Source organism: Panulirus ornatus, chromosome 63, assembly GCF_036320965.1.
Source record: "Panulirus ornatus isolate Po-2019 chromosome 63, ASM3632096v1, whole genome shotgun sequence".
In the NCBI taxonomy this organism is placed as follows: Eukaryota; Metazoa; Arthropoda; class Malacostraca; order Decapoda; family Palinuridae; genus Panulirus; species Panulirus ornatus.
Window position 1 is genome coordinate 2,939,942 of NC_092286.1, and position 72,089 is coordinate 3,012,030.

At 44.6% G+C, this 72,089-nt stretch overlaps 1 protein-coding gene across 1 annotated transcript; it reads left to right on the top strand.

Annotated features, from left to right (window-relative positions):
* The first annotated feature begins 13,576 nt into the window (after positions 1-13,576).
* Positions 13,577-57,848, top strand: LOC139745837 (uncharacterized). Its single transcript, XM_071656432.1, has 4 exons — positions 13,577-13,963; positions 42,484-42,565; positions 52,527-52,695; positions 54,048-57,848. The coding sequence occupies exons 2-4, from the start codon at positions 42,498-42,500 to the stop codon at positions 54,345-54,347; spliced, it is 537 nt and encodes a 178-aa protein (XP_071512533.1). The 5' UTR covers positions 13,577-13,963; positions 42,484-42,497; the 3' UTR covers positions 54,348-57,848.
* Positions 57,849-72,089: the final 14,241 nt, after the last annotated feature.

Here is a 72,089-nt window from a genome sequence, read left to right on the forward strand (position 1 = left end):
AGGTCTGGCCAACTGAGCGAGGGAAAAAAAGAATATGGCCCATTTATACATCAGCTCCTGCTGGATACGGTCTGCTGGCCAGCCAAATTAAGAGAGCAGCTTTATTACTGCTCGTTATTCTGGCAATTTTTTGTAAGGCCAAGCCTGCCCATAAGGCTCAGATTGGGGAGCCCTTTCGTGCTTTGGGGCCCGTGTTGTGTTTGGGGCCCGTGTTGTGTTTGGGGCCCGTGTTGTGTTTGGGGCCCGTGTTGTGTTTGGGGCTCGTGTTGTGTTTGGGACTTGTGTTCACAGTTACATTGACCATCGCTGATCATTCTTCTAATGACTCCTCTGGGAAGTGTCAGTAGCAGCAGCGAGAGTCGCTAAACATGAGGGGATGGTTGTCTTGAGACCAGGATGAGGAGTGACAACTGACCAAGACGAGGAGGGACAACTAAAGTTGAGAGGGAACTTAACTAGTGACCTGCCTGGCGAGGGTACACTGCACTTACGTATTAAGTCCACAAAATTCAAACTAACGTAACAGCAGTAACGTGCACGATTTGATGACATGGATTTTCGTATAGTTTTATTTCCAGCTTAAGTGGACAAGCTTTCCTGCATACTTTCGTGTGTAAGGTTTGCAGTAAACAGTGATACGTTCATTTATGAATTCTCTCGTGGGATCAGGTGGAACGTATGACCTGGAATGACTCGGTCACACAACCCGTCCCCAGCACACACTCGACTGTAGGTTTAATGAAAACGTTTGCATTGTTTGACTGACTTTTGACCCGGGATCATTGCTCACACTCTCTTCATTTGCATATAGATAACAGGAATGGCATTCTAACAAAGGGGACAACTTAATGGGAATGTGGGTCCAGAGTGGGAACATAGCGAGGAGGGCTGGGACCTGGTGCCCAGGGGAGGGCTATTAGTGTCAGGTCAGGTGAGAATCATCGACATGTACCTGACTCAACCTACTCACGTCTACACCTGCGACGACATTGTATCATCTGAATTCAACTCGTTAAAACACTTCTCACTCCAAAGAAGTGCACTCCAGGTGCACATTCTCTCTCCCTGGAGGACAACATTCTCGGGCACACTACACAGCATCAGGACGGATACAGACGTCCTCCATACCAGGGTTGGCCAGACGACCGCCAGAGATATACACAAGACATTTCTTAGTGAACTGTGTCGTGCCTGAACTTTATCATGCTTGTCCCAGAGAAGGAGGGAGCAGAAATAACCCCACAACCCTCTCACCCCCTCGCACCGGTGTCAACACCTCCAACCTTCAGGGTCAAGAGTGACCAAGTGAGGTACAAAGACGTTCCACAACTTCCAGGCCTCCCTGGCAGACCGGTCAGGTAGCAGGAAAGTGACATTGTAGGAAAACGACAACATCAGTGAATAACTACTTAGAGAGTTATGAATCACAGCCCATGTGGTGGATCACGGCCATGTGGTGGATCACGGCCATGTGGTGGATCACGGCCATGTGGTGGATCACGAACATGTGGTGGGTCACGGCCATGTGGTGGATCACGGCCATATGGTGGATCACGGCCATGTGGTGGGTCACGGTCATGTGGTGGATCACAGTTATTAGATGGCATGTGGTGGGTCACAGTCATGTGGTGGCATGTGGTGGGTCACAGTTATGTGGTGGCATGTGGTGGGTCACAGTTATGTGGTGGGTCACAGTCATGACAACCAGTTAATTGCTAAACTTGGATCATCCAGTAAATTAGGACAGTTGTTTGTGTAATTACGAGATCTCCAGGAGGCTGGGACGAGATTCAACAGGTTAGTGAATCATTCTGGGATGACAGTCTCGCGGCAGAGAGAGAGAGAGAGAGAGAGAGAGAGAGAGAGAGAGAGAGAGAGAGAGAGAGAGAGAGAGAGAGAGAGAGAGAGAGAGGCAGGGTTCGACAGCCATCCATCAAAGCAAGGAACCTCTTCCATCTCCAGTATATCAACTATATGGCCTGTCGTATATTTCTCCACTTTATCTACCACCATAACTTTCGTTAACGTTGTCCCATATAATCCTGTATCCTCTCAGCTACCTTCTCTGTATCCGCTGTATTGTCCGGCATTTAACTCGCGTGAATCTCTGATGCTGTGTGTTGTGCTACCATGAGCATCACAACATGGAGGGTTATTCTCAACACTCATAACAATATGTTGTCTTACAACAGTTCAAGGCTATACTTAGATCACACAACTGTGAATGTCTTTCTTCAGAATCCTAGATGATCCTGGTACATGAGGTGTCTGTCTGCGTGTGGGACTCAAGCTCACTTGAGTAATACCAAGATTATACCTTCATTACGATGGTCATCATAGCCACGCTCGCACCACACCGTGACCCGGGCTGCCGGGCCAGTCCTCTAATGCTGTAATTACCGCTGAACAAACACGAGGGCCAGAGTTCCCCATCAGGAAGTATTTACTCTACGCCTCGAGTAGTTTAGTCTTTCAAAAATCGTGTCAGATTTGTCTGCTGTTCCGGAGTGTTTACTTCAACGTGCCTGTATCAGGTTGAATATAATCTCGGGCATTTAATAATAATCTCCACGAGTGTTATGTATCTTCTCGTATGAGTTAGGTACAATGTAGGTTCACAATATCCTCGGCTCTAGCAGCTTATATCCAGTTAAATGATATTTGTATCGAAAGTGTTTCTCACTATGTCCCAACCTCATTCTTAGCAAATGATTGGGAGGAATTCTATCAGTCAGGAATAAAAGCAATTTCTGCGTTTGTCTGTGTGTCTTTGTAAGTTCATGCAATCCCTGGTCACTGTTTACTTCCGTCATGACGTTCGTATCAACCGCAAACATTCAGGACTGAGCCAAGCTGTACGCCACTGGTGACTCAACCCAGATCGAGGAAGCCCTTATGTCACACCTCCGATATTCTCTATCACGAAGGGAAATGTATATCCACTGTGAAAACACTTTTGAACTCGTCATTCAGTGTCTGTCTTTACATCACCATCTCTGTGACCCTTCCATCTGAGTCCCCGACCATGATTAACTCTTCTTTCAACGACAATTTACGTTTACGGAAAAAGTGTAGATGATCTTCTGACCACAACACTCGGTTCCGCCTCTGCCGTCCTGCTACACCGAGTTTGTGAGTGTGACAACAAGCTGAAGAGCTTTGTCACGTTCTCCCAGTGTCTGGACTCGTCTGTCAGTTGAATTCATGTCGTCAGTCAAAACATCCACGAAACAAGAGAGAGAGAGAGAGAGAGAGAGAGAGAGAGAGAGAGAGAGAGAGAGAGAGAGAGAGAGGAACATCCTGGGCAGGAACCGTGAGTATGTTTCCTGGGGTGGTGCACGTTGTGAGCCCAGGGGCCTCACGCTCCTCCCTCAGGAATGTTGACAATCTCACCAGACCCTCCCACATCTACATTCACGTGGATCTGACTCGCAATATAGAAATTTTTTCTTCTCTGGGTCGGCATTCCTGTCGCCGCCAGAGGGAGGGTGGCGGTTCCGGACACTCCAAGTAAAGAAAGGAGTTCGTTCCATTAAGGAAGCCAAGGCCAGAAGAAATACACAGGCACCCTCGCGGCCGCTCCTTCACGAACGGTTTGTGGAAACATCCTAAAATATTTGTCATAATTTCAATATAACTTTATAGGTGAAGTCACCTGACCAGGATGACATGAATGATTAAACACACACACACACACACACACACACACACACACACACACACACACACTCAATTGTAACAACATTTACGTGCTCTCGTGGTGCACGAGTCAACATCACTATCCGTCGGCCCACAGTCAGTACCATCCTTCATCCCTCCTCGCGGCTGGTCGATAAATGAATACTTGGCTCAACCTGGGGTGTATTTAACGCTATATGAAAGATGGCCATGATTCCGGGATTCAGCCATTACGAAAAACAAAAAATGACAAGTTCCAGTTACGTGGTGGAAGTCTTACGAAGATAAGTGACTCCAGGTTGTGTGTCGGGATGGAGAGCGGCCGAAAACATGGGAGAATAATGACATTAACGTTCATCATAACTGTTAAGAAACCTAAGCATCGCGGTCTGGTACACAGCAGGTCTTAAAACATACATAACTGTTGTGTCAGAAGCGGAGATGTGGTCTGTTACCACCTGCAGTATCTTGAGAGGAAGCAACCATCCAGTACCAGCCTTCTCTCACCCAGCAAGATGTCTGCTCACCGGAACACAAAAGCAAATACCAGATTCTTCTCCACGGTAACCGTGCACCGACCCACCCCCTCCTCACACCCCTGCAAGATGCTCTCGCTAACGTACCGTGAGCCGAACACGTCCCAGGTACAGCATACTTCACGAGGGACTCCTCTTCCTCGGAGGGAGATGAAGTATCAATGCGGGAACACCAGCAGGTCGGCCACCTGACGGGAGAAAACAACACCTGAAATTGTTGGTGTGAAACACACACACACACACACACACACACACACACACACACACACGCGCGCACACGCGCACACACACACACACACACACACACACACACGCCCACACGCCCACACGCACACACACACACACACACATACACGCCCACACGCACTGGCCTGTTCATTATGAATGTTGACAGAAGATGTGAGGTTGGACCCTGAGGTTGGTAATGGTATAATTGAAAACTAGAATGGATTCCAGGAAGAGACATGACCTGCTGGGGTCGCCCTGACACACACAACCATGATGGTCTTGCGATAACATATATCATGATGTTTGACCTGATAACATTAGCTGTCTGGGTGTTGAACCATCTGAAGATAAAATTATTTGCCATTCTTTTTATCTTTATGTGTATCAATCGATCATGAGTCCCATGATATATCAATCAATCTTGAGTCTCATGATACATCAATCTGTCATGCATCTCAAAATTCTTGAACAAAGTGATAACCTTCTACTGGGAACAGCTGACTGTCTGTATGAGCAACCGACCATAGCCTCAGTCAAACAATATTTCTACTTTCGAATCTGAACCTGAAACACAGATGTGTGACCTTAGACAGGGTCATCATGACTGGCCGATAACGATTCCAGTTCTTACTTACCTACTCTCCTGCCCAAAGATCACCCCATATATATACACACACACACACACACACACACACACACACACACATACACACACATATATATATATATATATATATATATATATATATATATATATATATATATATATATATATATAGGGATAAAGACCAATAGATGGAGTTTGATCGGATAACAATTGTGTGATGCTGGAGAGGAGGTAGGAGAGGGGAGGGGGTGGGAGAGGGAGAGGGGAGGTCAGTGACACGACGTGCTCGAGTGGGAGTCCTGGCGAGACAGCGGCCATGGCGGTGGAAGGGAGAGGATTAGGAGGTGGGACGGGAAGGTCTAGTGGGAAAGAAGAAGAGGAATGGTATAAGAAAGGGAGGGAGTGGGAGGGTTGGTCTGTGGGAGGGTAGGGAGAGTGCTTGTAGATAGATAGAAGGATGTGAGGGAGCTGGTTGGTAGGGAGCGTGCTCGCAAATGGGAGGGAGAAGGTTAGAAGGTGGGAGAAGTCTTTCAGCTGTGAGGAACAAGCTTGAGTTGAGGCTGGCCTAACCTGAAGGTAGTCGCTGCCACATGCTTTCAAGAATCAGATGTGGACATCTGGTTGTTTCCTCCTCCTCCTCCTCCTCCTACGTCGCAAGCCTACCAGCAGGTCCAGCACAGCAAGACCGTCCTCCACCCGTGTGATGAATATGTATTTCCTTTGGCAGTAGCTGGTGACAGGTACTGCCAACTACTCCGACAGTAGCTGGTGACAGGTACAGTCAACCACACCGACAGTAGCTGGTGACAGCTTCAGTACTCTCGACCACTTAGTAAAGGAAACAGTTTTTCCAATTTTGTCATTTTTTCTGATTGTTCGTAAAGCGGGCTAAACCACTCGAAAAATTAGTTGGGTTCCATTATTAGTTGTCATTAATCAGTAAACTATTCATCACCGGAGTGATCATCCTCTCCATCCATGGTTTTCTCTGGTTTACCAAGGGCGACTTTCCAGAGGAAAGGATAGAGCGAGGTTGTAGACTTGCGTGTGGCCCGGAAATGGATGGATCGATGTTGTAGCGAGGATGCGTACTGGCTCCTGCCTCACCACCCTCGCTCCACTCATGTAATCAATTCTCCAAATTTCAAGTGGATTATCAGGTGGTTAGTCCTCGTGCCTCTGTAGCAACACATCCTCCGTCCAGCTTGGCTGGTTGTACTGGTCAGTATCTCGAGGGTTTCATGGAGGAACACACTCTGGTGTCGGTTTATTTATCACATCCAATTGCTTGGAGAAATAGAGCGATTTCACGATATTTGTACTTCTATGGAGTTGTGCTCTCACGTACACGAACATTCTTGCTCTTCAACTTATCTGTTATTATGAGTCCAAAGCAATCCGACTTATCAGCTTTCCCAGCGTGACCTTCAAACTTGACCCACTGGCTATACTCCACAGTGTCGGTTCTCTACTTTCATCTTCGGACTTTACTTTGGTTTCTGCCCGCGAGACCCGCCTGCCTGTGTACTTTCGTTATAAGCTTGACGACAAAGCTATACCAGGCAAGCTGCTGCATCACGTCATTTCATGTATAACTGTTGGCAACTCAAGGTTGAGGAGTCGTAATGGTTTCCTATACCTGGGAACTCTTAACCTCTCAATGTCTTTCCCAACAACCATGATCTGACACTTTTCATCAACAGATTTTCTACGTCCTCCAAAACTCCTGGATTATTTTCCCTCTTTTTTCTTAACTCTTTATTTCCTTCATCATAGTTTTCTGTTAATTACGGCCCGGCCTTGCTGGGTACTTTTTCCCGTGACTGGAGCCTCTAACAGCAGTCAACAGTTACTGGAGACATCAGTAGCTCACTGTAGTTTCAACTTGGAGGGAAACTGCAAGTATCTCTCAAATTTACTATGTTTGTTTGAATTTGTTTTACTTGTATCTGAATATCTGATAAACAGAACATGAGGAAAGGTGTTCGTATATTTCTGTGGCAGGTTAGTTGTGCCAACTGCCGAGTGTTTACTTAAAGATCGTGACGGAAAATACGGGACCGGCCAAGCTCCGCAGGGGGTGGAGGGGGTCAAGCAAGTCCATTAGAACCCTGTGAGCCGGGTGTCAGGACCCCAGGTGGTGGGTCGAACTCTCCAGCCGACCAGCCATCCAACCCTGACACAGGCGTGGCGGAGGGTGTGTGTGTCGGTATAACTCTATAGTCCATCCCCCAGAAGGAGCGGTGCGGGGAGGACAGAGGGATCGTAGTGGTCATGACAACATTAAACTATCATGAACGTAACGACCAACCGTAACCCTGGCTTCCGCCACGGGAAGGGTGGTAGTAAGTTCAGTGTGACGGCCAAATATTACTGTTGTGGTAGTGACCTGATCACTGAGCCTCACAGACTAGGTGAGTGAAGGAAGTGGATGTGTTTGCCACTACGGAGAAGTAACAAGTAATTTGCTCTCAGCCATTAAGTTGCTAAAACGTCTTGATGATATTAACAGTATTCTTCAAATGAAGCCTAGAGTTCATAACATAAAGTTATGCAAGAACATTGTTTGAAAAGATATGAAGAAATACTGTTATTGTTGAGAATTAATGGATGAATCGAGAAATCTATGTGATTGAATGGTGGAAGTGGACAACATAGAAAGATTATTTAAAAATGTATGATAGTAAAGAAGGTTCAAGAGATGGCGTCACATGATTGTAGAATTACCTTCCTGTACAGTACAATTAGGTAATTACACACATTCCCACGTGTGTGAGTGTGTGTTTGCTTATGTGTGTGTACATTTATTCTTGTATGTTGTTGTGTATGTATTTTAGAGAGAGAGAGAGAGAGAGAGAGAGAGAGAGAGAGAGAGAGAGAGAGAGAGAGAGAGAGAGAGAGAGAGAGAGAGGTCTATTGTATATGGTTCTTCAGAGGGCTTGAGATGGCCTCTTTATTGTTCACTCAGACAAAACCTTCCAACACTTAGGTTTTTGGGCGAGTCTCAGGAGCGACTTTGTTCCTTGTTGGGCCACCAGGGATTGTTCCACGTGTGTGTGTGTGTGTGTGTGTGTGTGTGTGTGTGTGTACCCATACTTGTGTGCTCCTTTTCTGTTCTGTATACTACGACCACCTTTGTCTGAGGTTGAGAAGAGAATGAGTATGGCGCCTCATCTCCGGGACCATTCTCTTTAACCTCATCTTCCTTCTGGAAGCTATTCTAACTTACTAATGGCCGTTTCTTCTTCTTCTTCCAGCCGTTCTCAGCCGTTCAGGTCTCGACAGGTAAAGATCTGTTCTCCAGGATCGTGTGTCAGCCTCCCTCGTCCAGGTTCACTATGTGACCACAAGTTGTGTACAGCTTGATGATGGTTCTGATCATCATGTGTTGTCGGTCCACAACGTCCAGGCTGCGTTGTGCTGAGGCTCTTAACGTTCTCCCGCATGTAGGGAACGTAGCGTCGCCCGGTTGGCCAGTGGACCATCCTCCATTTATCCTCGGGGTACAGGCACAGGAGACAGAGGCAGGGAGGGTAGAGGAAGGAAGGTAGAGGCACAGTGGGGAGAGTCACCTGGGTAGAGGCACGGTTGAGAAAACTAAGTCTCTCATCATTTTGCAGTACGGTATATCTTATAAACTTATCAGTATAGCACGGCTGATGGTTCTCACCATTATAGGTCATATATCACAACTATACACTTATAAACAAAAGCCAGAAATCTTCTTTCCTCAGTACATGAGGAGGATCATGTCATGTGGACAGTATGTACTGGACTCTCTTCTGTCCTCCACCACTGGCGTGTCCTCCACCACTGGCGTGTCCTCCACCACTTGCGTGTCCTCCACCACTGGCGTGTCCTCCACCACTGGCGTGTCCGACGCTTATCTGTTCACAATTTGGAAGTTCAGATCCTCCTCCAAACTCAAATATTGTTCATGTTTCTCTCACTGTGCTATGTTGTGGCCAGCCAGGTCGGCACAGGCGAATCTTGGTCAAGTTGAAGTTAACAGAAATTATGTATTTTATTTATATACCCGATAGCAAGCCACACACACACACACACACACACACACACACATACACACGTGCGCGCGCGCGGACACGCTCACACGCCCATTTGAATATCAGAATTCAATATAACCTGAGATATCCGGGGGACAGGTTAACGATCAAAGGTTCCCGATAGGAAGCCGAGGTCATCCGCTAACGACCCTCATGCGAGGCCCCGGGCGGGAAGGCCTGACCTGATACAGACACGTCAGCATCTGTGAAGCACGAGACAGGTCCACGATATCGCACGCGGGATGACCTGACCACTTAAGTCAAACCAGTACATACATGAGGCACCAGGTATCAGCAGCTTGTAACAGAGCACTTTGACAGTGTGTGGTCATCTTGCTATACAGGAAACATGGGCTATACTTCGTGATACAGGCGTGACAACGGTGTTCTTAAGGTCCTGTGAAACCCACGTAACTGAAGTATTTGCAATACTGTCCCAAACACTGCGTCGTGACAAGGAGGGTTGGTAGTGTGTGTGTGTGTGTGTGTGTGTGTGTGGGGCGGTGTGAGGCAGCAGTGGTGTGTGGTGAATGACGGTCTGAGAAGCTGAAGTGTACTGGACATGAACAAAGGTTGACTGTATTATGTATTTCTGCAGACAAATACCTTTACACACACACACACACACACACACACACACACACACACACACACACACACACACATTTATATATATATATATATATATATATATATATATATATATATATATATATATATATATATATATATATATATATCAAAACATAAATAGACGAAACTTGTAAGTTAAGAAAATTATCAACACACATTTGAGAAAATTATACGGCAGACAAAAGTTATTTACAAAAAGATAAACATTACAAAATAGTACAGGAACATCAGTTACCGTACGTAGGTCAGCGACCACAATAATGATCCAAGATTCCTAACAACGAACTACCATACATAACAACGAACTACCATACATAACACGAACTACCATACATAACATTAACATAACACACGATAACTTGTGCTTCAACTCTACACCTAAGATGACGACAACCAGAGTCAACTCGAACAGTACCAAATGTAACAACTTACCTAAACAACCAGAGTCCTACAACCTTCCTCCACGCTGGACCAGCCGTCAACCCTCACTAACACACTCACACAGCCACACTGTCACACACCTCACGCTCTCCCTCCCTCCCTCCCTCCCTCGTTTCCAATATGGCCACCTCAGTTACAATGTAGTCGTTATTCAAATTCGTCTATACACCGTGACAGAATTAACATCAATACATTAATAGATTATACAAGACAATGTGGTCGTGGTACGGATTTATATGAATATCACAACAATGCTTTCGTTTACATGTGGTTGGTGTGCAGGATTATGTACAGGGAAAATATAACTTAACGAGGCAGTACGTCATGAAAACTGCTACCGCGTACCAACACACACACACACACACACACACACACACACACATATATATATATATATATATATATATATATATATATATATATATATATATATATATATATAGTATTTTTTTTTTTATTTTGCTTTGTCGCTGTCTCCCGCGTTTGCGAGGTAGCGCAAGGAAACAGACGAAAGAAATGGCCCAACCCACCCCCATACACATGTATATACATACACGTCCACACACGCAAATATACATACCTATACATCTCAATGTACACATATATATACACACACAGACACATACATATATACCCATGCACACAGTTCACACTGTCTGCCTTTATTCATTCCCATCGCCACCTCGCCACACATGGAATACCATCCCCCTCCCCCCTCATGTGTGCGAGGCAGCGCTAGGAAAAGACAACAAAGGCCCCATTCGTTCACACTCAGTCTCTAGCTGTCATGCAATAATGCCCGAAAACCACAGCTCCCTTTCCACCTCCAGGCCCCACACAACTTTCCATGGTTTACCCCAGACGCTTCACATGCCCTGATTCAATCCACTGACAGCACGTCAACCCCGGTATACCACATGGATCCAATTCACTCTATTCCTTGCCCGCCTCTCACCCTCCTGCATGTTCAGGCCCCGATCACTCAAAATCTTTTTCACGCCATCTTTCCACCTCCAATTTGGTCTCCCACTTTTCGTTCCCTCCACCTCCGACACATATATCCTCTTGGTCAATCTTTCCTCACTCATTCTCCCCATGTGCCCAAACCACTTCAATATATATATATATATATATATATATATATATATATATATATATATATATATATATATATATATATATTCACAGTTGCTGTGATGGATAGCCACCTCGGACAGTATGGTGGTAGTTCTGGTGGTGTGGGAATTGGTGGTGATGGTGGTGTTGGTGATGGTGATGGTGCTAGTGGCGGTGGTGGTGGTGGTAGTGCTGGTGGTGTGGGTGGTGGTGGTGGTGATGGTGATGGTGACGGTGCTAGTGGTGGTGGTGGTGGTAGTAGTGGTGGTGGTGGTGGTGATAGTGCTGGTGGTGTGGGTCGTGGTGTTGGTGATGATGATGGTGCTAGTGGTGGTGGTGGTGGTGGTAGTGGGAGTAGTGGTGGTGGAGGCGGTGGTGGAGAACGTGTCCCACACATCCATTGGTGGCAGGGTAGGTGTGCCTCTCGCCCGCCCACTAAGTCATACTCGAGCCACTTGTGTGTGGTGGTCGTATCCAGGTTCCTCGTGTGGTGGTCAGTCTTCCTCATAATCGCTTGTCTCTTCCTCTGTTTCATTATGTTGGTGTTTTACTTGCCTCTCCAACATTCACTCTACTCTATCACGTCCCTTTGGTCATCTCTTTTCTACCGCTTTCCTCCTCTTTTTCAGTCTTCAACAAACCTTCCGTGTTACCAGCATGGCCTCTGGGGGTGTTGCGTGTGGAGGTAGATTGTGCTGCAGTTTTGGCACCATTTCTATTGCGTCGAACCTGCTGTAAATTTCCTGTACATGTACTTCACATGGCGGTATTATTGTTCCCACATTTGTTGCGCTACTTTTCAACACTTGTAGCGACACCATCATCGTGTAGGAACCTTTCTCGTAAAAGCAACTAATAACTTGGACAGAATTGCAGTTATTTGCATCAGCTTTCATGTTGTGCTTGTCAAAACTGGGCATGGGTCCTACAACATGCAGGGTCTGGGTGTCACAGCACTACAGGGTATGGGTCCCACAGCCTTACATGTTCTGGGTGCCACAGCACTACAAGGTATCGGTGCCACAGCACTAGAAGGTATCGGTGCCACAGCACTACAAGGTATCGGTGCCACAGCACTACAAGGTATCGGTGCCACAGCACTACAGGTTCTCATGCTTAATCTCTAACTACAGAGAGACTGTAGAGAAGACGAACCAAATATCAGTTATGAGAAAACCAAAAATTTTACAGAATGTTTTGATATCTTAAATCACCTTATGTTTTATTTGAGATATTAGTGAACTAGTGTTAAGAAACGTATCATGTGTAAAAGATTTCATCTTAGTATTTCGTGCTTATCCTCAATACAGTTTTGTAAAGGTTTCTCTGCTCTTTCCTCAGCTTACTATACTCACTCCTCGTCCTCATGCCTCTCAGGTACTGGCCGGGCTGTTATGTGACCTGGGTCCTCCTCACACTATGTTCCCAGGTCCCCCAGCTTCTTGACATTTTGTAACAAACCATACCTCACTTTTCCTTATTCATCCATCCACATACTGTCAGTGATGCACATGTATTGCTTCTCGTACTATAATTTCTACAGAATCCTATTTCATGTTCCCATAGAAATTGTTCAACTTAATGTAGGTACCACATCTGGATCTTCTATTTCAATCTGGTATCCTCCCTGATCACTTTATATATTCCCTAACCACAAAATCATATAACAGTACTACATGATGAGCTTTTCGATGTGAGGATCATATCTCATTTTATCAATTTCCATGTTAAGTTTACACGTTAAGATAAGATCTGATGAAGAATGTGTAATAGTCCCACTAGCTCTACTGTACTCAGGGAGATGCTGATAAAAGGAAATGTTGTTTACATTCTCTGAGAATTTGCATCTCTGTGGTTGTTTACACTTATGTGGATCCAAGTATCCTAATTGGTTTCTTTGTTGTTAGATTCCCACAGTATTACAACTTTACCAACCCTAAAAAGGCGTTGTGTCATGGCCAGGTCATTGCTTTAATCTTAGTTTCTGTATCATAATTGCGCATTTGTTTTGGTTCACTTAAACTCCCTGAACGATTCCAGATTATCACTGCTTTCGTGTGTATGTGTGTATGAGTATGCGTGAAAACATACGTCTGAGTCCGTATTTGTATTACGCGTGCGTCTGTGTGAGAGGCTTTGCCTGAATACTGCATGTGTGTGTGTGTGTGTGTGTGTGTGTGTGTGTGTGTGTGTGTATGAGGCTGTGTGGTGCGCACGGGGAGCGAGCGAGCGTATGGCCCCAGCGAGTGTTGGTGGAGAGACCACACCAGCGAGTCAGTTGGACAGCCACGGTCGGAGGGGAAGCCTGTGCATCTGTTCACTCCCACTCAGTCCATACCATCCCGGTCATCCACATACAGTACCCACTCACTCCTCACAAGTCACGTCTATGAGTTGTAAAGCTTAAGGTGACAATGCTGCAAACTGGATAACACTTTTGTCCAGTAGTCATGACAAACTACTGACGAAAGTTTTAGAAGGAAAAAGTTTGGAAAGAGAGTCGAGCATTATTACCTAGTAAGTGGTGTGAACCAGACGACATAACGTTGCTTCTGGCCACGACCTCTCCGTCATGTAGTTCCCTCAGCCACGAGGTCCTACTCTGCAGTTCCTTCCTCAAAACTATGACAATATCAGCGACAACATATTTGATCCTGAAGGTGAGTAGATTTTTCCCCAGTTGTGCTTGAACTTCCTGACATGACCTATACTCCGGCTGAACCTTGTTTAGCTGACCATAAATTCTGTTGAACAAGCTTTGCTTAAAACTTACATCCCACAGCTGTTCGCTAAACACCATTTGTGAAAAAGGTTGGATTAGGGATAATTACATTGTTTAAGCCCAGGGACTAAATACAAAGTATCTGTTGGGTTTCATTAATCAGTTACATAATGATAAAGCAAAGAATATATATATATATATATATATATATATATATATATATATATATATATATATATATATATATATATATATATATATATATATATATATATATATATAAAGGCCTTCTGTGTATGATATGAAGTACATGCTGATATATATCCATACAAACTGGATACATTGATCAAGATGTTATGTATTCTTACGAACCAGATACAGTTCTGTAAAGTGGATACACTCACCTGAGCTGGATACATTTGTGTCAAGTGCTTACAGTGATACGGTAAAGTGCACGCATTTATATAAGGTACCGCAGCCATGTGGGGTGGATACATTGACATCAACTGGATACAGCCATATACAAATTGTTACATATTCACTACGTGGACACATGATGCATGTACTGGATACTTTCAGATGCCACATGCACTGAATACATCCACATAGAGAAGATACGTTCCTACAAAGTTCATGATAAACTTCCTTAAAGCAGACACATTCCCATAAGTTGGACACATTTGTAAAACGTGAATTTAAAGTGAATTTTAAAGTGGATACATCCACATAGATTAGGTGTAGATCATTGTATAATTCTGTTCAGAAATACTTTGCCTGTTGGAGTACATCACCCCTGTGGTAACTCCCTCTTGCGTAGACAGTCATCTTTACAAACAGTTAATAAAGATATTCAAAATCTTTATTTGATATATTATTTGAAGTCGACACCAGAGTAAACTTGAGACACAGTTGAGCAATATGAAATCATTATGCATATCTGTATTCAAAATGATAATCTTGAATATGTACCCTCATCAATTGACTGGTTAATTCTAGCGAGTTATTAACACGACAATTAACAATCCTCATATGCTAATAACGATAATCATAACGGAAAATCAGGTTAGTTTTACTGTTCAATTAAAGCTTTGGAAATATTGAGTGTGGTGTTGTGGTGTGAGGTGGATTGGATGGTGGTGGTATGGAAGAGGATGGTGTGGTGTGTGACGGTGTGGTGTGTGATGGTGTGGTGTGTGATGGTGTGGTGTGGAAGGTCGTGGTTTGCTGCAGTGTGGTGTGTGGCAGTGTGGTGGGAGGAACTATGGTGTGTAGAAGCGTGGTGTGAATATGTTTGGCGCTGTGGCAGTAACTGTCTGTCTACACTATATGGAGAGGGTGAGGTCTACACTCGTGAGGTCCCTTATTGAACTTTCTCCATCATCAAACAACTTTTTAGACTTCTTTATATTGTCAATATTCACAGTGTCATCGCTAAGTGCATTCGCTTGCCTCACTAGTTTGATATGAAATAATAAATACGATTTATAAACATATCTCGCTTAATTTTATTTCATTCGTCTGATTATTCAGTCTTCAACACGTTCGTAGAACCGGTCACTATCGACGACATGGCCACTATCGACGACCTGGTCACTGCTGACGACCTGGTCACCGTCGACGACCTGGTCACCGTCGACGACCTGGTCACTGCTGACGACCTGGTCACTGCTGACGACCTGGTCACCGTCGACATCATTAAACAGGTTGTCAGAACTTGATGGTTGTGATCAAGTCAGCCATTACTCTTCAGTTTTCCATGTCTGTGTTTTCCAGCTTCTCTCTGTAACTCGCCTCTAAATTAGTACATCTTTGTTGCTCGCTTCTTCACCTTCTCTGTTAGATATATGCACATCTTTAAGTGCAGTGACCAACATGAGAAGCATAATCTAATTTCCTTAGCCAAGTACTTAAATACGATTCTGATACCTGCCAGCAGACAGATGGTGTCCTATACAACTCTGTGTTGTAGCTTCGACATCAAGTTAGGTACAATGTATAACCCCCAGTCCCTCGCACACACAGACTCCCGCAACTTATGTCTTGTTAGATGATATTCATACTGGGGCCTTCCGTCACCGTGTCCCGCCTGCATCATTACTTTATGTTTGCTTGGAATAACTTTCATCAAAATTTTATCAGACACACTACAGCACCATTTTAAATTGATTCAGTTCTCTTCTGTCCATACCTCTCTTATGACTCTGGCATCATCAGCAAACATATTCATGTATGAGTTTACTCTTTCTTGCAAGTCAATAGCATAGATCAAGAAGAGCAGAGGTCTCAGAACGAAGCCCTGTAGCATGACTGTGGTGACCCTAACCCATTCTGAGAAGGTTGCTCTTATATGTGTCTTCTTTCCCTCTCCATGAAGGTAGTTCTCTGCCCATCTAGGGATATTCCTGCCTGATGATCCGGCTACTTTACCAACCTTCTTTGTAGTGTGCATCAAATGCTGTGTGACAGTCACGGAATTCTCAATATACCTTTACTTCTCTTTTACCCAGAGCGGAACTCAACCTGTCATACAATCCTGAGAAATATGTTACGCCTGACACCCTTCCTCAGAACCGATGTAGTTTCTCAATCAAGTATTTTCTCGCTGCTGCAAGTAATCATCCACTTGTTTTCTAGTCATTTTTTCAAGTATCTTAAACTACATTCCTCAGAGGTCAGTCTGTAGTTACCTGTAATTCATCGATGTCCATTTTTTTAAGACATGCACAACATTTGCCCTCTTCCACTCCCTCTGCACTAGACCTTCCTCACCGACACTTTGAAGAATATTTCAAGCAGCCCTTCAGACATATGTACACACTACCACACATGGAGGATATTCATCAGAGCCAGGAGCAATGTATAAGTCAAGACCCTCAGTAACTTCCGTATGTCTTTTCAAGCAACTTCATTGTTTCATAAGACCTTCTTCCCATCCCGTTTCACTGTTGTTAAGGTTATAGTGTCTTCCATTGTGAAAACGCCTGCCATTTATCCCCTGTCATATTCGAATCTCTTAACCTGATTAGGTACTCTGTAACTGACATTTCACTACTTATGAATCTATGGAAAAGTTTTGGATGATCTCCTGCGTTACAATATTCTCAAAGTTTCTCCCTTCAACCTTTATCTTATGATCCCATCATCAGATGTTTACCTCCTCTCACAACTGCGTGTCTCACTGTACAACCCTGGTTGTTCCTTGATTGTTATCTAGTGCATTCAACGTTTTGGAGGATTATAGACCAACACCAACATGTCATATTTTATTGATATAAACTCATTCACATTTTGTACTATTCGTATGGGTCAGCCGTTAATATTTTGTGGAAAGATTTTCCTCATTGAGAGCGAAAATACTCCTCTTCATCTGTATTTTCTTTCCTTCCTAGATATCATATACCCCTCACAACAGATGAGCTAGGTTTATATTCCTGTTATCTTGTTTCTAGTGTGTCTCTGATGGTGATGTGTGGCTTGTGGTATGTGATGTGTGGCGTGTGGTATGTGATGTGTGGCGTGTGGTATGTGATGTGTGGCTTGTGGTATGTGATGTGTGGCGTGTGGTATGTGATGTGTGGCGTGTGGTATGTGATGTGTGGCGGATGGTATGTGATGTGTGGCGTGTGGTATGTGATGTGTGGCGGGTGGTATGTGATGTGTGGCGCGTGGTATGTGATGTATGTGGCGTGTGGTATGTGATGTGTGGCGGGTGGTATGTGATGTGTGGCGCGTGGTATGTGATGTGTGGCGGGTGGTATGTGATGTGTGGCGCGTGGTATGTGATGTGTGGCGGGTGGTATGTGATGTGTGGCGGGTGGTATGTGATGTGTGGCGCGTGGTATGTGATGTGTGGCGGGTGGTATGTGATGTGTGGCAGGTGGTATGTGATGTGTGGCGGGTGGTATGTGATGTGTGGCGGGTGGTATGTGATGTGTGGCGGGTGGTATGTGATGTGTGGTGGGTCTAGTTTGTGAAGGTGTGTCCTCTGTTTTGGGATGTCTGATCCACTGTGAAATTGTAACACTGTGGTGTGGTGAAGTGTGGTAGTGTGGTAGGATAACGTACTAGTTGCCTCATGATGTAAGTGTGAGGCGTACCAACAACCCACACTCACCAGCGACCTGTCTAGTATTGTGTATTTGATGCTTTTAGTTTGTTATTGCTTGAACGCAAGTTATGCTTTTAAGGTAATTGGTTTTGAAGTATGGATATAGGACGATTAAACTGATTGTATTTCGATGAAATATATATATATATATATATATATATATATATATATATATATATATATATATATATATATATATATATATATATATATATATATATATATATATATATAGAGAGAGAGAGAGAGAGAGAGAGAGAGAGAGAGAGAGAGAGAGAGATGTATTGATTCGTCCAGTTGCCTTCTGACTGTATTAGGCTTTATGCTCAGCGTTAATGTCCGGGCCACATGTAAGGTGTGGTTATGGCCATATGTAGACCCAGGAGGCGCCCAGTGGTCAGGTTGGAGGTGGCTGGTGGGGGGGTTGGGGGGACCCACATTATTGAAGGGGTTCTACAGAGAAGCAGAATATATCATGTCGTTGATACCTTTCATGATGTATGTTTTATGTTTGATATATCTTATCTAAATCTTATGTTTCTCGCATCAGTAACTTCCATGTTTATATTAGCGTTTCTGACCATCATCTCACAACCTTTGTGTCATGAAATTCCCTCTCGTCAACACAAGAGCGAGCACCGGGCCCTCCCGCCTCCCTAATCGTACTCTTCACCACGTGAGGTGTACAGTATCTTCCTCAGGTCTGTTGTGATTGTTGTCATGTTATTAGTCTATATTATGACCTGGACGTAAGATGAAGGAGAGGTGAGGTGAGGGGGTATGTTTGCAGGCCACCATCTGAGGCTGTCATGTTGTGGGAGTCACAAACAGTAACGCAATCACTCGAGCAACATTCAACATTACTACCAGAGACTCATCGCCTGAAGGATGTATAGTGTAATGAAGACAATGTTTAGCAGTTCATTCTCTTCATGGACACAACCTAATCTGCAGGTGTGAGACACCTGCCGGCGGGTGAGAGCACTGCAGACATTAAGTGAAACCATCACAAGAATGAAGGAGTGAAGGGAGGCTGTCGAAGACCAGCACCCGGGGCAGGGCCTGGTCATGCCGCCGCCGCCCCTCGCCGGCAGTGTGTTCCTGTCATGTGTTACGAGATGAACCATCGGTTACTGTCTCCCCTCCAGGGCGATAACTCTCACCCATTACGATATTAGAGAGAAAATTGTGGTCCATCTACACAAGATGATACTGACGATGATGCACACACGGGCTCGTGAGGGTTTGAATTCTAGGCGAGGTTTTCGGTTCACACACAACCCAGGTGTTCATCATCCCTTCAGGGCTGGTCGATAAATGTGTTCCTGGCTTAGGGAAGCGTGTGCGTGCATATACACACACACGAATAAAGATATGTTGCATATATGTACAGTTAAGAGACTGGGAAACACTGATGTATAGCCCTCTCCCGTAACACACACACACACACACACACACACACACATATATATATATATATATATATATGTATATATATATATATATATATATATATATATATATATATATATATATATATATATATATATATATATATATATATATATATATATATATATATATATATATATATATATATATATATATATGCAGGAGGGTGAAGGGCGGGCAAGGAATAGAGTGAATTGGATCGATGTGGTATACCGGGGTTGACGTGCTGTCAGTGGATTGAATCAGGGCATGTGAAGCGTCTGGGGTTAACCATGGAAAGTAGTGTAGGGCCTGGATGTGGAAAGGGAGCTGTGGTTTCGGGCATTATTGCATGACAGCTAGAGACTGAGTGTGAACGAATGGGGTCTTTGTTGTCTTTTCCTAGCGCTACCTCGCACACATGAGGGGGAGGGGGATGGTATTCCATGTGTGGCGAGGTGGCGATGGGAATGAATAAAGGCAGACAATGTGAATTGTGTGCATGGGTATATATGTATGTGTCTGTGTGTGTATATATATGTGTACATTGAGATGTATAGGTATGTATATTTGCGTGTGTGGACGTGTATGTATATACATGTGTATGGGGGTGGGTTGGGCCATTTCTTTCGTCTGTTTCCTTGCGCTACCTCGCAAACGCGGGAGACAGCGACAAAGCAAAATAAATAAATGAATATATATGTTATATATCAGAATGTATACTATTGGAAACCAGTCGTAAAAACCAAGCAAAACATACATTAAAGATAATAATTACGATATCTTTTTTATGTTTCAGTGAAGATCTACAACATAAGAACAACATTGTGACATTTAGTGCAAAGCAGTTAAGTCTCTCTTTCTCATGTGTAGCGCTTAACATTATAGTTCATTACGTGAGGTGAGTTTACGGGACAAGAAATGTTTGAGCTTGACTATTAATGTTGCTGGCAGAGGCATTACACTTACTGATAGAGGCATTACTCTTGCGAGGAAGTAGGAGTAGTTTGACTGCTAGCGGCATTGATCTTATTGTAGTGGTATTACTCTTACTGGTAGAGGCATTAATCATACTGTGAGTGGCATTGATATTACTGTGAGAGGCATTTTTCTCACTGAGAGTGGCATTAATCTCACTGTGAGTGGCATTAATGTTACTGTGAGAGGCATTAGTCTTACTGGTAGTGGAATTGCTTTATACCTTTGATACATTGGAGAAGAAAGAAAACCACAAGCCGCTAATTACACAGCGAAATCTGAAACTTTTTCCTTAGAAAGTGTGTGGAAGTTACACCGTCTGTCCTGGTCTTCGGGAAATTAGTCAAAGTTTAAATTAGCTTTTGCGAGTTATATTTTTAGCAGGTGCGGCGTTAACTTTCTTGTCTCCTTCAGTTGTGGAAGCCAGAGGTTGTGGTGCGTAGGGTGAGAGCAAGGGCGGGAGGACAGGGTCATCCAGGACACAGGTGTTTCTGTGTACTGCATGAGGCCGGTGTACGTATGTAGTGTACATGGAGGTGATGTGGATGGAGGAACATGTATCATCCACAACACTGGCACGGAAGGCTGCCACTCACACAGAAAAAAAAAAAATGGGACCAAAATAATCTCGTTGAGGCAGAACAGATCACAGAGCAACAAGGCTACCGCTCGTCCTCTAGATCGGCTTTGTTTGTGTGTGAATCATTCATGAAATGAATCGATTTACTGCATGTGTTTCCTGCACCTGTGTCTGATGAGTGGAGGACTGTACTGTTCATGTGCACATGATCGCACGATCGATGATTCCTTGTTCTTAATAATGTCTTACCTGAGAAGGATTGTTATACTGTCATATCTGGTCAGTACAGCTGGTACATCGCTTGGTTGGGGAACAGCTTGATGTGTACCTGAGCCATTGGTGGTAACGAGGTTTTCTTTCCTGTATAACCTGGAAACCTTCCTGAAGGAACAGACTGGTGCCGGGTCTAGGCTGCGGACTGTGGTGGCTGCTTGTTGTGCCTTTAAGAACTGGAGTCTACCACCTTGTGTGGTGGAGGTACCTCATGTCTCATCAAGATACGTTGTGAAATTCCTTTGACGATATATTTACTGACTTGTGACCCATTTCAACACCCGGAGTTAGTCTCCGTCATGATGGATCAGACTAATGGACTGTGAAACTAGTACTTGGTAACAGATGATGTCAACTTGAAGTGTACACATCAAACGTCATTACGTGTTCAGGTATGGTGAGGGGGAAGGCATCCGTCAGGCTCCTCTACCATGACAGGTTGTCAAAATAGTCTCAAGTTTAGTCCTAAGTTAAGACAAGTTGTTGGCAAAAAATTTGTGTCTCGGAATTATGTATATAATGGTTTAGGAACATCTTGGTCACGATACTCCTCCCGAGGAGGGAAGGTAAATGCTGTGTATGATCATCTCACCTCCTGCACCATCATCACGTTACACTGTTTACCTCCTGACGACGACGAGTTTAGTAAACCGACCTTGGTGCACATGAACCAGCGACCAAGTTCTCTGGCTACTTAATGAATCAGGCGCTTGGTGTATGACATCTCCAGCTCTCGTGTACTACTTTAGGGAAGGTCATACGATCATGAGTGATACTGAATTCCTTGATCCTTCATCCACATGTTGTAGTGAGGTAGCTGGTTAGTGCGTGTGTGTGTCGACGTATCACAAATTATGACATTTTCTGAGTTTCCTGACGTCTTACTGACTGTAGTAAACAGAGATTTTACTGGCTGAACCGATGTAATTAAGCTTTGATATAAAGGACAGCTCGCTGAGCACAGGAAATCAATTCTAACATAAACGAGTTCATGCAGTTGTGAAAGGTATCGATTCTTTATGATAATGAACTAACACTGCCTTTGATAACTATATACGAAGTGCTATACCTGTTGCCTGAAAGACGACCAACAATTACTACTGCTTTCAACATTTCCATGCTAAGCCCTGTCATTACTAAGAGAGAGAGAGAGAGAGAGAGAGAGAGAGAGAGAGAGAGAGAGAGAGAGAGAGAGAGAGAGAGAGAGAGAGAGAGAGAGAGAGAGAGAGAGAGAGAGAGAGAGAGAGAGAGAGAGTTTCTAATATGCTCTGATCCTCTGCGTTTCTGTTTCCACCACTTAGCACTGTGTACCCATCCCTGGGTGTGTTTAATTGTGGAGGCGGACGTACATATCATATTCAGGCGTCTGTAACAAGCATACAAGGGGTCAGGTGTATGTAGTGAGTACGTCCCAGAACAGAGGTGTGTGTCTCGAGTACACCTAAAGGTGATGACGTAAATTGACAACATACCTGCATATATATATCTAGATGCTGCTGTCTGAAGTCTTTGTACATACAGGTCCTGATGCATATAGCGAGCAATTATTAAGATATTCATATATATGTATAGCCTAATGGTATAAGTGTACATCCAGCCTGAGTGAGTATAGTGAGGGCAAAACCTTCGTAACGTGAGCCTGAGATATTAGATTCTGTAACTCAATTCTGAAGTGATTAACTTGCTTCATAGTTTCAATGTTGTGTAGCAGAGTGTCTTCCCAAACTTTCTATCTCCGTAAGCTTAGGAAGCTGATAACAAAGCTTGGAGATATTAATGCGGTACAGCAAGCTGGAAAGGTTTCATAACTGACGACTAAATGCAAAGTCTAGTGACTAATTTGAATCAGCAGCGACTCGGTGTTAATCATGTTGACTATATGTTCAGTTAGGTAGTTTGGGGAAATAAAGCATCGTATTCAAAAGTTTGTGATTGCCATAACTTCAAGCTTAGCTATCACTGAAAGCAAGTTTGTTAGTTAGATATAAGGGTACCAGCATAGAGTCGAGCTTACCAGAGTAGTTTCAAGTTAGTTTATTGATTGTCTTGATGCATTAATTAAATTCAAAGCTTACTAATTAAACCGTTACTGCTGAGTCTTCGGTATACGCTTAGGAGCTTATAGCCGGCCAGTGAAACAAACATTATCTTTCTGAATGAAATCCAGACTAATTCAACAAGTCTGATTGCGTCGGTGGAAACAAAGCTTAAGAAATGTACACTAAATTCTTCATCTGATATTGAGTTTACTTCTTACATGTAGAACCTCGCGTAAGAACAGCAGCTCCAGCTTCTACTCTTTAATGCTCTTGCGATATGAGATGAAGTGAACCCTGGCATATCCCAGGAACCCTGGCATACCTCAGGAACCCTGGCATATCCCAGGAACCCTGGCATACCTCAGGAACCCTGGCATACCTCAGGAACCCTGGCATACCTCAGAAACCCTGGCATACCTCAGGAACCCTGGCATATCCCAGGAACCCTGGCATACCTCAGGAACCCTGGCATACCTCAGGAACCCTGGCATACCTCAGGAACCCTGGCATACCTCAGGAACCCTGGCATATCCCAGGAACCCTGGCATATCCCAGGAACTCTGGCATATCTCAGAAACCCTGGCATATCCCAGGAACCCTGGCATATCTCAGGAACCCTGGCATATCCCAGGAACCCTGGCATACCTCAGGAACCCTGGCATATCCCAGGAACCCTGGCATATCTCAGGAACCCTGGCATACCTCAGGAACCCTGGCATATCCCAGGAACCCTGGCATATCTCAGAAACCCTGGCATATCCCAGGAACCCTGGCATATCTCAGAAACCCTGGCATATCTCAGGAACCCTGGCATATCCCAGGAACCCTGGCATACCTCAGGAACCCTGGCATATCCCAGGAACCCTGGCATACCTCAGGAACCCTGGCATATCCCAGGAACCCTGGCATATCTAAGGACATAGAGCCTATGTGAATCTCCATGATCGGCCACATTAAAGATGGAGGAGGAGGTTCAGTAGACTGGACAGGATTGTGAGTCATTCGTGTCTTGAGAATTGTCCTCCGGCGTAGTGCGAGGATCCCTGACGCGCCGAGTCTCAGGCTTCGCTTACCACCACCAGAAAGCTTGTGTGATTATGACAGTATTGGTTATGTAGCTGTGTGCGTATGTCTCAGTATGGAAGTGCTGTGGTTGTGTGTGCATTTAGGTGTGTGGCTGAGTGTATACTTTTGTATGAGGATATATGGTTCTGTGTACATGGCGTATGAATGTAACTGTGTGTGCACAGGGGAGTATATGTGGTTGTATGTGTACACAAGATCATGTTAACTTGTGTGTGCACATAAGTTTATGTCCCTGTGGGTACTTGTGTATACTGACGTGTGCGTGTGTCGCTTGTGTCATGTGTGTGGGCTCGCTGACGCACATGAAATAACCAACTGATGATATATACACAGTTTAGATGGATAATTCGTCATATCAGTAATATGTTTATATGTACATATGTATCGTTTGATAATTTGCTTGTGTGAGCCACTCCAGCCAGTGTGTGTGTGTGTGTGTGTGTGTGTGTGTGTGTGTGTGTGTGTGCGTGTGTGTTGAGCGGAGAGTGTGTACGTATGTGAATGTGAAACAGAACGATGTATCCTTATGTATACATGTAAATACGAGTATGTGTGTTAGAAATACATCATTCTGTATGAATAGTGAAATAACTAAAAAATTCAGTCACGTAAAACATGCTTGTTCATATACCGGGGTCACTACTGTAGTGTTGTGTGGGACTGATTCATGAGACGATAGATGTGTTCAGTGAAAAAGAATTGCTGGAAAAACTGATGTGTGATTTTGTGTTTAGTGTAGAGATGAAACATGTGACTACCGTGTCACTGATGTAAGAATGTGTGGTTGTGTATAAATGATTCACTGTAACGGTATGTGAGTGTCGTGGTGACGATGTGACAATATCGTCACCATATCATCCGTGAAGGAGTAACGTGGAGATGTAACAGAACACATACCATATCCCGTGACAGGATCACCAGTGAGGGACCTCAAGACATGACCTGCAACACATCTTATCATCATTAAGGACTCGCGGTGGTTTCAGGACATGACTCTCTCTGCAGGACACGACCCATCCAAGCAGGCTGGGGGAGTCATCAGCTGAGCTACCGCTCCTGGGGAGCAAATCTTCAAGGACGCCAGCAGCGGCCACCCTCACGTCTTGGTGAATTAGGAATTTTCCCGGGCAGGAGCGAGAAGAATCTCCCAGCATAAAGGAATTTTACTTTGCATTTTCTGGTCCTACTTGAGGCTGCGTGTGTGAGTGACTCATAAAGACTTTACTGGAGGGGAAGCTGTGATTAATGAACTCCTTTATGAAGACATTATCCGCAACATTAACTCGGGTTGAGAAAAATGATTCAGTCGATAAACTAAAAATGTAAGAGAGACGACACTATCCGCCAGCATTGTACGGTGGCTGATACATACACCAAGTGTGAGGCTACACCACCACCCATCTGTTGACCCAGTCATCCACAAGCACCAGTCACCCACCTGTTGACCCAGTCATCCACAAGCACCAGTCACCCACCTGTTGACCCAGTCATCCACAAGCACCAGCCACACACCTGTTGACCCAGTCATCCACAAGCACCAGTCACCCACCTGTTGACCCAGTCATCCACAAGCACCAGTCATCCACGTGGCCACCATCTGCCAAGCTGGTGGTATAGCCAGAGGGTCTTTGGATGTTCGTCAGGAAGCCAGAGACGAGAGGCCTTCATCTCCCGACCGACATCTCATGAATATCTTATTCTGACGACGCTGATGACGTGACTAATCATGGCGCTGATGACGTGACTAATCATGGCGCTGATGACGTGACTAATCATGGCGCTGATGACGTGACTAATCATGGCGCTGATGACGTGACTAATCATGGCGCTGATGACGTGACTAATCATGGCGCTGATGACGTGACTAATAATACATGATGATAACTGCTGGGTTCCCTCAGCCACAAGAACCGATATGGATGTTCACAAGTTCATTGTTGATATGCAATCATGCACGCCGAGGAACTTATCATGAGGGACAGTGACTCATCATGCAGTGCTGGGGTGTCATCATGCAGAACTGCGGGTTTTATCATGCAGAGCTGGGGGTCTCATCATGCAGTGCTGGGGTGTCATCATGCAGAACTGCGGGTTTTATCATGCAGAGCTGGGGGTCTCATCCTGCAGAGCTGGATTGTCTCATCATGCAGAGCTGGGGTGTCATCATGCAGAGCTGGGGGTCTCATCCTGCAGAGCTGGATGTCTCATCATGCAGAGCTGGATGTCTCATCATGCAGAGCTGGGGTCTCATCATGCAGAGCTGGGGGTCTCATCCTGCAGAGCTGGATGTCTCATCATGCAGAGCTGGGGTGTCATCATGCAGAGCTGGGGTGTCATCATGCAGTGCTGGGGTGTCATCATGCGTGGCAGAAGATCCAGTTAGCGCTGAGTGTTGGAAAGATAAGATGTAAGAGTTGGGAATCTTAAGGGTCAGGTCAGGCAGCCACCAGTTTGTTTCTCGATCTACAGGTAAATATCAACTCATGGTTGAACTATCTCATGGCTGCCAGGAATGTAATTAAACTTTTCAGAGTAATTATATAAACTTCCTGACGTCTGATGTCTCGTTTCCTGAGTAAGGAAGGATTGAACCCGTGAATTTCCCATAGTAGCCTCCGCTGTCCAACTAACCAGTTCACGTGGTGTGATCACAACCAACCAGTTCACGTGGTGTGATCACAACCAACCAGTTCACGTGGTGTGATCACAACCAAATCTGATGTCTTTAAAACTGGTACCATAAATAACTTGGTCTCTAAGTTTCAGCTGTGTTCTCCAGCAGGTGATTACCCACAGTCATCACTGTTTCATCCAAACAAATTAAATACTTTCACAGGACCAGCGTCTGAGTTTATCATCATGACACAAAACTACTTCCTTAAGTAGTATACGTTTCATCCAGGAAGCGACGCAACGTAAATTAGTGTTTCTTCCTAATTCTCTCTCTCTCTCTCTCTCTCTCTCTCTCTCTCTCTCTCTCTCTCTCTCTCTCTCTCTCTCTCTCTCTCTCTCTCTCTCTCACTTTTACTTCCATCTGTTATTTTCTCCATGACTCTCTCTCACTCTTTTACCCCATTTTTCTCTATTTCTTTCCCTCAAGCTACGGGTTAACAAACTTTTAACCGAACTTTCCTTAAATATATTTCGGTGCTCCAACATTATTCCTGGATTTAGGTAAAAAAAAAAATGTTGAGCTGGTAAACACACCATTAAAAATTAACCAGCCGTTTTTTCTGCCTTTTGTGATGAACTTAAAAGTCCAGAATTTCCTGTGTTTATTAAAGATTTGCATAAATGAATTGGGTCGGTAGAAATCATTTCATGCTTGCTGCTTCATGACATGACCCATCAAGGTTATATCTTGTGGCCTACCCACGGCAGAGAGGTCATACCGTACATAGGGGGGTCATTAGTGTACAGGGAGGTCACCATGTGGTTAGGTTAGCAGATTTTCTTGAAAGGTTCCCTTCAGAATAAAACGATGTCCTTTGGTGGTGCTGATGACGACCAACTTCTGACTGACCATGATGACAGAGACTGACACTCACCTTCTTCGTCCGTGATAGCAAGAGGAACCCCGCCTGTAGTGACACAAGTTCTGCTGACATACCGGCAGAGGGACGAGGTCACCTTCCTTCCGTAATGACTGGTCATAATGACCCTTTGCTCGTGCAAGGAAAAGCACTTCGGAAATACCAAACTTAACACAAGATCGGAGGCAAACACTGAACCAACAGGCAAGAGTATGTCGACAATAACACTTATCTTGTTGACCTTTTGTTAGTGTATTGTTTACATCAACAAAACTTTTGATTAAAGTAACGAGACATAAAAGCAATATACAGCCGGGCAAATGGATGACAATCATCAATACAACATTGCTGAAATGATAACCATCGCTCGGTCACACCTCGCGTGTTAGCTGACGACCAAACATCCACAAGAATCATAAACAGATGAAATAAAATGAAACTAATATTTTTTCCTGTGATGGGAAAGATAAGTTTTGACTTAGTACAAAGTCAGTCACTTAAAGACTATTCTTTCCTTGTACGTTTGTGTTGTAGAACTCTTGTGTATGGATCATATCTTAACGCTGGTGTTGTAGCAGTGCATCAGGACACAACAAGACCTTCCCTCAGCCTGATTCCTGGGCAGACAAGCCGGTGACGTCAGGTAGGATATGAAGGAACAAGTTAGTCATAATTCAACTGCGTATCTTGGAGAGAAAAAGAGGACGAGATTTTCGTCCATCCACTGAGAAAATATATATTCATTTGAAGTTGGCCAAAGTAATCAGCTGCTGTGATCAGTTAAGGTTTGTTTTTCATATTTCCAAGAAAGGATGTCTTTGATGTTGGAAGTTGTGGGCAAGTCGTCCCTAGCGTCCACGTCTCGCCTCTGCCAGTGGTCAGGCCGGAAAGTGTCACTCACACATGAGATCAGATGTCAAGAATTAGACGAAAGGGAATGACCTGAACATGAATAAAACATGATACAAGAAGAACTACACAACGAACAGTGAGGAAAGGAAATAGAACAATGAAATGAACTTAGATATTGTCAAGAAACATTTTAATAATAGAGATGAAGCCGAACGAAGGAAAAAATAGAAATGAAAGTAAAACAGTTACATTAGAAAGACCATCCAAAAACAAACAAACAAACAAGGACATATGAAGAAAATAAACAAACGTCATTACCGCCAAGGCTTGGATGACCACTGTACACACACACACACACACACACACACACACACACACACACACACACACACACACAGATCAACGTCACGAGGAAAACCAAGACGTTCCCACCTCCAGCCCGCCACCGACCTGGCCATATGTTGATCAACAACAACCCACTACCAGTCACACGTCTGGAGTCATAACCCAAACTACAACTGCTGATGTTGTTACAACCTGTGGTTGCTCTGTGGACCTTCCATGATGCTAACAGCAAGGCGCTTCCTTGCCTCCGCTCACCGACGTCTCGTGAATACGTTATTTTGACGCTGATGACATGAGTCATTGTGGGTCAGAATAATTACCAGGATGTTCCTAGAGGAAAAACGCAGGATGAGTTGGGCATGATTAATGTGGCAGTGAGATACCAGATTTACGTTTGCTATATTTGTTCTACTGTAAATAGATGTGACCAGTATCTGTGATAGTAATGACTGTAAATAGATGTGACCAGTATCTGTGATAGTAATAACTGTAAATAGATGTGACCAGTATCTGTGATAGTAATGACTGTAAATAGATGTGACCAGTATCTGTGATAGTAATGACTGTAAATAGATGTGACCAGTATCTGTGATAGTAATGACTGTAAATAGATGTGACCAGTATCTGTGATAGTAATAACTGTAAATAGATGTGACCAGTATCTGTGATAGTAATGACTGTAAATAGATGTGACCAGTATCTGTGATAGTAATGATTCATTGTGTAGCAGGACTAACCTCATGATCTGATGATACGGATCATGATACATTGTGTGACGTGCGTACACGTGCAGAGTCCTGACGGCCACAAACACGCTCCTACCGCGGCTGTGAAGGCTGAGTGTTATTTCAGGTGTGTGGAGACGTACATTACTCGTCACACGGAAGCAGGACTCGTGACACAAGCTGTCTGTACTGTGGGTGGTGTCCTGACGTAGTGTTAAAGTTACCAGTGTGAGCTGAGGCACATGTTGGAAGAGGACAGGCAGAAGGAGCTTTCTTAGGTGGCTCTGAGTACGTGTTAACAAGTCCTTCATCGAATAGAGTCTTTAGTTACGATCATGAAGACTGCATTACCAAGCGTGTCATGATTACACAATGTGTGGTATAACATTACTGAGAAGCACAACACACTCTTAAAAAGACAGTTTCATCCGTATTTCTGTTGACGTGGCGGTGACCCAATAGCGCCTTAATTCTAAAAAGAACATAAGTTGATTTATTTGAAGACAAACGCATTTTTAATATTTCTGAAGCTCATCAAATACACAGTTATATAACTTCACAATGTAGAAAAAAAAATTACATGAACAACTTAGGTATTTGCAGGAGGTTTCCTGCAGACCTACGTCGTCACATGATGGTGAGGAGAAGCACCAGGGGATCACACTGTGGGGGTGACACCTCAACCGACTAGGCTTCCTAACCTGGTGTGGGATTCCCTTGTCAGAACGTGGGTCATGAAACTTCCAGTTTATGGCACATGAACGTATTTCTTCCACTGATATATGCACTACGAAGAGAGAACAAAGATTCATTAATTTATATGCAAATAATCAACAAAGAACAAAGGCATCACACAATATGTCTGGCAATGACAAGACGAAGGTGTCTTTGTTGACATATGTAAAACAATGAGACAAAGATATTTGGTTCATTAATATGGAAATAATGACAAAAGGAAGCAATTACCTTCGTCAGTATAAACGCGAGGCGAGGATGGGAGGGGTGGGAGGGGGGGGAGGGTCTGTTACGTGGAGGGCGTCATGGTGAGAGTGGGAGAGTGGCAGACGGAGGGTGGTAGTGGTGGTGGGTGCGTGGAGCGCGTCATGGGGAGGGTGGGAGGGTGGTAGTGGTGGTGGGTGCGTGGAGTGCGTCATGGGGAGGGTGGGAGGGTGGTAGTGGTGGTGGGTGCGTGGAGTGCGTCCTATCGAGGGTGTCTGACACTAGTCATGAGACATGATGAAAGTCTACGGACGTGACCAGCTCTTCCTCACATATCTACTGCTCCAGGCGGCGTCCACTGGACGTACCTCACAACCTTAGGAGAAGACGATGTCAGAACGGGCGGCACGCGAGGCCCACCTGCCTCTCCACGACGACGATGACGTCAGCCCTGAGCTTATAATGCAATTGGTTCAGTATGTCAGGTGGCGGGTTCCTCTGCCTGGCTCGTGAGTGGCGGCCGTACTCTCAGAGGCTGTTCCATTAGCGTCCAACTAATTAGGGAGTTATCATGTATGTACCATTTGAGCAAATACATCCATGTGTACCGGAAACAGCTTAAGACGCTTGTCCTCGCCTCTGGCAATTCAGGTTTATCCCAACCGACATCCCAGTCCCCAGATTTGACGGGGGACTGTGTTGGCTATAACTCCTGTGTCTCAGGGTGTTGGCAGATGCTGCCAGCTGCTGTTGCTACAGACAAGTTTCTACATAATTATATGAGTTACTACGTGAGAATACACTGTGGGAACTTAAGTCTTACACCCAGGATGACAGTAAGAATCACTGGCATAGGTCAAGGTCTAGGTGGGGTAAGATAAACTTATGAGCGTCTCTAACGAGTCTTTAACAGAGTCTGGGAAGGATTTGTGGCAGGGGTGGCAGGGGTGTGGTGCTACGATGGCTAAGTTAAGAGGAGAAGGTTGCAGATGATTCTTGTGTGTTTGTGTGTGGTTGCCATTCAGATGAGACGAGGATTAGGTTCTCCGCTCGTGATGCCCCGTGTCTCAAGCTTTTGTGTACACATGTTCTACTCTTATTCATAGATACAGCTTACGTCTGCTGACCACCCGGCAGAGGGATGAGGTCAACCCACACCAGAGTAATTTAATCATAAATAAATCCAAGTGAAGATAATGATCTTGACCTTCACTTAATCCATTCATCCACAAACCCATACTACCCCACCACCAGTCATCCACCTGGTAACCCAGCATCCACAACCACTAGTCATCCACCTGGTAACCCAGCTGCCAGTCTAGTGTTGTGTTAGGACGGCAGAGACGGGAGGTCTGGTTACCCTGGCCCGGTACCTCATCAATATCTTCCACTGACACTAATGACGTGACTAATGAGGAGTAACATTCATTACTGAAATATCTGAGCAAGAATGAAAGAAGCGCTTCGTCTTGTCATTATGTCTGGCATCCTGATGAAGAATGCTATACAATCATGGTTCCTGATTATACAATGTTATACAATCATGGTTCCTGATTATTTCAATAAGTCTAAATTTTATTCCTTGCACCAATGAATTTTCTCCTAAGGAATATATAGGTTTGACATAAAAGTACCAAACCTCAGGTCAGAGGTCATAGAGTCACCGAGTCTGAGCAGACGCACGAGACTCTTGATGAAGACAATCTTCCGTGTGAGGTTAGGTTAGATCAGGTCAGGTCAGGTCAGGTCTGGTCAGGTCAGGTCAGGTCAGGTCAGGTCAGGTCAGGTCTGGGTGTTGGTGACTGTCGTCTGCAGGTGTGGTTCTCGTTGGTCGGGAAGTCTGTCATGAAGTATGGACGGACGAGGAGACGTAGCAGCTGTAAATTTACACTAAAGCTTTGCTTATTGTAGTCTACAGAATTAGCTTCACTATGTTTATGGATCTATAGATGAAGATTTGATTATCCGGGAATTTCACAGTAGAAGGTTGGCGCAGTGGGCGCCTCATCTGTCTCCACTTTGATAAGATAGTATGACACGTGTATAGTGTGGCAGGCAATACTGGAAGTCGTTCTCTATGTGCCACATATTCCTCTCCAAGTATTCAGTCTCTTGTGGTTCTCTAAATCTAATATCATTACATACACTGTTTCTGGCGGCCTCTCTCTCTCTCTCTCTCTCTCTCTCTCTCTCTCTCTCTCTCTCTCTCTCTCTCTCTCTCTCTCTCTCTCTCTCTCTCTCTCTCTCAGGTCAGGTAGGCTGGCCAGAGAGATAAGCCATTGGTCATCCTGTTGGGTTCATATGTAAGCAAACATTAATATTCAGGTTATGTAAACACTGTTGATCAAAAACATAAATCGCTTTCCTGATAATTATCTAAGGAAAAAAGAAAACATAATCTTTATATCGGTATGTAAATAATGCTGACAAAATGATAAATCTTTTACGAATATATGTTAGCTGCTGCCCAGAGAGCTACCACACACACACACACACACACACACATACACACACATACACATACACACACACACACACACACACACATACACACACATACACACACACACACACACACACATATATATATATATATATATATATATATATATATATATATATAATCAATATTATAAAGACGCTTCTTAAAGGTGATTATGCCAAAACCCTGCATTCCCTGCTGGATTATTCAAATGATTATTCTGATACCTAATCAGTCACGTCATCAGCGCCATGATTAGTCACGTCATCAGCGCCATGATTAGTCACGTCATCAGCGCCATGATTAGTCACGTCATCAGCGTCATGATTAGTCACGTCATCAGCGTCGTCAGAATAAGATATTCATGAGATGTCGGTCGGGAGATGAAGGCCTCTCGTCTCTGGCTTCCTGACGAACATCCAAAGACCCTCTGGCTACACCACCAGCTTGGCAGATGGTGGCCACGTGGATGACTGGTGCTTGTGGATGACTGGGTCAACAGGTGGGTGACTGGTGCTTGTGGATGACTGGGTCAACAGGTGGGTGACTGGTGCTTGTGGATGACTGGGTCAACAGGTGGGTGACTGGTGCTTGTGGATGACTGGGTCAACAGGTGGGTGGATGACTGGTGCTTGTGGATGACTGGGTCAACAGGTGGGTGACTGGTGCTTGTGGATGACTGGGTCAACAGGTGGGTGACTGGTGCTGGTGGATGACTGGGTCAACAGGTGGGTGAGTGGTGCTTGTGGATGACTGGGTCAACAGGTGGGTGACTGGTGCTTGTGGATGACTGGGTCAACAGGTGGGTGAGTGGTGCTTGTGGATGACTGGGTCAACAGGTGGGTGGATGACTGGTGCTTGTGGATGACTGGGTCAACAGGTGGGTGAGTGGTGCTTGTGGATGACTGGGTCAACAGGTGGGTGAGTGGTGCTTGTGGATGACTGGGTCAACAGGTGGGTGGATGACTGGTGCTTGTGGATGACTGGGTCAACAGGTGGGTGAGTGGTGCTTGTGGATGACTGGGTCAACAGGTGGGTGAGTGGTGCTTGTGGATGACTGGGTCAACAGGTGGGTGAGTGGTGCTTGTGGATGACTGGGTCAACAGGTGGGTGAGTGGTGCTGGTGGATGACTGGGTCAACAGGTGGGTGAGTGGTGCTTGTGGATGACTGTGTCAACAGGTGGATGACTGGTGCTGGTGGATGACTGGGTCAACAGGTGGGTGAGTGGTGCTTGTGGATGACTGTGTCAACAGGTGGATGACTGGTGCTGGTGGATGACTGGGTCAACAGGTGGATGTTTAAGTTCATCTTAGCTTCGTCTACTTTGCTGTTATAATTAACACTACACTAAATGCTACAGATGATTTATGACATTGAATTTATATCTGTTATGTTGTTGTATTGTTGTTGTTGTTGTTGTTGTTGTTGTTGTTGTTATATATATAGCTAGCTTTATACTCTTAGTTATAGTCACTATTATCATATTTTCCCAAGTGTTTCTCCTTGATCACAAGCTGTACAGGGCTGGCTGGGGAAGTGGTTGTATAGGGCCGAGGAAGTGTTTTACAGGGTCAGGGAAGGGGTTGTACTGGGCCAGGGAAGGGGTTGTACTGGACCAAGGATGGGGTTGTACATGGCTGGGATGTGGTTTGACGGGACTGGGGATGGGGTAGTACAGGAGGATCCAGTATTTCCTGGAGATAGTTTGCCTCAGATCACATTAGTTTGTTCATTATTATGTAAATGAAGAGGAAGTACCAGGACTCCTTCACCAACATGTAAAGAATGAGATTAATGGCTGAGTGTGTTACAGAGAGGAGAGCAGGACAACGTGTGTTACAGAGAGGAGAGCAGGACAACTCAGTCACTCATCAGTAAAGTAGAAGATGGTAAGTTATCTTACTCACATGTAAACACGGATGAGGAAATCATGATATGATTACCGTCCCGAATCTTGGATAGACACCGACAACAGGATATCCTCACCAAGAACTCAGTGCCAGGGTACTCACTGTGTAATAGGGGCACGGTAAACAATGCAGGCAATGCTCTTGCGTTTTCTTAAAGCTCATTTAAATGCCGTGGTAAATGCCATCATAGTCCTTAGTAATGTCGACATATTTTCGTGGAAACTCGATATAAACTTTCCCATCTTGAATGTAATGCTCAGTTATGGCGACCCTTCCTCAAAAAGACGTAAACAGAAGAGAGAGATTGAAGCATCGAGCTACCAAGATGATTCCTGGACTCAGAAACAAATCGTGCGAGAGCAGATTAAACTACTTGAATCTATGTAGCTAAGAAAAGAGAACCCTAAGATGTAATGCAATACAAACATTCAAAATGATCAAAGGCTTCGATGATCTTGATCTATCACAAGTACTTAAGACTGATTCGTCTGATTCTACTCTCAGTAATGGATACAAACTCGTGGGCAAACGTTTTACCTCGAATGAGGCCAGGTGCTTCTTCTTCAAAAGGATTGCTAACATATAGAATGAGTTGCCAGTTGAATGCATGATTATAGATACTACGTTTAAAAACAGACCTGATAATCATTTAACTTCAAGTCCACGACTTACATTATTTGCGGCTCCTTAGCCATAATGACAATTTGATGGTTATTCTCTTTGCTGCTGTTTGATTTCCCTTGTATACCTTGGTATCTATTTGCATTCTCTGAAAAGACGACACATTTAACAACAAAGAGAAGAAAACAAACAATAAATGGAACCACAGATGTCCTGATGACCACACTTGGTGCTTGGTGACTTGCTTGGTGCAGATCAACAGATGGTGTGGCTCTGGGTGATTTAAAGGCTATTCATGCAGACTGACGGACACCTCCCTACACGCTGACGTTCAAGGAAGCGATCAGTGTAACATAGCGTCGTACTAGTAAGCACCACCAGGAATGGCCGGGCTCGAGAAACCGTCGAGCAGCCGTCGAGCTGGGAACCTGGGAGGAGGCAGGTATGGTAGACTGTGCCTCAGTATAATTGATCATCCGTGTGTTGTGGTGTGGCTGCCGCCGGCCTGCCGTCACGCCACCGTCACTGGGCTGGATGGACGATGTTCAGTGTCCGGAGTAGAGCGGTGTGTGTCCGGCAGGATAACCTGTAGCGTTACGTTGATCCAGTTCTTTTTGTGTCTCATGTTTACATTAGGGGAAGATGTGGTGTGTGTTTGTGTGTGTGTGTGTGTGTGTGTGTGTGTGTGTGTGTGTGTGTGTGTGTGTGTGTGTGTGTGTGTGTGATATCCCATCAGGTTCTACGCTTCATAGATTCTGATTGTCAAAGTTATGTAAGGTTTGGTCGAACTTCCATAACTTGTGTGGACGACTGATTTCGTTTTTACTGAGGCTATATCTGCAACACGTGAAACAGAGTCGTTTTCTAGACATCAGAAACAATCATGAACAACATAAAAGCAACACAGACGACCACCGTGTTGAGGAGCACAGACCAGCACGGTGTCCTGCCGTTGCTGTTCGTCTGGTTACATGCCAAGTGGTTGTGCTTCAGCTGCAACTTGTGCGCGCGGTTCACTGAGGACCAAGTGACAAACTTGAGACAGTGAACCATTTACCTTACAGTAGCACGACGCTTCACCGCCAGATGGGGTGAAAGCTGGTGAGGCTAGAATCGTTATCCACACGTAAACATTTACTGAACACCCCAGTAGGACGGTCGATCCCAACAGAACGCACCTAGGACAGCGGCTCCTCCCACACCCCAGGATGGAGGCTGCTCCCACACCCCAGGATGGAGGCTCCTCCCACACCCCAGGATGGAGGCTGCTCCCACACCCCAGGATGGAGGCTGCTCCCACACCCCAGGATGGAGGCTGCTCCCACACCCCAGGATGGAGGCTGCTCCCACACCCCAGGATGGAGGCTGCTCCCACACCCCAGGATGGAGGCTGCTCCCACACCCCAGAACAGGAGCCGTTTCCGGCAGATCACGTTATTGATTAATCTTCAGCAGGTTCAGCACTAACTGTAGTCTACGCCGTAATTACAATAAATTACAAAAGTTCGAACAGTTAGCGTAAAATTCAATTAAAAAATATTGCCTTGTGTTCCAGCCAGATCCACAATCACATCAGCGCAGCCAGGACGCGATGGCGTAGCCAGAAACCTCATCCATACAAAGACAAATGCATTTAAATGAAAAAAGTTTAGGAAGCGAAGTGGTTATCGGTTAGAACCTTCTCCCATATACCCTGAAGTTGTCGGTTCGATTCCTCCTCACTTGGTACCTGGTACCTGCGTCTCGTGGGTCACAGGAGATCGAACATGGAACCAGGAACATGACTCACCGGCGGCTCTGATATTGACCCGGCCAGCCAAACACCAGACACCGGTGCCAGAACTGACCACACCAGACACTGGTGCCAGAACTGACCACACCTGACACTGATGCCAGAACTGACCACACCAGACACTGGTGCCAGAATTGACCACACCAGACACTGGTGCCAGAACTGACCACACCAGACACTGGTGTCACATCTGAAAACGCCAGACACTGGTGTCAGAACTGACCACACCTGACACTGGTGCCAGAATTGACCACACCAGACACTGGTGCCAGAACTGACCACACCAGACACTGGTGCCAGAACTGACCACACCAGACACTGGTGCCAGAACTGACCACACCAGACACTGGTGCCAGAACTGACCACACCTGACACTGGTGCCAGAACTGACCACACCAGACACTGGTGCCAGAACTGACCACACCTGACACTGGTGCCAGAACTGACCACACCAGACACTGGTGCCAGAACTGACCACACCTGACACTGGTGCCAGAACTGACCACACCAGACACTGGTGCCAGAATTGACCACACCAGACACTGGTGCCAGAACTGACCACACCAGACACTGGTGCCAGAACTGACCACACCAGACACTGGTGACGTCTCTGGGAAGAACAGAAAGGAAAACGTTCCAATCTACTGCAACTTTATCGTGAAAACAAACGGTAGAAAACATAATGTTGTCATGTAAAAGCAGGTTTCTTTCTTTCTTTCCACCAGAAGGCTGGGCATCACCAGGCGGTACATCTTATGGTAGCGTGACTGAGGCAGTTGGTCACCTCAGTGTTCACCCAGGAACTGAGTGACCTGATGTACCGGACTCCTCCCCTCACGTGACCCAAGACTTTTAAAGCGCAGCGTAGTGTAATGGGACAATGAGCCATTTCAGTGGTGTAGTTTTGTCGCTTAGAGAAATAACTTGAAAACTCTCGACAAAAATGTAAAAAGCAAGCAAAAGTTGGCGCCATGAAATTCACAGTTGAGAAATTTTACCCTTTGATCGTCCTTGACGAGATGGTGTGTGTCAGGCTACGTTTTCCATGTTTGGCGATTTTTATTCATTTTGCAAACGATCTCGTTAACCACATACACACACACACACACACACACACACACACACACACACACACACACACACACACACACACACACACAGAAAACGTGTAATTGTACATATGAATCTATATCTATATCTCTATCTATCTATCAATCTATCTATCTATCTATCTATCTATCTATCTATCTATCTATTTATCTATCTATCTATCTATCTATCTATCTATCTATCTATCTATATATATATATATATATATATATATATATATATATATATATATATATATATATATATATATATATATATATATATATATATATATATATATGTGTGTGTGTGTGTGTGTGTGTGTGTGTGTGTGTGTGTGTGTGTGTGTGTGTGTGTGTGTACCTTCTTCAGTTTCAAGTCAAGATCATTAAACAGACATGACAACTTAACATTGTTTTAGTCTTACCATTGGCTGGCTCTATCACCTGCTTGATGGTAAGGTCGGTAAACGTACGTAATACTGATATATGCTTCACCTTCGAGGCTCACTCCTCATCTGGAGGCAAGGTCGTTACAGAGGAGCTGGACTACACCTGAGTGGCACTTACGGTCTCTGAAACACTTCAAGCAATACCATTATGGCTGAACGCTCCCAGTCATGTCTTGAGATGTTTCACAATATGTCTGTGGGGAGCCAGGCCTCAGCTGCAGGGGTTCTTGTCTTGGTCAGAGGCGAGAAACATCTGTGTCTGTAATGATAATGTGATGAACTATTATGCTGTCAGATACTGTATGGTGGTCAGTGGAGGTGAGTGCTGCTTGTCCAATGATCAGCACAGATGTGGGAGAATGTATGAGAACTAACGTATGGACGAAGCTGGTAACGGCAGTGGAGATGGTATGATATACTGCAGGTTGGTGTGGTGTATGATGGGTAGATACGAGGAATGGTGTCGCTGGTAGTGATGGTATCACTGGTATGTACGACACTACTGGTACATCCATCACGGCGGTAAGGTGGTACCAGATCCTCCCATCACCAGCATGGCGGCACCACACACCAGATCCTCCCATCACCAGCATGGCGGCACCACACACCAGATCCTCCCATCACCAGCATGGCGGCACCACACACCAGATCCTCCCATCACCAGCATGGCGGCACCACACACCAGATCCTCCCATCACCAACATTGGACAGGCCTGTCGCCCAGACATCCGGGGGCGCTGCATCAGAGCAGCCAACTTAACTACATCGAAATGGCCTGGATAATGTCATTCTCTGTTTGCGTGAGCGTCATCACTGAGCCCATCAGGTCATCATCCGAGCCCATCACGTCATCACTGAGCCTATTAGGTCATCAACCGAGCCCATCAGGTCATCCCCTGAGTGTGTGGCACCTCGCCCTGCACGTTAACTAGGCCCCAGTAATAGCGTTACAGCCTAATCTTGCTGGCTATGTGGAACAGCTCTGGTTCACGCCCTCCCACACACACACACACACACACACACACACACACACACACACAGCCAACACCGTCAGCAGATAATGAATTGAAAATCAATATCATTCCTGCATATGTACTTTATACACCTTGAGGGCTGAGTGTATGTTATCGGTGTTGCAATATCTTCTGATAATACAGTGCTGGCGTTTATAAAGGAAGGTGGGTGACAATAATCACTGCTGGATGAGGAAGGTGGGTGACAATAATCACTGCTGGATGAGGAAGGTGGGTGACAATAATCACTGCTGGATGAGGAAGGTGGGTGATAATATTCATCGCTGGATGATTATCTGATGATCTGTCATTTGTGCCTAATCATAGCTTCATGATTTCCCCAGAATGTCTCAAGTTGAACTTACTCTGTTTGGATTATGAAGTACAGTTAGTGAATGTTATGACTTAGTCTTTTAAGATTGTTTTTTTCCTATGAAACATCATATATAACTATGATGAACAATGACTCCTCATGAAGAGGGTAATGCTGATGGGCTACATATCTTAATATCAGATTTATATGAAAAGTTTGGTTTTACCTACTGTGGTCTAGCCTCACTGTGTTATCTCTCAAGGAAGACTAGTTCATAAAATGTCTAGAAATGAGCTTAGATTTTGTCCGTCAGTTACATATGTTCTGTATCCTTCCCTGTGTGTGTGTGTGTGTGTGTGTGTGTGTGAACAGGTGTTAACACTGCTCACGTTACCGGACTCACAAAATACGAGGAACAAGTTCTTAACAAGACAAGTATAAAACATATAACATTGTAGCTGATAAATCGGAGGATTTACTATTGTTTTGTTATTCACGGCATGACTGATGAACGATGAATAACCATAACATCAGTTCAACACAATGGTTCACACACTCGCGTTATTTTTCATCGCCACTTAATGTGGGGGAGAATTATGTTTTCGATATTTGTATAACGGTTCATTATGTATTTTTGTTTCAGTATTGATATAATATATATATATATATATATATATATATATATATATATATATATATATATATATATATATATATATATATATAAAAACCGTGGGTACAGTGTTATATGATTCTTGCAATAAACAAATGCCAACTAATGGAAGACATTAAGCTAAGCACAACAAGTGTGTGACTCCTCTGAGTAACGTGCAAAGTGGCTGGCGTAGCTGACTGGTGGGCACACGTGACGGGAGGCCTCTCGCCCGACGCTAAAGTTTGATGTAAGATATTTCTTTCTTTCTTTCTTTCTTTCTTTCTTACTTTCTCTTTTTTCTGAGTTTGGTTGAATCTATGCTAGTGAGATGAACGAACAGTTTCTGTTTGTTGTACATTGTGGGAAAAGTTACAATGATCACAAGAGGATGTGTTGGGTGAGGATTATTAATGGGATTGGCCGGAGTTGCATTTTTCTCCAGGGAGGATTTCCCTTTTTGTTACAGCTAACAATTTGTTTCCTCTCTCGTAAATTGGCTGAAAGCGCCTCTCTCTCTCTCTCTCTCTCTCTCTCTCTCTCTCTCTCTCTCTCTCTCTCTCTCTCTCTCTCTCTCTCTCTCTCTCTCTCTCAGCTGTGTCACAGTTTCTCTTCCTCTCCTGTCTTGCTGCTGTTCCATGAACATTTAATGATGCTACAGTAGCCATTACGACCTCCGTGAATGCCTCATCTTGTTTCAGGAATTACAGTGAGCACGTTGCTAATATTCTTCCATGACTCATAAAGACCGAGGCAGATACTGTTCCAGGAACCATAGTGGCCCTTCGTAGAGTTGCTCCAGTAGTCATGGTAGTCTGATCATGGTGTTCCAGGAAACGTTTTGGAGTGTATCATTTTCTTTTCAACCTAGTTCATGAATGATGATGATGCTTTACTGATGCTGTTCCAGGAGTCATGATGGTTCTTGACTCATGTTGTTCCATGAATCCATGTGTTTTCCAGCGAGGAATGTTGAGGGAACCATAACTTAATCTCTCACGCTATTCCAAGCAGCTTGGTCGTGTTCATAGTTCTAGGAATCATAGTTGTTTCCTTTCGCCAGAGTTCCAGGAATCATAGTAGATCATTGTTAGATACTTCCATACCTGAATTTTCCCTTTTGATATCGTTTCAGTGTTGCTGGCGTCTTATATCATTGCTCCAGTATTCCAGAAGGTCTCGTGATCCCTGTGTGATTACTGACGTCATGTGAAATATACCTCTCATCGCTCTGTCTTGTTCCAGGGTTGTGTGGCGTCATGCTGATGCGTTCCAGCGGCAGCCAGCTAAAGCGACACATCATCATCCGACTGTGTTCTAGCCACGGGTGAGTTGTTGTAGAGGCGAGTGTAGTGTAGGTGTTAGCATGATGATATACCTGGATATCCTGATGGGATACTTGTATCACTGGTGTGCTGGGAGGATGGGACACTTGCTACTACTGCAGGAGGGAGTAATGTCAGATCAGATCTTCAGTAATGATATTCTTACCTCCTCACTGTTTCCGATGCCGTATCTCATATATCAGCAGAGGAACTTACGTAGAGGATTTTACATTGTCTAGATATTCATTCATTATATTACCATTACCAGGAATATTTATTCATTACATTACCATTACCAGGAATATTCTCCTTCACTTCATCTCTCATCTTTGCTCTCAATCTTCTCTTTACTTTTCATAAAAAGTCTCACCACTCGAATACATTTTTAAACAACGTCTGCTCCACCACACCAGATATCTACCCTATTCTCCATAATATCTATCTTCCCTCTTCCCATTTTTCCACTCTTATCAATGCAGCACTCATCTCTTACTCCTCTCCAAAAAGATATTAAACTGAAGTGTTTTTCAACACTCATTCTGCTTCTCTCGACCCATGTATACCTTCATTATACTAAATCTTGTTTCCTTCCCTTCTGATCATCCCTACTATACCTCCCAGCATAGTGTATGCTTCATTCACTTGCCACACAGTAGTGATTGCTTGTTTATATTCCAGCGCTCGCAATATGTTCTTGTATGTTATCTTCTCTGAACTGGACCGTCTCCTGCCTCAGGCCTGCCCAGGGCAGCAAACACCTGCCCCACTGAACTGTTTAACGACACACCTTTCTATCTCTGTTTTGCTTTCTACTAACATGTCATCTGACCAACACGAAGTGTGTTTGCTCTTCTAAATCGTTCGTACTCTACCTTGTGAGTTAAGACATAATGCAGATGCTGATGAATGTCAGCATTGTGATCTTTCGAGTCCATCATGTTTGTCTAGGTTTAAAGTAATACCGTACCTGCCACGAGTTCATCTATAAGTGCTTTATAAATGTCGTTAATAAGAATGATAATTCCAGTTTATTGGTATGTTTCATATTTCCATTAAGTACACAAGTGGTGGAGTGGTGGAGTCTTGTTGTATGATGTCTCGACATATTTCTTCACAAAAGGAAAAAATACAAATGAGTGACACATGGTCAGAGGAGGCAGAAATAAAAGAAAGGAAATAAAAGGTAAAAATAGAAAAGAGAGAAAAAAAGAAAGTTGGTTCCCCTCTCGTCCCCAAAATGCGTTCCTGTCATGGGTTCCTCCTGTACTCCTGAATGTATTCATCCGGCAGGATGGTCCTCCCTGTGTCCCTATATACGTTCCCCCGGCTTTCAGAAGGCACTTCCCTCGCTCTTGAATATATTCTTTTAGCAGAATTGTTTTCCTGGATCATCCTAAATGTATTCCTACGGCAGAAGGGTCCTCCCCGGGCCCCTCTAAATGGGTTCCTGTGACATAAGTCTCTCTTCGCGTTCCCCTGAGCCTCCATGTTCCTCTGGTTGAAGGGTCTTCATCTGGCGACAAACTCGGGATGGATTAGATTATAACTTTGGATGAGTTTCTTAATCTAGTCGAAAGAAGAAGAAGAAAAAGAAAATGGCAGAGATTTAATATGTCTGCAAATGGAGACGAATCGAGGGATCTGGAATACTTTACATCCTTACAAGTTAGAATTTTCTTGTGGGAGCGAGAGCGGCTGGCTCCTATTATGTTTACAAGTTCAGGAATACGACATATCGATGCAGGTTGTTCACTTTTCTCTGGTGTTACTCCTGAACTCGCTCTGGAGGTCCTCGCTCTGGAGGTCCTCATTCTGGAGGTCCTCACTCTGGAGGTCCTCGCTTTGGAGGTCCTCGCTCTGGAGGTCCTATAAAGCCATAACAATACATTTTGGTCTCCCAACTCGCAGAGGAAGATTTTGTTGAACTACAGTGACATTAAGATCACTTTCACCATATCTTTCCAAGCCTCGTAACGCACTGCAGTCGAGTTCACCAGACACTGAACAATGTATGTCTTCAGGTCGTTGTTCACTCTGAACAAATAGTTCAACCTCTGACCATCGGAAGCTGAGGGGAACTGTTGGTCAAGCTGCAGCTCTCATGTGGGCTTTGTTAGACGAGAGGCCCTTGATCCTGGCTGATGACCTCGCTGCCCGCGTCCTCTCCTCCAAACAGTAACGCAACTCTAAATATATGTTTACCATATGGCCTCCTAGCTACGTCTCTTCGTTGTATATCAACTGACTTTTATATTTCTCTCTTGTGTCTCCCTTGATGATGTGATTATTACACGAAAGTGCACTTGGGAACTTATCGTGTTTCATTTTCCCCTTGGACTCATAAGAATAGATCTCTCTCTCTCTCTCTCTCTCTCTCTCTCTCTCTCTCTCTCTCTCTATCCATCTATCTATCTATCTATCTATCTATCTATCTATCTATATATATATATATATATATATATATATATATATATATATATATATATATATACACATAAAGAGGGAGAGGGATATGAGAAGATGATCAGTAATCCTTGTACCAGGACAACCACATAGGTGTTCTGGAGGGAAGGAATTAGATTGTTCGGATAAGTAAAAGTTAAGCAGAGTTGGAAAGACTTTGGAGAGAGCAGAGGTAAGAGAGATGGAGCGATATTTAGGAGGGTCAGAGTGATCTCCTTATCTTAAGGATGGACGACATCAAGACTTGCTTCCAAGATGGGAATGTTTACGATTTTAGACAAAGACAATTAGATAAGCTTTGTTGCTTCGGTTATCTAAAACTCTCGCAAAACTCTCTCTCTTTCTCTCTCTATACATAGCTCCCTTTTTCTCACGATTCTATCCTCTAATTACTTACTTTCTTTGTCTATCACTCACACAAATAATCAAACATGGAATAAAAACTCAATATATGTTACCCACAGTAAGTCACAAGCCTCCAGAGAAACACGTGAGCACAGAATAACAACACCATCAGTCAGAGTGACGTGTCACACCCAGCTGTGTAGTGTTGTGGTCTCTGGTTCTTTGGTTCCTTTAGGGAACGTTCCTGAAATGCAGATGTGGGGTAAAAACATGTTTTTGTACTGCTCATCAGTGTCCCAATGATCATAAATCTTACATTGTTTTATCATGAAAGTGGCGTAATTCCTACACAAGTATGTTGTACTGCTTTAACTAGCAATGGCAGATTCGATCCCTCGTTTGCCCACTCCTGCTGAGGGCTACCACACCCTCCCTCACCACCACCACTCCCTCCCTTCATTGCTTCCATACCCTGAACGGTGGATAACACAGTTCAGTGGTATTACCACTCACCCAGCTATCTTCTCTCTCCTTTCATCCCACATTGCTGGCACAACCTTCCCGCTCAACAGTAAAATATTTTCCCAAAAGTATATTCACCCCCAGTAGCCAGCAATTTCTATTTTGTCAAGAAAATGGATGAACTATTGGCAACTGTGTATGGAGGTTAGTCATCGTGCATCCGGCAACTTCCACAGACGTAAGGGGCGCCTTTCTCATATTTTTGTAGTTAGATTTCTTCATCGTTATCTTGCTTCACTTTGCTTCTTCCAATGGTATATTACAAGCTTTTACGAGTACTTGTCCCAGCTATATTAGAATATTCCCATCCTGCTGTCTGATGATGGTGCTCTTGCTAGTGTCTGCTGTCTGATGATGGTGCTCTTGCTAGTGTCTGCTGTCTGATGATGGTGCTCTTGCTAGTGTCTGCTGGTGATGCAGTGTTCCTGCTGGTCCTACTGGTGCCCTGATACTCATCACCACCGACACAGCTAATGTTTACACTGAGATATTGAGATACTTGATCATACGGAGGAGTGGACACAGTCCTCACACCAGTCACGTTCATACCCAGCCGGGAGACCTTTCAACGTCACCCAGTAAACAGAAGACTTAGAGAGTCTCTGAGGGACGAGGGTGACTCATACTGCCTCACTTGGTGTCCTCTGAGAACGAAAGAATAACTCGATGGCAGAGGAGCGACATGAGATGGGTTTAATTTCTTGAAAAGAGGAGGAAAATGGGTGAGACATAATCAAAGCACAATAAACAGCTGTTGGTGAATGGAAGTAAGGCAGTGAGGAGGAGGAGGAGGAGGAGGAGGAGGAGGAGGAGGAGGAGAGGCTGGAGGAAGAGGAGGAAGATAATATCATCTGATGTCCTCTGCTGCAGTAAGGGAGACTGAGTTTTCTGATTTCAAGGTATTCAAGATGTGCTGAATCAAGTACATTTCTTGCCCCAGAGCAAGCAACTTAACGTAAGGCCAACTAAGCTAACTCGTATTTTCCTTGGTTAACTCCAGTAGTGACGTATGATATGCATAAAAAAAAACAAAAATATCCTGAAAGAAACTTTCAACGAACGTAGAATGATATAGAGATGGATAAAGTAACAGAAAGTATGCAAGGTGGCCATAGAATGATGTAGCTATATAGAGATCTCTGCGTGACTTTTCATAGTCGAAGAAAAGTGGCTGCATATCGCGGTAAGTTAAATGTCCATGTCCATCTCGATTGGCAGTATCTTGTGGAGATCATCTCTCCATAGCTGGACTAACCCTTCTCTCGTTTGTATACTTCCTAATACTTCCATTCATAAAGCATTTTGCATTCATCAAATGTTTTTTATTACCAAAACAACATGTAGTGCACAGGAGGTAACCAGACAAAAGGAATGCTAGCTGAGGAGGGAATCATTGTCACGAAAAAAATTATTGTTCGAGCCGAATTGCGACCAATATAAATTGTATTGAATTTTGCAACGTTGTATTTTGAGTTCGCGAGGGTTTAATAGCGTCGTTAGTCGTTCTGGGAAAGTAATGACAGGGTTCTCACTCTGGCCGCCAGGGGCAACAGGAACAGCCCTGCAAATCATGAAACTGTCAGGTCATCGTCAAGACCTGGTCGTAATGTGATTACTTAAGTAAGAATTCATTACACCAGTGTGTCATCTCGTCTCAGGTGACAACAGGGGCTCAAGCAACGGACTATTGAAATATTTCTCACTACTGACCAACATGACCATGAAGATGTGACTGCAACCAACAGTGAAATGAAAGCACTGTAGAATATTCTAAATAATTTCCCAAACAACCAGTCCAGCAGACCTGGATATAATGTACGGTAAAATTTGTCACTATCCCATCATGCGGGTCTCCTGTTCAGTAGAATTTTCTATTACTGTCACTGTCACTGAAAAAAAAACGTAAAACAATTATAGATTTAGTTTCTAGTAGACCATCATGATGGATTGTATGTGTAGAGGCGAGGCAAGAGCTGGGTCAGGAGGGATTACTGGTGTAAACACAGAACTAACGTCTCCCCTGGAGACATGCAGCAGTGGACGTGAACAATGTTCTCCACGTCAGGCCGCACTGCACGGTATAACAGAACAGCGGCTGCTTTACTTACGACAACTACAGCAACAACAGCAGCATCACCAACAACAACACCTGCAGCAGTAGGAACAACAACACCAGCAGAAAGCGCAGCAGAGGCAACAACAACAATAGAAGCAGAAGCAGCAGTAGCAATAGGTGTCGCCGTTAGAGCAACAGCAGTAGCTGCTGCAGCGACTGTAGAAGCAACAGAAACAATTACAGCAACATCAGAGCAGCAGCAACAACAACAGTGATTGTACCTCCCACATCAGCAGCAACAGGAGTAAAGCAACAGTGACAGGAGGAGGAGAACAGGATGGAGAAGGAGGAGGAGGAGGAGGAGGTGGAGGAGGTGCTCAGCTGTTGCCGCTATATATTACACGGCTGGACAAACTGCTTCTCCAGCCACAGATATTGTGGGGAGAGTGAGTCATCTCTCTCTCTCTCTCTCTCTCTCTCTCTCTCTCTCTCTCTCTCTCTCTCTCTCTCTCTCTCTCTCTAATGGAACAGTAACAGTGAGGGCAGAGAATAGCGAAGTAAAGGAAACTTCAGCGCAGTAAGTCTCCTGCAGGGATGGTATTCAGTAGATGTTCACATAATGACCTCTGACCAATGGAAGAGTGTCCAAGTCGTATGTTTACACGAGGAGTGTGTGGAGAGAGGGAGGTAGGGAGGCAGCCTGACAAGTCGAGTGACGGATGTCGTGTCCACTGGCCACAGCAGACTAACGTGTAGAAAGCTTCCGTTATCACCCTATGCTTCTCACTGGGGATCCAAGCTACCTACATTACCCCAGGCTTCATAATATGGTCCTAAGCTTCCCGTATCATCCAGTGATGTCCGGAATCATTGTAAACCCCCTATCATTTCCCATGCTCCCCAGTATGGCTTTAAGCTCCCCAGATCCAACCCACACAGCCCATATGGTTTTCATCCTCCCATATTGTCCCATAAAGTTCCCATCTCTTCCCTTTCAGCTCCAGCTGCTTATTATTGTCGCAAACTTCCCCACTCTGCCTCAGCTGGGCCTCACTTGACTCATATCGCCCGCAACTTCCCTTCGTTGGGCCAAGTTGCAACTTACCTCACTGTGGGCTGAAGGAGTTACGGAGGTGAACTTTGAAGCGCCATAAAGTATGGCAAGTGTAGCTATGGCAGCGAGGCGCAGCGGGAGATGCCTCACTGTGGGCAGTATACTGAAGGCTGTGATAGGTATACTGATGACCGGTGACTTCCCTGTATACTACACCACACAGTACACCCCCGCACCTTACACCATCACTCTCCCTCTTCCCATATCCTCATCTCCCTAACCTTCCTCTCCCTCCCCTTCCCCTCCCCTCACCCTCCACCTATCATGGTATGTTACCCAGACACTATCATCCCCTCCTCCCACCTCACCGCCTCCTGACCGTACATTACACCCCACCAGCCTCCTGCCCCTCCAACCTCCTGCCTCCACCAGCATCAACACTCCTACCCCCTACCAACCTTTATCCCCATATCCTCTGCCAACCCCTAGCCTCCTATCCTTTATCAAATCACCCCCAACCCCCATCAAACCACCCCATCATCCCCCAAACTCTTGCCCCCACTGCTCACCCTCCCTTCCAGCAACTGTTCTCTGACATCATATTTTCCCGAGAATATCTTTATTGGTCGCCTCGTCCTCTGCCTCCTCCCTCGCTTGTCTTCCCTCCCTCCTTCCGTCCTCTCCATCTCGCATCTATCCTACCATCCACCTCCCCGCTGTACCATTTCCTTATCTCTCCAATCACCTCAACTCTTACGCTTAACCGTCTTTCAATCTCTGGATCTTTTCATCTCCCTACCCAAGCTCCCCAGTCATCCAATCTACGGTAAACTCCCCAGGGTACTGTGCTGCACAACTCACCTCCCCGACCCATCATCCTGCTATAGTTTCCCATATTATGCCCCCACTTGGCGGCCGGCCTGACCGTCTCCTTCCTCCCGCACTGACCCACGTAGTTTCTGCTTCTCTCACCAGCTGATCCAACTCGCTCGTAGCTGCCACTGCCCTGCAGGTTATATCTAAGGTTGCCCTTGAGCACGACGGCACGACCCTTAGGTACAATGACTAGGTCAACATACTAAAAGGTCATAATGTCATGATAGGAGTCTTGCCGTTGCATTGCAGGGTCGTACTGTCGCACTCAAGAGGGTCGTACGTTAAGACAACAGGTTGACTGTTCATTCATCACTGCTGAGCAGGTCAAGGGTCGTACAGGTTACTAGTCAGTTAATCTCACGTCAGTTAAAATGTTCAACGATGAACCATAAGAAAGTCGTACATCTTCCAGACCATTGGGTCGTCCGTCAATTTAGCTCCATTTTTTTGTCTATAAATTATTTTTCCTTTAAAGACGTTTGAGTTATCTCTATAGACCAGGAGTTTCTATCGAGGTTGTCAGGTTGAGGAATCCTCCTACCTCGGGTTAACGCACCTTGTGACAGTGTTGGTGTATGAGGCTACTGCTGACCCTCACGTAAGCTGACACCTACCAGTAATGTTCAGCATATCTGGAGAAGCGAAGGAAGAGAACTTGAGGTCGCTCTGGTCACAGCACTTTCCATTCTACAAAGATGTACTTCATCATTACATTTTGTTGTTAGTCTCTTCCTTTACTTGTTCTAGTAACTTGGGAGAAAAACATGAGGGTTGCTTTATATGTCCCACACCTTTGTGGAGCTAACTTTGTAAATATCCCTCAAAAGACAACTGATCGCACACTGACACCCTAACATGAAGAGAAACATACACATATATCCTGTCTTCCTCCTTCATGATGAAAAATGGAAATTACTTCGGCCTAATTCTTTTTGCACACACACACACACACACACACACACACACACACACACACGCACACACACACACACACACACACGAGCGGCGACAGACATGTTAGGTGGGAGGAAATATGCAAAACTTGAGGATCTTGTGTCTCATCTTCTCTGCCTTTAGAGGTCTGTTGGATGACCTTAAAAACAATAAACATTTTCTTATGTATTTTGAACAATGCAAAACACAGAACATCTATTAAGTCTACCAGATTTCAAAATATTACTGCAATTCTAAAAGGTTTCTGGGATGAAATTTAAGAACCAACGTGAAGAAGGAATATGATACATAAAAACAGTGTATCAGTTCCTCTCATTACAGGATACAAAGTATCCGTAAGACGATTCCCTTTCAACTCGGGAAAATGATGAGAAAGGAAGAAAAAAAGAAACGTTTCGCTTTACTTTAGCACCAGTGATATATGTTGTGACGTTACCTTTTAAGCAGCATTCTAACATGAAGGGTCCGGGGGATGGTGGCATGAAGGGTCCGGGGGATGGTGGTATGAAGGGTCCGGGGGATGGTGGCATGAGGGTCCGGGGGATGGTGGTATGAAGGGTCCGGGGGATGGTGGTATGAAGGGTCCGGGGGATGGTGGTATGAAGGGTCCGGGGGATGGTGGTATGAAGGGTCCGTGGGATGGTGGCATGAGTCAGGAATAGTGTTTGCTTGCTTTTCATCCACCCAGACGTCACCACTGACCCAGACGCCTGTACGTCCTGCTTCACTGGACCTTTACGTAACCCATCTGCTGACGTACTACCTCAACTGTTCCACTTCGATGCTTCTGCTCGTGTACCAGCTCTATCCCCGGCCTCAGACACACATCATCGGTGCTTTACAGATTTCTTGTCCTTCCTTCTTGTTACCCGTACACCACCCTTCCTTCTTGTTACCCGTACATCACCCTTCCTTCTTGTTACCCATACACCACCCTTCCTTCTTGTTACCCGTACACCACCCTTCCTTCATGTTACCCGTACACCACCCTTCCTTCTTGTTACCCATACACCACCCTTCCTTCATGTTACCCGTACACCACCCTTCCTTAACAATTGATCTCTTGTTGTAGTTTTTTCCTGAATTCCAGGAAAGGAGTCTCTTGATCTATCTCCTTCAGCCTCAGTAATGTTTATTGTGCTTGTTTGTGTAATTACCCAATGGTAAACACTCGTGTTTGCAGCCTGGGGAGAGACTCCTACACTCGTGGAGCTCCATCTCTTGAAATTGCTTTACCAAACACTAGATTTTGTAGGGCTAGTGCGTAGCGCTCACCGCAGGAAAATTTACAATTCAAAATAAAGAGTCGTGTGATGGTGTTGAGTTTGTGAGTGAAATGGAGAAAGTGTGTGTATATGTCCTAAAAGCCAGCAGCCCACGTGCATGTGAGGCAGAAAGAAAAGGCAGCAACCTGAGCCAGGAAGGGAACATGATAGCCACTGTAGTGCTGGTTCACTGCATCGCTCTCACTAACCCTACCGATACCCAGACAGCTAGCACCTCCCTGGTCGGTGGCTGTCTGCTACCTACTGCCTGTGTGCGCGCGCGCGCGCGTGTGTGTGTGTGTGTGGAGAGAGAGAGAGAGAGAGAGAGAGAGAGAGAGAGAGAGAGAGAGAGAGAGAGAGAGAGAGAGAGAGAGAGAGAGAGAGAGAGAGAGAGATCTAATCCAGTTTTCTCTGGTATCGTTGGTCAGGTGTGTGGACGTGACAGGGGGCGACGGGGCCCAGGGCGGTGGCACAAGACCAGGAGGAATCCTTCTTCAGGAGGAGGCCATGAAGACGATGGTGGCGGGGGTGCAGGGCGCCTCCTACCGCCCCACACTCCCCCCGGAGATTGCCACAGACGCTGCCATCTATGTTGCCGTAAGTGAGGATGGAACCTCTTTATCTCTTCCCACTCATATCCTCCTCAAAGATGTCACTCATGGATACACCATATCCCTCCATTATGTCCCGACGCCTCCAACTTGAATGAACCATTTTCTCTCATCAAAATCCTCACCCCTCGTCCTCCTCCTCACCCCACGTCCTCCTCCTCACCCCACGCTCTCCTCCTCACTCTACCCTCTCCTCCTCATCCAGATTGTCTTTTCACCCCACAGATACCCTCTGTTTCCCTCCCCACTCCGTCTCTTGCCCTCCCCTAACTCATCCTTCACCCAGGGACCTTCCCTCTTTATCATTCATAACATTACTTGCTCCACCATGCCCATCCTCTCATCCCTGTTAACTCCCTCTATCCTTCACCAGCTCCCCTATGTAACCCTTTTCCACTCTCCCCAGCTTGGGTTAGCTTTTCCTCCTCATCCTTGAACTTCCAGGGTCCTCATCCTGGGTTCTCCCAAGCCTTTCTCTCCCACTTTTACCAATCAAGCTTCCACATTCTCAACTCGCTTCCTTCACCTGCACCCCCCAACCATCCATTTTCCATCCTGCCCTACGCAACCTGTCTTCATCTTCATTTGGGAGCTCATAAAGGGAGCTGGTTGGTTTTCCCTGCTGTATTTTAAGAACTCGTCGTGAGCGCCGCCACCAGAGAGATTGTGAAATATTTTTCACTTTTGTTTCTCCATTTGACCAGATACACATTTTGTACGAAATACAAATATTTTTCATATGATGAAAACTCGGCAATGAATACTAATACTAGACGTTTCTGTTTCACACTCCAACAATAGCAACGTCTGCTTCACACACAAACAATAGCAACTTCTACTTCCCATAGCAACAATAGTAACCTCTGTTTCACACAGTTTGCAACAGCAACCTCTTTTTCACATACTAACAATAGTAGACTCTGGTTTACATACTAAATAGCAGACTCTGCTTTATGCCTTTATGCAGAACAATAGCAACTTTAGTTTTATACATCTCTGCTACACACACTAACATTAGCCACCTCTGCTTCATATATTTGCTGCACCCACTTACATCATTACTGAAATGTAAGGTCATCCTAGACTTATTCGAATTTCTCCTCCCAGGACATATCAAAGGCCATCAGTGAACCAGGAACTTAGAAAATCCTTACAGTAGCGTGTCTTAATGTCCCCGTTACCAGTCCACAGTGGTGTTAAAGTGCTCCAATGTCCCGCGTCCAATCCACAGTGGTGCTAACGTGTCCTAATGTCCCCGTTACTAGACCCATAAGGTGTTCCAGTCTCCTGCATGATATCACTTAATGTTACACAATTTATCAAGACGCGTCTCCGCAGGTCATCGTTGTGTTCTACGCAGCCATCATCCTGCTCCTGGTGGGCACCAACCTTCATCGTCTTCGTCGCCGTCGTCGCAGTCATCTCCAACAACCACATCACCAACAGCAGCACCAGCAAAAGCCCCAACGACAACAAAATCCCCAGAATCAACCTATGGACACCACTACCACAGCGACAAACGTCCTCACTTCCTCGCTATTCACCACGTCTGCGACTCCCTCTGCCGCCGCCACCACCACCACCTTACTCACCCACCACGACAGATGGCTTGACCAGGGGGACGCAGCGGTCGTCTGAGTAGGGTTGGGGCGGTGGTGAGTTGGGAGGGGGCGTAGGGAAGGGGAAATGGGTGTAAGACAGAGGATAGGAGGGAGCAGGCCGGGATGCAGTACAGCAGGGAAGGGCTACAGGGACACTGGGGGAGTTAACGGCAGGGAGATTGTGAATAACAGATGGTGGAGACTGAGGGGCGGCTGAGGAGCAGCCAGGGGGAAGAACAGCTGTGGAACATGGCAAATGAGAAGTGAAGAGCACAAAACGTAGACTGGAGGCCGCACAGAGCACAGCTCTATTACCGGGAGATGACGGTAGAGTCCCCACCTGGGGTCCCTCTGAGCAACAGACAGCGCTGGTGTATGTAGTCCAGAGCTGGAGTATAGCGGCTCTAAGTTGATGGTCTTCTCTTGATATAAGGAAAATGTGCTGCTAAGATGTGTGTGTTGGAGTTAAGGAGGGTCTGGTGCAAACGTTTTGTTGGAGATTCCAGTAGAGAATTGTTAACAATAATGTTGAGCCGTAGCTGGGAATGTATGGCAGCGATGTATAGTATGTATGTAGATGATGAATAAGTTACGATACTCTTCCCCGAGACTGTGTGGCCCACAGGGATGCTTGCCAGTAAAAGGTGTCCAGAAGTTATCTTGAGAGATTCGATGAAAAGAACTGAGAGAAAATAAGATGAAGCGGTTTGCTGTACGTACAAGATTATCTTTCAAGGATTCAGTGTCAGGTTACCACGTAATACGATAGTGATTTGTCGCACGCAAAAAGTTGAGGCGACATTTGCTCTCCATTCAACCTGAATTTGCAGCGATAACATATGGTGGCCCTGTAGACCTTGTTTTGTAAGGCAGGCGTAATGGGACAGGTTTCATGTGTCAGGAGCCACCAGTACTGCTGAGCCAACTACTTTAAGGACAGAGAGTCGTAACTTTGCGTCATGCCTCATGGAAACAAATATGACTGCAGAGGACAAGAGACGTCGGACTAAAATACGAGAAAAGATAGAATAAAGAAGACAAAAGTGAAGAGTATGATGATAAAGAAAAAAGAAAAGGAAAAGAATAAAGAGAAGACAAGTCAAACGATCATAAAGAGCATCAGGAAAAAGAAAGAAATAAGTGGAATAAACGTAGGTGTCCTCCAGTGCCTGCAAGGAAACAAGATACGTATGATGACGAGGAATATGAAGTCTGGTGGAGCCTTACAGTAAGTCGCTAAAGGTATCGATATCTGCGATCACAAGACCTGGCTGGTCTTGTTAGTGTGTAGCGTCTAAGATTCATGTTGTCGTGCAGTGGATAGTGAGGCTTAACACTGACCTTTGCCTTGTACTGAATTATTCAAGAAACCTAAAGTGCAAGTGGTAAACCAGGAAATCCACTGTTTCAAAAAGGAAGAAGTGAAAAACCAAACAGTGGAATGAAGGAACAGTGATTTCCATTACAAACAGTGACACTAACGGTGAAGTTTTGTTAAGATTAACGTAAAGTTTAAGCGGTGATAATGACAGTGAATTTTTATGTTAGGAAACATTTTAAGTAGTGCTCCTCGCTCTGAATCGCTGCAAACAATGGTCAACATTGGCAGTGATGTGTTTGTGTTGCGGCCAAAACCAGGTGCTGTCAGCGCTTGTTTGAGCTAGAGACGTAAATGGCTTGCCAAAGAATGTGAGGAAGTACAAATTAGAGTTGAGGTTCCGGCGATCGTGTGACAATAAAGTATGGATTTATAATGGTAAGTTGGGTCTCTTGCTGCATCCAGCCATGTATGGGGTCTCTTAAAGCTTATTCAGCAGTATTTAGGGATTACTGTGGTATTTACTAATTAAGGATAAAGTAGCATTTGTCAAGTGTAATGTGTGAACTTTTGAAAATGATCATGTAAAGAAAGAAGTCAGGAACACAGTTACGGCTGTTCACAGCTGAAAGCAGAAGTCTCTCCAGGGAGATGGATGTCTAGACGAAGCACAAGAGAGAATTAGATCAGTCATTGTATGTTGAATTCTTGTAATAATGTAGAGTGTTCCTGAAAATCACGAGAAACTAAATTTCAAATATACCAATAGTAAATCTATTGACAAAAATATGGCAAGCAATAAATATCACCATTTCTTTTATCTGAAAAAAAATGATACTTGACAGAACAGTGTCGTTGGTCACATCTGTTAATTAGTTTGATATATTCGTTAGTGACTTTATCTGGGCGACGTGTTGCATGGTGCGTGTCAGAGAGAGTGACACGTCAACTGACGCTGGCTAACATTACAAAGTTTTCAACACAAAAATATGACGTTTTGGGGTTGACAATAATCGTTACTGAAGGTTGTATGAATCTGTTATAATGATGAAGGATACATTGATCTTTGTTGTGCGTCAGAGAGGAAGAAACATGTGTACTTTCATGAGGGAGAAGACGTGCCTGCAGGAGGCAGTTCCCCGACCTTCACTGCAAATGAACTTTGTGGACAAGAAATTTCATGATCATTAACGTCTGGCCAGCCGGGACACAGCTGGGGTCTGCCCTGCCCGGGGAAGAAAGTTATTATATTGTCTTTGTGCGTGTGTGTGTGTGTGTGTGTGTCTTGGTCCGTACACATGAGTCTGCTAAAGAACGCATTTGTCTACCATGAAGGACAACAACATGTTAAACAAGAAAAGAGAGTTGGAAATCGATATCTTTTTTTTCCAGGTATGTTATCGCCTTCGGAGGGACTGAGGTCAGGCGTAAGCGTCTCCACGGATGACTGTATTGCGTGAGTGTGACTCAGGAGAGTGAGAGGGAGGGCATGTGGAAACCTAAGTGTTACTGAGTGTGTGTGTCAGGCAGGAGGAGGAGGCGGAGGTGCAGAGATGCGGCGGGGTGAGTCCTGGACGGTGCTGGCGAGGAGGACGGGAAGGGGAGGGGAACAGCCGAGGAAACTTTGAGGCGAGATTTTGTGTGACTATTTCAGATTCCTGACAAAGTAAAAAGAATCGATTCTAGATTAAGTGAGGAATACTGAAGAAATGAAATCGAACATATCGTACGGTGGAAGGCTTGAGGGTGACTGGAGAGGCGGGAGGGAGGCGACGCCCCTCACAAGCAGCCATGGGAGGGGTAGGTCGTGGCAGGCCGCTCACACGAGTCTCTACACCAGACGTAATATTTTTGTATCGTGTTGCCATGTTGGTAGCACCTCTGTAGACTCTTTTAATATCAGTAATTTCTCTTATGTATAATAAACATACATCATTTTTCTAGCTACTGTCATGGGGAAAAAGAGTGTTCAGCATATTGTAAGGTCCTCAGCAGTGTGGTTTCACCAAAGGATGTGCACGAGTCATTCAGGCTGGTGGATCAGTGTTCCACATATAACTACTGAGGAGCAACACACACTAATACTTACATCCATTTCAACTGAAGCGAACCAAACACTACGTGAGCAACACAGTTACCAAAGAACAAATGTCCCACATGTGTATAAATGATAAAGCAAAACATATCTTGTGGAGAAAAATATCTAAATAGATTATGATATATTCATGCCTATGTTTTCCTATCCTCACCATACTGTGTGTGACATTCTATGTGTCAATCATTTCTATGTCAGTAATGATCACGTACCACCGATGGAGCTGTGTATCTGACGTAAATAATTATGCGAGAGATGATCGTGATGGTGTAGGTCTGGTAGGAATGTGAGCATCTTCACTAGCCAGAATTATGTTCAGCTTCTCCCTGACAACTACAGATGAGGATCTGACTCTTGTTACAGTAAGATGAATTACCCATCACACTGGGGAGCTCTGAGGAAAACGTTCTGACAACTACTGACGTCATCCAGGATAGAGGTTTGCAAGGTGTGTGGCAAGTTGTGGCAAACTGGGTGCCATATATATATATATATATATATATATATATATATATATATATATATATATATATATATATATATATATATATATATATATATATATATATATATATATATATATATATATATATATATATATATATATATATATATATATATATATATATATATATATATATATATATGCGTAAATGTGAAAAGTGAACAATATAATGAAAGAAGGAATCTGAGGTAAGGTTAGTTATATTACGTTGGAATGATAGAAACTTTCTTAATGGTGTGATAACTCAGACTTACGTATGTAGGCCGCAGCACCAGGTAACATATACCCTGACTCTTCCATGACTCGTGCAGTTCTGTACAATGAACAGTAAGACGCCTCAATAGCCGTCCAGTTACATATAAAGCGACCCGGGAAATTACATGACACAGTGCAAACATAGCCATAAACATCAACAGAAATAATGATGCAAATACGACAAGATGACAATAGGAGGGTGTGAGGCACGGCAGGAGGCACATGAAGACATCAGAGGACACGAGAAGACAGCTTGAAGATACAAGGAGACAGCAGGAGGGGAAGATTATACGGTACAAGGCCTGAGCACACGAGAAGACAACAAAAGACAAGAAGACAACATGATAACCAACGAGAAAAATAGCTTTTAACCACGTTAGATGTGACTCAATATAGTGAAGCATTTTTGGCGATGAAACAAATGGGTTTAATACCTGTTACAGGAGATGTTACAGATACAGCAAGATACAAACGTACAGGTATTCTACACAGCGATAGACTCTACACTGGTGACCACGGTTGAGGTGTCACTAACTAATAAACTTACACTATATTCTCGATGGTTCTTTTATGAAATTATAGACTCAAGGTTTATTCTATATATCAGCAACAACAGGAAAGATTTATAATCTCCAAAAGTAATATGAAAAGGAAAAAACATGAAGGATGCAAGTTAGATGAGGAACGGCTGGCTTGTGTGGCTAGTGTGTGGAGCCTGGCTGGCTGGTGTGAGGACGAGCGCGGGCACAAATAGTCTACGGTGGAGGATTGCCAGGTTTCACTTACACGTCTCCGGCTGACCAACTACTGCTCCGTATGTATGTAGTTTTATGGCATCTGTTCGTCTGTATGTCTGTCTGTCTGTCTGTCTCTCTCTCTCTCTCTCTCTCTCTCTCTCTCTCTCTCTCTCTCTCTCTCTCTCTCTCTCTCTCTCTCTCTCTCTCTCTCTCTTTGAGAATGGTATCAGACAATGTAGTGCAGATGACACGTGAGCAAGTAACACAGTAGGATCAGAGCACAAAGCAAGATAGAAAAAAGTTATTATATTTAGGAATGGGCCGGTGAGAAATGATGGACTTAAATGAAGAAAAGTTTGAGCCAATAAATCATGGAGGTATGACCAATATATGGGTGACGTCATACCAGGACCCAACAGGGAGAGACAGATATTGAAGCAAGTGTGATGATGTAAGAACCATGATGTAGGAGATGTTTGATGTGAAGGAGCAAAATTGTATAACAGAACTTTCAAGAGACGTGATACTTAGTATGATAACAAGAACGCTCACAGAGATATAGAGAATGCGGGTATATGCTGGGAAAATCTCGTCGTACGTTGTCGTACACACACACACACACACACACACACACACACACACACCTACACTCAGTATTGTCCGCTGATATAAACATGACACCCACAGTGCAGATGCACCGTGACCGGTCCAGGAGAGTCGGTCATAACACATTCAGCAACACTGTCATACAGTCCCCCCTCCCCCCCTACCCCCTCCTCCCAGCCTCAGAGCCTCTCTCTGCTTTGAACAATCAGCACCAACTACCCACTCACCTAATGGTGGCTGGCCAGGTTCCTGTCCAACACAGTTAATGATAGCCAGCCATCCAACGGCTGTGGTCGGCCACATCAGGATGACGGTTCAATCAATCGCGTAGCCACAGCGAGAGGCGTAATTGGCTTACCGGATGTACCTGACGAAATCACCAAAAGCTCAGGCTTTCAGTGTGGACACTGAGGTCGCTCGTTCACCTGTTGGCCCTGAAGTCATCCACCTTGACTGTGTCTGTGGATCAGTACAATCCATTTGCTCTTTCTCTTTGTTGTTCTGAGCTAAAGATAGTTCATACTAAATGGTTTAATGGTTCTAGCAAAGCCTCATGTGTTTACTAACACCTCTGATCAATATTTGCTTCCATTAGTAACTGACTGGTGTGTCTGAGTTAATGATTAATCTGAGAAAAAAAATTGGGGTTTGCTTTACTTACAATTATAATGATAGAAATGTATCAGTCCCTCTTTACTAGTTATTAAGTAAGCATTGTTATTCATACAGACTCAGACAGACACACATATAGAGACTATAAATGTTCACACGTATACAAGCGCACACACCCAAAACTACTACACTTGCTACATTTGGGGGCACAGCGAGACTCCAAGTGGTAATGAGTATCAGTTTCCACTGTAGAACAGCGTTGGTACATATGCTGGGAATGTAGAATGGTACAGCAATTCAATTTCGCGACATGTGGAGCTACGCTGTAGCCTAAAACGGTACAGTATACTGCGGTAGATAGCAGAGTATAACGCAATAATGCTAGAGCATAATGCAATGATTTTAGATAATACATTGAATTCTAAGTGCGCACTGTGTAGTGTAATACGTGGCATGTAGTGCAGACCGCAGTGTAGTGGAGAACATTAAGGAACTGTAGAGACATATGGCAAACCAAACAATTAAGGAACTCTCTCTCTGGAAGCACAAATGTAAGCAACCTGCCGTTGCTTACATTTGTGCTTCCTGAGAGAGAGAGAGAGAGAGAGAGAGAGAGAGAGAGAGAGAGAGAGAGAGAGAGGGAGAGAGAGAGAGAGAGAGAGAGAGAGAGAGAGAGAGAGAGAGAGAGAGAGAGAGAGAGAGAGAGAGAGAGAGAGAGAGAGAGAGAGAGAGAGAGAGAGAGAGAGAGAGAGAGAGAGAGAGAGAGAGAGAGAGAGAGAGAGAGAGAGAGAGAGAGAGAGAGAGAGAGAGAGAGAGAGAGAGAGAGAGAGAGAGAGAGAGAGAGAGAGAGAGAGAGAGAGAGAGAGAGAGAGAGAGAGAGAGAGAGAGAGAGAGAGTTTTGGCTCTCTTGTCAATAACATTAAGGAAAACCATCGTGAGGCTTAAAGAAGTCCTGGTCAGGTCTTGGGGCTACTGCTCGACCTAGTCAGGTCTCCAGTGGTCAGGTAGGAGAGTCAAGTCATGGAGTCACAGAGCAATCCAGTGATGTCTTCAAGTACCAGTGGGGTCAAGACACCATCAACTACTATAGTCAGGTTTCCGGTGGTCAGTCAGGGGAGTCAGGTCCACATCACCTCCCTCATGTACTAACGCTCAGAGTTTCATTTGATTCATCGTGTGTTCAGACATCCTCCTGACACTATGTTTGTCTCCCTCAACTGGATTTCTGTAGACTCGTTCTTCAGCTGTATATGTTGCCGAAGAATAAAACCCGAACACGTCAACATCATGACGGCTCTTGGTAAATCAAATTTGTTAGGAGAAAGTTCCTGGCATCTCTTATACAGCAAGATTTTGCGAAGTGATTTTACCACTTGTGGACACGAGCTAGCATCCCGCGCTGCCATGTCTGATATCAGATTTAGCAGAAGAAATGAATTTCTTGCTCAGAACCTTCCAGCTGGCAGCGAAAAGTCAAGATTTTCAGGTGAGCAGCTGAATATAGTGGGACATGAGCGAACCCCTCCAGTATCGAGGTTTATCCACACATGAAAAAAATCTGGAAAAACATGACTTAAATCTGGGGAACAACCGGACGAGAGATGCCGTCATGAAATTCACAGTCGAGGAATTTCAGCTTTTGCTCGAGGAAGACGAACAATTTGTGTCGGCCAGCAGCATGACCTCCTCCTCCGTGTCCCTCATGTATGGTTCATACATCATATGCTTACGTGTAGATGCAGTATATTCATGTGAAGTTCAGCACTACATAACGATATACCGTCCTCACATCCCTGTACACAACTAAGGAAGCAAAGAAGGAACGAGACATGTGTTGTGCTGGACACTTACATACTACCTATGAGCCAGGCTGGGCAGTCTCCAAGGAGACAGTAAGACAACAGTGGACCATTCTCTACATATTCAATGACAAATTACCTACGACAGAAACAAACAAACAAACCTTTCAGGAAACTACAAATAATAACACCAATATCTTATATACTCTTCTGGTAAAAGATTTAATATGTGTGTGTAAAACCTTTCATTACTGAAGAGATAGTTTCATATAATTTTGCTGCATTTTCCACTCAGCTGCACCTTCCATTTCCCTGTGTCATGAGTAAATGATTTTGAAAATCCAAGTACGTTTACCACCGCATCCATTACTCCAGCGTGCAGCTCTTTATCTAAAGGTAGAGTAAGACCTTAAGCCTCTTAAGTTCGGTAGAAAATACCCCATGAAATAACAACTAAAGTTTCTGTCTGTCTGTCTGTCTGTCCCTCTCTCTCTCTCTCTCTCTCTCTCTCTCTCTCTCTCTCTCTCTCTCTCTCTCTCTCTGGGAGCACAAATGTAAGCAACGGCAGGTTCAGTCTAACGCTGTAACCTTTAAGATTATTGCGATGATGTCTCGAGAACGGCACAAACAGTAAACAGACCGTTATGTAAACAGATAAAATTACTCACGCGTCTTGCCTTCCTCGCTTACTGTCTGGGTACACCGTTGCAGAACTCTACCTACATATATGTACGTTTGACTGTTTCACAAGTGTGGTAATGTTGTCACGTAAATATATATATATATATATATATATATATATATATATATATATATATATATATATATATATATATATATATATATATATATATATATATATATATATATATATATATATATATATATATATATATATATATATATATATATATATATATATATGTGTGTGTGTGTGTGTGTGTGTGTGTTTGGCTGAATATGTATGTCTTTCTTGTACTGACCACTGAACGCCGGCATTCACACTATACATATGACTCTTGATACATGCACTGTACACCTGACTCCTGTCTGTGCCTCACAACTCTGGCTTCATATTCTTCGTTGTTTTTTCTTACTGCATTGATCAATAATGGTTTTGTAGTGGGATGCAGAATGTATTGCATACATTTCTGTCATACATCTTCGTGAGTAGAGTCAGGCTGGCCACGTACGATAATCCCCAACCTCCCAGCTGGCTGCAGTGTGGAGCTGGAGGGGAAACTGGATAATTTAGGACAAAAATCAGATAAAACTTGAGTCTGGAGGGGAAAATTCCCGGACACGTCCCAGGAAAGTGGGTCGTCCCGCTCTACCCAAGCAGCCACCCCAGCAGCCACCCCAGCAGCCATGACTGTGCTTCTCCAGCAGAATTGCCTCCTTCCCTGGCGTGTAATGTGGTTCCCCAGTAGAAGGGGGTCTCCCCATACCCGTCAGAGCCCCTGGTTATACCCCAACCCTTCCTCTTCGTCAACTGAAAATGGAAACTTCGGCAAAATACTTGTGTTGGTGTTTCTTGGATACCTGAAGGCGTTCCTGCAGCAGGAGGTCTTCCTCTGGTGACCGACTCGGGACGGAAGAATTATAACTTCGGATGATTCCCTCAGTCCAGGAAAATATGGGTGGAAATTTACACCTGTCAGCAGGTGGAGGCGAGCCACCTGCAGTATACACATTTATATCTGCAGAAGTTGGTTATTTCTTCCGGGAGTTAGGACGGCTTCATCTCCACACATTTTCAGAACGAAGGATCAGGAGAGCAATTCTCTGTCAACAGATGCGATCATGTTCCTCTTGATGTGAGTATAAAATGTGATTTACTGTGTTGGATGATGACTAGGGTTATCGTATCTCAGTTAGGTCCAGCACTACCTTGGCACTCTAGCTTCCAGAGTTACTACACTGAGCGTCGGTTCTGTGATCCAATGTAACGCCTCCATCACAATAATCTTCTGTTCCAGCACCTAGCGTCACAGGATGTTACCACTTGTATCACCTGCGTTATCTCGTCCGCTCCAGCATCTCGTAACGCAGAATGTCTCAGTTTATTGATCATTTCAGGGCCAGATGTTAAGTCGTCTACACTGGATGAATGTTCCACCTGCCGTACACCTCAGGAAACTGGCAAGAATAATTTCTCTCGTGTGAGATGTCACCTTAGATCTGTGATATTGTCCTCTTTAACGATGGCCGTTGAAACGCTTCTCTTATCTTGTATGACACATTTACGAAAACCTTCTTGTGGATGATACCGTAATGTTGTGTGTTTGATTTAATCAATCTTCTTGTTTATGCAGTTGCATTACCATTTACTATGCGATACTTTTTTCCGTACATTACCTTTCTTGTTTTGCATCCTTTACCTCCTCTCTCTCCCATACCGTACACTCGCTGTACAACAACTGCACCAAAATTTCTATGAACGGTAAGATGGTATACATATATATAGTCGCACGTAAGACTAATTCTTGCTCCTACACACCTCATTCTATCAGCTTAAAAGAACATATCACGAACAAAGCGATGTATCGTGATGCTCTACGTAAAACTGAGATAAAACTATTGAAATTCACTCAGAACTAATCAAGGGTTTCCAGCATTGGTCACCGTGTTTCAATATGACTGATGTTCTAATTTCATCAGTGAGTCGCACCAGTTCTATCAGTATGTTGCTCTAGCCTATACTAGTATGTTGCACCAGTTCTAGTAGTATGTTGAACCAGTTCTAGTAGTATGTTGAACTAGTTTAGCCAAAATGCTGTTTTGCAATATGGTGTAATATCTGCAGCAAAAAGAGGCAGTGAAGTGAAAACTAGACTTGACGACAGCATGATTACTTAATGGTTCCTGCTGGTGAGGGTACGTCTGCTGACACCTGCTGGCGACGGAGAGATCCTGCTGACACCTCCTAGTGGTGGTACGTCTCTGCTGACACCTGCTGATGCCGACATTTTCCTGCTGTTGTCTGCTGGTGGCTTTGTGTCCCTGCTGGTGCTTCTCCCACCAAACAGCTGATGTTTGCCCCGAGATCCTTGACCAGAGCCACGAGCAGAAAACAGCATTCACCCTCGTCGGGTCAGAGCCAGGCATTAAACCCGTCAATATCCTGCAGCAAGAACTACAACACTAGACACACAATGGAGGCTCCGGGGAATTACAGCGTCTCGTAATATTTCATTGAAAAGTTTCCGTTACAGAAGCAGGCAGCTGATGAAATGAGAGGAGCGTGGAGATGATACGGCCGGAGTGAGAGAGTGAGGAGAGATGAAATATGACCAAACATCACCAAAAGCAAGGCAGATGTGCTGGAAAGAAGGGGCTGAGGAGGGAACCCTTCCCTTCCTGAAGCCTCCTGAGAGGTGGGACGACTTTAGTGTTGTCTCGCACAGCAGCCAGTCCTTGTAACACTTGGGAGTCATCACAACTGGTAGTTATTCCGGGATGGATGTTCATGAAAAGTTCCTCAGCCCACAGAACAAACTGGGGCTCTCACCTGATGGTCATATGATGGAACACTTGTTTTGTGTGTGGTATATGGGGTCCGAGAAGGTCTTGCTGGAGTCCTTATTCAGCGTACCTCAGGATGTTACTTTGCCACCAGCTTCCTGCAGCTACTGTTTCTGTGTCGCTTACCGTGCTGCAGCTGCTCTGCTGCTAGCCTGATGCAGTTGTTGTTATTGTGCCAGCAATGCAGTGTAACTGTTGCCACTTTGACACCTGCCCAATGCAGATACTATTACTTTTTCACGAACCTTGAAAAGTAACGAACACGAGATTATGCCTCCAAACGCCACGTCTTTCGAGCCAACAGATTATTTGATATTGTGTAAGTGATGTACAGATATTCTTTCTATCTGGACCTTCCTAAAGTCTGAGAACCAGAGCAATAGGATGTTGACAATTCTGACAACTCCTCGTATGGCAGTGGATCATCAGAGCAGGAGTTTGAAAATATAACTAGACATAACTCTCATTGTTCCCAGATGTGTTTACAAAGTAGAGATGTGTAAGACCGACTGTAGGATGATGCTCTCTGTAACACTAAGCAAAGAGAGACACTAGGATCCAGTGTGATCACATGGTGGAAGTCTCATGAGCCGTCGACTGACCTGGATATTGTGTGGTGGTGATGAGTTCATGTGTGTGGGGCCCAGGTCTTGTTCCCCAGCATCTTCTACTGTTACTGACAAGAATATCCGCAACTGTGTCTTGGGCGGACAGTGATTATTTCGCTGTTATAGAAGCTTCGCTCACTGTACCCGGCTAGACACTACTATATCGGGATGCTGGTACCTCTAAAGCAATGTTACAAGTTGACAGAGTGAACGTGAGGACCATCTTCCTTCATCAAGTCATTGAAGTCTTGGCAACAGTAACCATCACAAGCCACCAGCATTACACTGAACAAGAAGACAGAAATACACACGATACGCCAACTGGAGCAAGTAGCCAGGTTATGCTTCAGTTTGATTATGTAGGAAATAAGGAAGCAGAGAGAAGACATGAGACTAGACCTAGAGCGGAGATATGATCACAGAACCCACACAAGACTCAGTAGTTTTATGGCAACGTAAACTGGGGAGTGGACTTCTCCAGCCAGGAACCAGGGCACCGAGATGGAAAGGTTCCGTGAAATTAAGAATGAAGAAGTAGAAGCCTGGGTAACTTTAACTCATATACAAATCCACGAAAGATGGATGAATAAGAGTAGATTGCACAGCTAGCCACCGTAAGTATAAACTGACTTACATTACTGAGATCGCATCGTAAGTGATTCGAAATAACGAATATTTGGTTCACAAACAAATGAGACGAGACTTGAGAACGTTGTATTACGGGCTGGCTGAGGTAATGACGTCGTTTGTCGCCCTGGAATATAATGATGTGGTTCTCATTATCATCTCTCCGGCTTGATTAATATCCGTGTTCGTCCTGGGAGCGATATATCCTAGTATTCACTCTAACGGTTTTTGACAACTGTATAAAGGTATTGAGGGACGAGGCTCGAGGGATTCAGCCCAAGTGAAGCCAAGATAATCAAGATGACCCGCTCACTGCCCTCGCTAGGTAGTATGGATGTTGGATCATCTTACCAGCATCTGTATTGTTACACATAATTCTCACAACACTGGTTAACGTATCATCGTTACAGCTTACAGTTACTCCGCCTTCATAAGAGTATTTGACTGTATTGTACAGTGAAAATATGTGATGCGACTTACGAAATAGCCAGATCGGAGACGGATTATATTTCCTAAGTAACATAGTTCTATGGAGGTTGAGAAATGACCAGAAAACAGGGTTCTTTTATTGTCTTGAGACACAAAGAGGTTTACTCCATACTATATGTATATGTATATGTATATGTATATGTGCAAGTCTCTCTACAGTGCCAGCCTGGCCTGCTCCTTGTATGGTCGTAGCAACAGCAACAGCAGCAGCAGCAGCAGTAGAGACGAAAGCAGCAGCAACATGCGTCGCAGTAGTGATGGTAGCAACAGCAATAAAAGCAGAAATATTAGCTGTAGTGAAAACAGAAATAGTAATAGCAGCTGCAGGAACAGAGACAACAGTAGCAGCTGCTATTAAGAAGTAGCAACGGCGGTAGAGTATTACAACAGGAGCAGCAGCAACAGCAAAGTAGCATCAATAGCAGGAAGATGAGGAGGAGGAGGTGGAGGAGGTGCTCAGCTGTTGCCGCTATATATTACACGGCTGGAGAGGCGTTAGCCCGGCCACAGATATTGTGAGTCATCTCTCTCTCTCTCTCTCACTGTTTGTCTCCACATCACTTAACCAAGCAGCAGCAGCGGAAGATGAGGAATGACGGCACAAGAAAAGCATTAAGCTGGCGAGCCTCCTGCTGTTGATGAAATGTCCGCCAGCGTGTTGTCTCATAAAACATGCGCCGGTATGTTGTCTCATAAAACATGCACCGGTATGTTGTCTCATAAAACATGCACCGGTATGTTGCAACTCCTCCCAGCCCACCCCCAGAAACGCCCTTCCACGCCCATCAACATCCTCTTTACCGCTACGAAGTCCCTCCTATCCCAGCAAACATACTACCCTTATGAGCCCCATTTTGCCATCACACTTCTCCGTCTTCTGTTCTCATTCTTACTTTCTACTTTATGACTGGGAAGGTGTGGCTTCCTCTGTCTTGGTCTATATCTACTCTTGATGCTCCACTGGGCTCTGTCTCCTCCTAAGAGTCAGGGGGTGACTCGTCCTCTCGCTCTTCACCACGATCTCATAAAGCCATCTCGTCATATCGAAGTCATATCATTTTTCACCTGGCCCTCTAAAGCCACGAGTGAAATCCTTCGTATTATGCCTCAACCACATCCCTAGTTCCTCCCAAACCTATCGCAGGTATCATTTTTCTAGATACTGAAAACTATACTCTCATATATGGCATCCCACCTCAACCCCATTTTCCTATACTCGTCTCCCTCCCCATTCTCTAAAATTGAAGGTAATACATTTGTCCTGTTTCTCCTCTCCTTCCACCCCAGGTATCTCCTCTCACCCTTCTACACTATGGGTAATATTTTCTGCGTATTTCCCTAACTGCTCCCTCACTCGCTTTTCATAAACTGCCTCATGTTCGTTCGATCACTTCAAAGTTTCCCAGAGGCTTGACTACCTCAGACATCAGCAACTAAATACTGAAAAGCAATCAATTGAAAGATAATCGTGAATAGATAGAGATACCGTTCCTCCAGCCTCCTACTAGTGTGGAAAGACCTCTCATATTGTCCCTCCCAACCAACGGTATACAGCGACTCTGGAGTACCATCTTCGGCAAAGAACTGTGGCTGGGGATGGTGTAATATGAGTAGGAAATATTAGCTTCAAGAGACAGCTGCTGTCGTGAGGGGGTCTGAGGAGGGATATGCTGGAAAGGTTTTGGGGGATAATGGGATAGAAAGGTTTGAGGTAGGATAGGACGGGAAGGTGTGAGAGCTGATGGGATGGAGAGGCCTGAGGGATGAAGGAATCATCAGTCAGGAAGAAACCAAAACTTGATCTTTCTACCAGCTGGACAATCCCGAGCCAAACCACCCATCACCAGCTGTACAATCCCGAGCCAGACCACCCATCACCAGCTGTACATGCTCCAGACTGGCCTTCCACTACCAGCTGTTCATACCCTAGGCAGGCTACCCATTACAAGATATTCAAGCCCTAGACAAGAATTTATCTGGGAAGATAAGTACACGAGGGGTATAGGAAGTATCAAAAATCCAAATAGAAAAAAGAAGTGTAAAAAGAGAGAGACCTGATGAACAAGCATACAGCAGCCAACAGGAAAATCCAGTGTAAACTGGACCGTTCATGCACTGGACATCTTTCAACCCACGACAAGGTAGTGTACACTGGGTTGAAGTTGAAGTAGATCTTTAGAGATCGTTGCCATGATTAATCAAACAGTACTCACGGCTTGACTGTCTAGTAATGTAGTCTACATAGTAATGTAGTCAACATAGGCTTTGTAAATGTCTAGTAATGTAGTTTACATAGGGTTTGTAAACATTTGAAATTACAACCATCAGGGATCATACACAAAAGCAACAGTTAACTTAGATATCAGGAAAGTAGAATAAGGCAATCAACTGGTGGTCACTGTAGAGCAAACCTCTTGACTCGTAGTTTCCCGAAGTCGAACTTATTCGGACTCATCTCCACAAAATGTAGTCGTCCACCACCAAACCGTCGTCGAGACTGAACAGATTGTGACAGACCCAACCTGGTCCAATATAGGATCCTCATCCTTCTGGGTCACAGAGGCCCACCTCCGCCTACCACCTCACCATCACCAACAAATGAAATCTCAACAAAAGGTTGTAGCTCTCGCCTGCGGTGCTTGGAGCTGTTCTGGTCTGTCCACCTCCCCTCTCCTTAGGTATCAGCTCTAGTTAGACAACTGCACATTTGCAACACGTCATTAACCAATACAAATTATGATCTTTAAGGACATAACAAGCTTTTATAGCCCCGCTGTAACTACCTAATCAGCAGTTTCCTGTTACCTCCCTGATAAACTACCAAAGTGTCTTTACTCTTTCTATGTGGTACAGTTCTATTTACTTTTCTATTTACTACAGTATATAACATGTATTCTGCATACTATATAGTCCAGTAGGCACTGTTCATATCATGCTCCTCCCACAAGAGACTGTTAAGATATTATTCAACAAAAGGAAGCAACCTTAGCAGGTGGCAACCTTGTGATAACATATCTTTCCCTTTAGAAGGCTGGTTCCTTGTCTTCTATTAAGATACTATCAGTATTTCAACAAGGTCAAGACTTGCTTGTTGCGATATATGTTTTTGGGAAATATTTGTGTGAGAGACACTACGACCATTTAACACAATCACATAATCCCTCTGACCTTTGCCTTCCAGCACAGCAACAACAGTTGGTTACAAGCCGTAACCCAAAACAGAAATCTTTATCATCCTTTCTGAATTTCCTGCCAGTAATTTATTCATGATAACGAAATTCGTATTAGTTCTGGTTTTTCTGATTTTTCCTGGCAGTCTGTATGTCTCCCTCGGTCTGTCTCCGAAGTAACCATGATATTATGTTATAGTATATTTGTTCCACATAATATGTTATCCAGTAAGCATTGCTCACATCAATCTTCCCCACATTACACTACACAGCAAGAGAAAACAATTCAGATAAGTTTTAATGTTCTGACAAGGGATGGAGAGGTGTGAGGGATGGTGGGATGAAGAGTTCTGACGGATGATAGGATGGAGAGGAGCACCAAGATGAGAGCAGGTTATGATGACCTGATATACTGTTTACAGATCAGAACAATCTGAGTAACTGATATCTGGAAACAGATATCAATCGGCAGATTAATAAGGCAGATAGATAAATAATAGGTCGATATACAGATTGCTAGATAGACAGCAGGACACGACAGGAACAATGACTAGGTTTCGCTAAATAGTGATCAGTTTGACAGGATTATGGACAGTTTTTACATTTTACATAGCAAGTGGAGTCGCTAGTGAGTAAATGGTCACGTGGATGGTAGTAGGAGTGTTGAACAGTGAGGGTGAGGCAAGGAACAGCGGGAAGGGTGGCAAGGTAATGGGGAATGGGCGGAAGACAGTGCGAAGGTGACTAGGTCAGTGGAAAGACAGTTGGCAGGAATGGAAAACAATGGAGAGGGACGGTCCTCTGAGGAAGGAGACCAGGCATTATGGAAGGAGCTGAGGATGATGAGTGATGGACTTTGGTCAGAGTTAAGGGTTGAGTTAGGGTGTTTGAGTGAAAGTGGCAGGGTGGGTGAGGGATACTTCCACTGCTTGGCTGTGTTGCTCATATCTCCACTATAAGGGGAATTTATTTCTATCGGTGAGGGTTCAGGCGTAAGCGTCTCCACGGATGATTGTATTGCGTGGGTGCGACTCAGGAGAGTGAGAGGGAGGGCATGTGGAAACCTAAGTGTTACTGAGTGTGTGTGTCAGGCAGGAGGAGGAGGAGGTGTAGAGATGTGGACAATGCCTTCAGACGATAAGGGACAACTGGAGCAAGACGAACAGAAACATGTAAGGGAGGGAGGAGGGCAGTGCGGCGGGGTGAGTCCTGGACGGTGCTGGCGAGAAGGACGGGAAGGGGAGGGGAACATGCTGGACAGATGAACAAACTGGAGAGAACAATAAGTTGATGAGAAGAACAGTTTGGCGAGAGGAACAGCCGGCAACTCTGAGATGAAATTTTGTATTGATCAGGAAAATGTCTGTTGTCATTCCTGAGCTGCATAAAGGTGCCTGGTTCCCTAATACTGGGAGGAAATGGTCAACAAGAGT

Bases quoted from the DNA above. Each gene is read 5' to 3' on its own strand.
- LOC139745837 (XM_071656432.1), top strand. From the start codon at position 42,498: ATGCTGATGCGTTCCAGCGGCAGCCAGCTAAAGCGACACATCATCATC. The intron at 42,566-52,526 runs GTGAGTTGTTGT...ATCGTTGGTCAG, and splicing joins CGACTGTGTTCTAGCCACGG to GTGTGTGGACGTGACAGGGG. The intron at 52,696-54,047 runs GTAAGTGAGGAT...GCGTCTCCGCAG, and splicing joins ACGCTGCCATCTATGTTGCC to GTCATCGTTGTGTTCTACGC.